At 33.3% G+C, this 54,457-nt stretch overlaps 2 protein-coding genes and 2 long non-coding RNA genes across 4 annotated transcripts; all 4 read right to left on the bottom strand.

The window, feature by feature from the left end:
- Positions 1 to 6,329: 6,329 nt before the first annotated feature.
- LOC128222635 (uncharacterized) lies at positions 6,330 to 14,009 on the bottom strand. Its single transcript, XR_008259187.1, has 5 exons — positions 13,459 to 14,009; positions 7,696 to 8,842; positions 7,094 to 7,249; positions 6,747 to 6,862; positions 6,330 to 6,621 (listed from the first exon to the last, which is right to left on the bottom strand). It is a non-coding gene; the product is annotated as an uncharacterized LOC128222635 (long non-coding RNA).
- A 2,382-nt stretch (positions 14,010 to 16,391) lies between these two features.
- Positions 16,392 to 20,087, bottom strand: LOC128221267 (uncharacterized). The gene is made up of 2 exons (XM_052929812.1): positions 19,459 to 20,087; positions 16,392 to 17,540 (listed from the first exon to the last, which is right to left on the bottom strand). The coding sequence occupies exons 1-2, from the start codon at positions 19,814 to 19,816 to the stop codon at positions 17,236 to 17,238; spliced, it is 663 nt and encodes a 220-aa protein (XP_052785772.1). The 5' UTR covers positions 19,817 to 20,087; the 3' UTR covers positions 16,392 to 17,235.
- A 2,668-nt stretch (positions 20,088 to 22,755) lies between these two features.
- Positions 22,756 to 27,085, bottom strand: LOC128222506 (uncharacterized). The gene is made up of 2 exons (XM_052931545.1): positions 26,429 to 27,085; positions 22,756 to 25,413 (listed from the first exon to the last, which is right to left on the bottom strand). The coding sequence occupies exons 1-2, from the start codon at positions 26,889 to 26,891 to the stop codon at positions 25,109 to 25,111; spliced, it is 768 nt and encodes a 255-aa protein (XP_052787505.1). The 5' UTR covers positions 26,892 to 27,085; the 3' UTR covers positions 22,756 to 25,108.
- A 116-nt stretch (positions 27,086 to 27,201) lies between these two features.
- Positions 27,202 to 29,408, bottom strand: LOC128221137 (uncharacterized). Its single transcript, XR_008258903.1, has 3 exons — positions 28,633 to 29,408; positions 28,231 to 28,273; positions 27,202 to 27,571 (listed from the first exon to the last, which is right to left on the bottom strand). It is a non-coding gene; the product is annotated as an uncharacterized LOC128221137 (long non-coding RNA).
- Between the last annotated feature and the right edge of the window lie 25,049 nt (positions 29,409 to 54,457).

The following is a 54,457-nucleotide window of genomic DNA, read 5'->3' as shown; positions in this document are numbered from 1 at the left end:
ACTTTCAAATCGGCAATGCTCTGGTAGTTAAAGGAAACAGTTATGATCAACAGTATTTCTAACTAGAGTTGAGACAATTGACTTGACTTAGCTGTACTTGGTCTAAATTAGTGTAAGAAGTAAAGGATTTAATACATTTTTCACAATTGTATGGTTATGTTTACATACGGACGGAATGTACCGTTTTAACATATCTAAAAAGCATTTTGCCACTTAGTTATTTTAAAGTTTTTTTTTCACAGTGACAAACATTTATGTGTATGATGGTTTAACAGAGACACTTATTTTACATAATTATGTGATCAAACTTGTTATTGGAGTTAAATATATATATATGAAACGTGCTTTATAAAATGAACTCGATACAAATTAAGAAGCCGATTTTTCAGAACCTTGTTAAAGAAAAAAAAAGGGTTGAGACAATTGTAAATACAGCTGTACTTGTTAAATTACAATATTTCAGCACAAACAATTCACCTTTACAAGTTGAAAACGTTGAAAACGATGCTAACCACGTTTTTAACTTTCAAACAGTTCTGAACAATCGGGCCAATGTTAAATAAAAATAACTACAGTATCTATATTTAGTCATTGAGTGTTAAATAAATAAAACAATCCCAAGTGAAGAACTCCTGTTTCGCTAAATCTTCAAGAACGGTAACTCCAAAATTTGCTTATATGCATATTTTGATGCATCTGTATATCGATTGCATTTGCTGTGTGTGTGGTGTTCTATACTTGATGTGTTTTTGTTCAGTGTCCTATGTTGTGCCTATAAACAGCGTCAGCGTTAATTGTCTGTATACTGGGCTTGTCCCTGAAGAGTTCATTATAAGAGTTCGAGATTATAATTTAAAATATAAATTATATAGGAATATATTAAAAAGGCCAACGAAATAGTTGTAAGAATGTTTTAAGAAACGACATATGATGCAAAAAAACACAGTTACATGTCGTATTCGGTAGTGGAACGTTGAAAGATGAATTCGTCATGATTATAACAAAATACCATTGCCGATTAAGTATCTATAATGACGAGGTCTATCAATGAAACTTGATAACATTTCTCGAACAGTCTCAAGTCCCAAAGACTTAAAATACAGTTAGTTTGTTTCCGTATAAATGTAGCTCTGACGAAGATACTCGGTCATTTCGTAATCTTAGGCTCAACTCATTTGTCAACATTATGACAACGCATTATTCAAATTTATTAATGTTTTATTGTTTTTGAAAGCGAAACCTCTTGCGAACTAAGTTGCATGCTGAATTTTCTTAACAAAACCATTTCTAGCGAACTAAATGTTCTTGAAATTAACTTATAACTAATCAATTTGACTCATGTACAATTTTTACTCTAGAATTAATTTTCATTTAAACATTGGCCAATTATTTATATAAATAAAATGTATGAGAGGAAGTTTTCAGTAGGGGTTAGATATAAAATGATCTGTTATGTGAAACAAAGGGTTCAGTCTGAGATTAAGAATTCAATTAAGTATTAAAGTGATATTGAACACTGCTATTATTTCACAAACGATTAAACGACACGGACCAAACGCATGTTTAGCATTTTCGTCGATGATATTATAATTTTGAATATTTAAAAAATATACATAGCTCAGTTTGATCAACACAGGATTTTGATAACCAGCCCCCACTCCCTTATTTCTGTTTTCACGTTTATAAAGCATGTTAAAATAAAGTATCTTGGGATGTGTGATATTGACCTAGATATGATGAAATAATTAAACACTTAACCTATTTACCATTTAACTTTTAAAATCCTTATGGCTAAAACAGAATTGAGTCGTAATGTTGAACGCATTCCAATTATTGCCTCATAAACAACGAATTGATTTTATTTAATTTCTCGTCGTCCTTAACTATGCGTATGTTATATGTATGCTTGGAGTTATTTAGTGTTGTTGTTGCTCTCGGCAAACATGTTAAAGATAGCAACTGAACACAATCGAATGTAAAATAAACTGAAAAATGAAATAAGCAGAAATAAACCGAACGCAAATAACGAGAGGAAATATGAAAAAAAAATTGCTGGTTGAATCGATGCTCGATGCTCGATTTTGTCCAATAGCAAAATTGAAAGTATCGATTCTTTCATCATTTACGTTAAATGGAAACGACTTTGATTTTTGTATTGAAATGAGCCCTATGCGTTCTTTCCTGAAATTCGTAAATTATTCATCTGACAATAATTTTATGTCAGACCAAGCATGTACAAGTTTATAGAACTGCTAAAGTAAGACAACAAAAATACTGTATTAAATAATCTAAATATATAAAAGAAGCTCTTAATTAAACTTCCTTTACATCAAGTGAGTAGTTTTTATCAGCTCATCCTCATGCTTAATAATTTGCATATTATTTTGTTCACATATGGACAATTATCCATATCTACATATAGACATTGCGTGTATCGAATCTGTATTATGTGACATGTTGAATTTACATATATATAAATGTTTTTATATTCTATGACTATGTACCTTGTTGGTATACGTCGATACAATTGTGTTCCATTCTTCATAAGAACAATTGTTCACATCTATTCATCCTTTTCAGTAAATTAAAACGATTGTATAAAATGTAGTAACTGCTAATTTTCGAGAAAGAGTGCATCTTTAAATATCTTGCAGCAAAAACAAGTAGGACTAGAAAATATGGGTACAAAGAACAAACGAAATCAAAACATCAATTTGTATCTTTTTGAGATACTATCAATGTAATATGTCTGAACATTTGATCTTTTGTATTTGGCATTCAAGAATTTGACATTTAATTTTAGTTAATTTGCGGTAAATGTGTAAGATATTGAACTTATATGACAAGTTCTACACGAGTTCTGAAACGTAGTAATACTGCCCGTTTTTAGACAATATTGGTATACACACACATGAACAATACTATGAAGTTAAAATATGTTCAGATAGAGTAAAAAAGAAATTCTTCAATGAAAATTCTTGAGATGTTTAATTATTTAGAAGAAGTAGTAAGTGAACATGTCATTGACCTAAACGTTGAGAATAAGGTAAACACTTGATATTTATCGAGCAATCAATTAATATATATTAACGTCGATTCCGATCTCAAGCAGTGCAAAGTGTTTCTATCACCTCTATTTAGGAAACACTTGTATGAGATCCTGTTTCTTGTTCCTTACTGATTAACCCTGTCGTATGTTCTAGGATATGGGTTGATCTTAATCAAAAGATGCTTAGTCATGACCAATTTTTGCAAATTGCTTGTCCCAATTTCTCCAAACACCTTAAGTTGTTTATTACAGAATCAAATTCAGCACATGCTTTTTTAATTCAGTTAAAATATGTAATACTTTTTAAAGAGTTTTGGAGCTTTAAAAGGAAATGTGGTACTGCTTATTTGGATATTTAAGATAAACAAAAAACTCTGTTTCACAAAATCTATGTAAGTAATATTGCTAAATGAAATAAGATACTTAAGCGAATTAGGCTTAGGAATTTTTGAGGGCCTGGAACTTAATAAATAGGTGCTAAGTCAATCATACATTGTGTCTGCACTTATTTGTATACAACTATTGCAAAGCGGAAATTGCTTATAAACACAGTATGAAATATACCCAAAGGCTTAATATTAGTAGCAATACAAAAAACAAGCCATTAAGCATTTTAAACATCGAATCAACAGAAGAGTATATCGATAACATAACATTACAGATTTAGGTCAAAAGTGTAGATGGCACCTCAGTGTAAAGAACCTAGCAATAACTTCATGAGTTGCGTGATAAGATGCCCTCCTCAGCCCATATGCACCTAAATAATAAACCCATACAGTGTGGGGCAAGATAGCCCTTCGATCTATAAGTACCCTACTAATAAACCATGCAGCCATGGGACTGCGCAGCCACCAACCTTCTTAGCAAACAATGTGTTTATAGACCTGTTCTCTTCATAAGTACGGGCGCTCAGCTTATGTTTACTCATTTGTATACAGCTTTTGTTTTTACAAGCAGTCCACATGTAAACTTTCGTCTAATTTTCACATTCCAATTATATTATTAGTTAAGATATATTTTGGTTAACTCTGACCTATCAAAAAGAATCATCAGTGATATACATCTGGCTGTTGCAGCATCTTTAAAACGGACTCTCATGCTTTGGCACCAGAAATTGTTTTTCTGGTTATTCATCTGAAAACACTTTATTTATAACTATTTTACAAGTTCATACCGAAATTGCAGGAAAGAATACTTTGTATCTAAAGTTTAAAACCCCACACAACTTCAAGTCCACTTGGAGTCATAGACCTAAGAATCACTTGACCTTGAAGCCTTTTGTTGAATCGCGTTACTTTTGCTATTTAAAGTTGTGGACTTCAAAGGTCAATATTTGAGCATATATCAACATTTGTTGAATGGTTCCAGCCGTCAGTATATTAGTTTTAACACTCCTTATAATTTGCCACACATTATTTTTCATCGAACAAAAACATATTTTTAACAAAAAACATGAGCGAGTCCCGTCAAAGGCATTTTTTAGTATGCGCACTTTTTCGTTTACAGAAACGACGGTGTAGCATTATGTATTAGCTCTGATACATATACGATCTGTCACAAGCCATCATATATTACACAATTTCATCCAACGAGATAGAGAAATGTGTTAGTGAGCAAACATTAAATACAATACAATTAATTAAGTTCATTCTTTACATTTAGGAAAATAACTGTCCAGAAAGATGATATCTCTGTAGTGAAGACGTTAAGGTCAAGTTTGATATCAAACCAATGGAGGGAAATACGGAACATACACCGAACAACGACACATTATTTGAGCGCGCCCCTTAAAGGTTCAGCGTTATTCAACCATGTTTTTTGAGGTGTAAATTATAAAAGCTCACTGCTTGATCGAAAGATTGATGTACATTGTTGCGAAACAAGAAATTTGATCAATGGAACTAAAAAGGCTTAAATGGAAGCGAAGACTTTATTTTTTTACTGGCGATGAACTCTTTGTCGAGCTATTTTCTCAGTCAATTTTATGTCAGCTGAGCTCATCTGAGCACCACTTCGAGCAGAAGGGGGAATGTTTACCTTTAAACCAAATTTGTCTTCTCTGATTGATTTTGTTTCCTGAAACCTTTATCCACAATAATGTCATCCAAATGAGCATTCTACTCAGCATTCATGCTTTCTAAAGTAGCAAGAAAACCACTTTTTCTGTTCAAACTGAATCAGAAATTGAGCCTGTAAATACATTGAACCGAACAATACACCACCTCTTAGTTTAATGCCAACAAGACCGTTTATATTGTTACATGACTTATATTCAGAATAGCATGGGCTTTGCCTTATCATGGAATTAGGCCGTTGAATTTGATTTCTGCTCCATCAATAATAACTAACGTATCCGGAAAATCTGCTGGTATCATTTTCACGATAATGACACGGTGAGGTCGTATCTTAACCGATGAAAATCGAAAATAACATAAATTGTATCCAGTTTTTAAATAATACACTCGCATCTTGTTGAGAAAGTGAGAACGAATTCCCAATGTGCACAAAATCATAGTTTTGTCTTTATTTTATCATTACAAGAAGCAGCTAATCTTCCATTGATATATTCTTCTGGCAGGAATATGTTTCATCAGGTGAAATGGCAACTCTTGAACTCTTGCACTAAGAAATTGTTTAATTGATCTTTTTCTTGTTTTGCCTCAGCAGTGTGGCACCAAAATTTAATTTAGCACTTCCTTTCTCAGCCTTTGTGGAATGTGTCTTTCTCTGCTGTAACTTTTCATTTTCTAGAATCAATTTGGCCAACTATTGTTTCAGGCTCTCATTTTTTGCAGCTAATGCCAGCATTTCCAGCAATACGTTTTCTAAAAGACAGCGCAACTTATAATGTATCACTTTTGTAAAATACAATAAGTTCTAAATGTTAATGTGATATTGAAATTTATGTTAAGGTAAGGTAAATGCTATGTATTACAGTGGCTACTTCTTGAGCCATTTAACACACCAAATGAGCAATGTTCCAGATGCGGGGACATAATTGTCAAAATAACTGAAATACAGTAGAGTAATTTTGGTAAACCCCCAAATACAGGATGCATTTCAGGGCAAGGGAAGGATGTTGCTGTCTCACTTGATGATGCAGTTCTGATTCAAAACATAACCCGAACACAGAGTGATTCTATTTAATGGCACGAAGAGGCATTAAAAATAACTGCTTAAAAGTTGGTGCTATATTGACCAGACAAACGACTGTCAATGAGTCATTCATGGAAAACACTTCCAATCGACCAAATCTGTAAACCAAGCCAACATCATATGGCCATGTAAATGAGAAAAAATGTCAAGAAAATGTACATCAACCCATTTCTGGGTGCCAGCCTATATGGCATCATTTGCAAAGATGGTGAAAGTGGAATTGTGGAAGATAAGTGTCCATATTCAGCTCTAGACATAACAATATTTGAGTCAGTCAGAAATTTGAAGGGCTTATTGATGATTGATGATGGGGAAACAATCAGGCTTTAAAAAATCATCATTACTTTTTGGTGCAAGGTCAGCTTATGATTTCAGGGGCTACTTTCATCGACTTTGTTGCATGTACCAGACAAGACCTGAAAATAGAAAGAGTAGTCACTGATAAAGATGTACTAATGTCAATGCTGAACGGCTTCTGCCTTTTTTATATTTAACATTTCAAGCCATATCTCGCTTTGTAAATCAATACCCCTAGACTTACCATCTGTTTGATCATTGGATGGCACAGTTTATGTCGCTGTTGTTGGCGACCGGTTAGCAATGATCTTGTCATTTTCATCTTCTAGAAGTGGGTAAGCTGGAAACTGCTGTTCTTGCCTGAATATATCCATATATGGTATTAAAGCAAATGTGTGAAAATGTTTATCGCTTGATGTACATAATGTTCAGTAGACTATAAGGATTTCCATCCGGAACTAATTATGCACTGCGTATATTTTCAGACAATACACTGTCAGATTCCTGTGGAATTAAATACATGGACATATTTAAATATTGTTTCTTGACAGATTGTTTATGCAAAAACATTAGTACTATTTTACAAAATACCGTTTGTGTCCTTGGTTGTAGGACGCGCTGTCAAGCCGCAATCTTTTTCTGGAAGGCTCGCACCTATGGCGGCCGTCTTACAGGCGTAGTGTGATTATACGGCAATGCTGGTAGAGGATCAGGGTTTCGCGTTGTAGGTTGGCCATCAACAAAGCGCTGAAATAAAATAAAGATATAAACGAAGATGACAGAAGTGCTGACCAATCTATTTCACAGAAAAGAAATGGGTCACACCTATTTCTTAAACTGTTAATGTTAATAACAGTTACCAACTCCCTCGGTCACTGTCATATCTTAAGTCAAAAAAGGTAACCAGCATCATCAATCAGTAATGTTAAGCATATTGGCTAACTGTCATTGTACAATTTATCAGATTAAAGGAAATGCATACCTATTAGAGTGTCGAAAACAGAAACGAGCAGAAAGGTTTACAAATGTTTATTTCTTTGGTTTACTTCCGTGTTACGGTTACGAGAGACAACCCAATTTCGTACTTCATAAAACGAATGTTGTGCCTTAATATAGTTGAAAAGTTTACAATACATTAAAAAACAGCAACATATTAAAATACTTTTAAACACACATAAACGTGCTTAGCTCACCCGATTTTTTATTTCTTCCAAATCCAGATCCAGGCCACCCATATAATCGAGGCAACTCATACACAGGTTTCTGTCTGGTTTCGAGAATGGATATAACTTGATATTGATCTCAAGTCTTTCGAGGGATCTACTGTCTGTGTACGATAACAATCAACATGTTTCCAGTGGAAAAAAATATTTGACGGATATAAAACCGTAAAAACACTTGTTTGTCGGACAAAACGGCGGATAGTAGACAAGCCGATGCGGGTTTATCAGTGCGGCTATCTGAATGGTCAATTGACCCGTCAATCAAACTCGTGACGTAAGTTCAGTTGGTCTTGTGATCCGGTGGAAACCTGTGTGCGTTTCATATATAGGATCAATGATATGTAACTACAAAATCAACTACACTGTAACACATGCTTTTTGGAGCTCGATTCTAACTTGCCGCATACTGGAATAGTAAAAAATTGCATATTCATGTATGCCCGAGTCATTTAATTACCTATTATTAAAGTTTCTTTCTTTTTTAGAATTTCACACCCAACAAAAAGCAGAAATTTCGTATGCTTTTAATGTTTTTTTATGCGAGTTCGGTAATAAAGAGTAAAATTATAATACACATATACTATAAGTGTTTGCAATACCAGGAAAAAGAAATTGGTGCCAAAATATGACCGAGTCCCTTTAAAAGATAAACTTCAGCAGCCAAATATATATCACTGGTGATTGTTTTCTTTTAGAGAGAGTTAACCAAAATGTGTATAAATTGATCAATGTGTATCCACATCATTTATGTACAGTAATTCATAAGTACGCGTTTGTCTACTATGTTAAACACATTTCTATACAGTCGATGTCTATTTTCTTTTGCCACATACTTTATTCATGTATGCGTTTGCCAATTTCGCATCCTCACGTGAACAACACCTGGTGTATATGAATCCCTCTCCGAAGCTGAAGCGCCTTCCAACTTCAAAAAACAATATACATGATTCTTTTATACCGTATCTTCTTATCATATGTAACGGAATTTCGACATGCGCTTTGCTGTCTAAATGTATTATACGGATGCCTTTGTCGTCGAAGTACAAGGTAGCTTTCCCTTCTATTCCACATAATGTTGTTAAGGGACTATAGAGGACTTCTCCAAACACTTCTTTGGCTGAAAGAAACAAATTGACATTCAGTTAAAGGCATTGCATCTGGAATAAAGCTCGTTTGTCAGAATCTGGACCAAAGAGTAAATATGTGTCTCGACTGTTATTGCAGCATTTTAACAGAAAGGGAATAAATGAGTTAACATATTACTTTAATGTTATTGCAGCATTTTAACAGAAAGGGAGTCAGTGAGTTAACAAATTACTTTAATGTTAAGGCAGCAGTTTAATGAAAGGGGGTAAATGAGTTAACATATTACTTTAATGTTACCGCAGTATTTTAAGAGAAAGGGAGTCAATAAGTTAACAAATTACTTTAAAATAATGTTATTACAGCAGTTTAACAGAAAGGGAGTCAATGAAGTAACATAGTGGTTTAATGTTATTGCAGCATTTTAACAGAACGGGAGTCAATGAGTTAACATAGTGGTTTAATGTTATTGCAGCATTTTAATAGAAAGGGAGTCAATGAGTTAACATATAACTTTAATGTTATTGCTGCAATTTAACAGAAGAGGAGTTAATAAGTTAACATATAACTTTAATGCTACTGCAGCAGTTTAACAGAAAGGGAGTAAATGAGTTAACATATCATTTTAATGCTACTGAAGCAGTTTAACAGAAATGAAGTAAATGAGTAAATATATTACTTTAATGTTACCGCAGCATTTTTTTCAGAAAGGGCGTCAATGTGTTAACATATTACTTTAATGTTACTGCAGAAGTTACACAGAAATGGAGTCAATGAGTTAATGCATTACTTTAATGCTATTGCAACAATTTAACAGAAGGGAGTCAATGGGTTAACATATTACTTTAATGTTATTGCAACAATTTAACAGAAGGGAGTCAATGAGTTACCATATAACTTTCATGTTAATGCAGCAGTTTAATAGAAAGGACGTCAATGAGTTAACATATTACTTTAATGTTATTGCAGCATTTTAACAGAAAGGGAGTCAATGAGTTAACATATTACTTTAATGTTACTGCAGAAGTTACACAGAAAGGAATTCAATGAGTTAACATATTACTATAATGTTATTGAAGAAACTAAACAGAAATGGAGTCAATGATTAAACAAAACGGGAGTCAATGAGTTAACATATAACTTTCATGTTAATGCAGCAGTTTAATAGAAAGGGCGTCAATGACTTAACATATCACTTTAATGCTACTGCAGCAGTTTAACAGAAAGAGAGTCAATGAGTTAACATATTACTTTAATGTTATTGCAGCATTTAGACAGAACGGGAGTCAATGAGTTAACATATAACGTTCATGTCAATGCAGCGGGTTAACAAAAATGGTGTCAATGACTTATCATATTACTTTAATGTTAAAGCAGCATTTTAACAAAAAGGGCGTCAACGAGTTAACAAATTACTTTAATGTTACTGCAATAGTTTAACAGAAAGGGAGTCAGTTAGTTAACATATTACTTTAATGTTACTGCAGCAGTTTAACAGAAAGGGAGTCAATGAGTTAACATATCACTTTAATGCTACTGCAGCATTTTAACAGAAAGTGAGTCAATGAGTTAACAGATTACTTTAATGCTACTGCAGCAGTTTAACAGAAAGAGAGTCAATGAGGTAACATTCCTTAATTATTGCTACTGAAGCAGTTTAACAGAAAGGAAGTAAATGAGTTCACATATTACTTTAATGTTACTGCAGCAGTTTAACAGAAAGGGAGTCAATGAGGTAACATATCACTTTAATGCTACTGCAGCAGTTTAACAGAAAGTGAGTCAATGAGTTAACAGATTACTTTAATGCTACTGCAGCAGTTTAACAGAAAGAGAGTCAATGAGGTAACATTCCTTAATTATTGCTACTGAAGCAGTTTAACAGAAAGGAAGTAAATGAGTTAACATATTACTTTACCGCAGCATTTTTTCAGAAAGGGCGTCAATGAATTACCATATTACTTTAATGTTATTGCAGTAATTTAACAAAAGGAAGTCAATGATTTAAAAAAGGGCGCCAATATGTTAACATTTAACTTTAATGTTATTGCAATAATTTAACACAAAGTGCGTTAATGAGTTAACATATTACTTCAATGGTACTGCAGTAGTTTAACAGAATGGGAATCAATGAATTAACATATTACTTTAATATAACAGCAGCAGTTTAAAAGAACGGGAGTTAATGAATCTACATATTACTTTAATTTTATTGCAGCATTTTAACAGAAAGGGGGTCAATGAGTAAACATATTACTTCGTTAATGAGTTAACATATAACTTTAATGTTATTGCAGCATTTTAACAGAAAGGGCGTCATTGAGTTAACAAATTACTTTAATGTTATTGCAATAGTTTAACAGAAAGGGAGTCAGTTAGTTAACATATTACTTTACTGTTACTGCAGTAGTTTAGATGAGTTAATATATTACTTTAATGCTACTGCAGCAGTTTAACAGAAAGGGAGTAAATGAGTTAATATATTACTTTAATGCTACTGCAGCAGTTTAACAGAAAGGGAGTAAATGAGTTAACATATTACTTTAATGCTACTGCAGTAGTTTAACAGAAAGGGAGTAAATGAGTTAACATATTATTTTAATGCTACTGCAGCAGTTTAACAGAAAGGGAGTAAATGAGTTAACATACCTTATTTTATTGCTACTGAAGCAGTTTAACAGAAATGAAGTAAATGAGTAAATATATTACTTTAATGTTACCGCAGCATTTTTTCAGAAAGGGCGTCAATGTGTTAATATATTACTTTAATGTTACTGCAGAAGTTACACAGAAAGGGAGTCAATGAGTTAACATATTACTTTAATGTTATTGCAGGATTTAACAGAAGGGAGTCAATGAGTTAACATATTACTTTAATGTTATTGGAACAATTTAACAGAAGGGAGTCAATGATTTAACAAAAAGGGAGTCAATTAGTTAATATATTACTTTAATGGTATTGCAACAATTTAACAGAAGGGAGTCAATGAGTTAACATATTACTTTAAAGTTATTGCAACAATTTAACAGAAAGGGAGTCAATGATTTTACAAAAAGGGAGTCAATTAGTTAACATATTACTTTAATGTTATTGCAACAATTTAACAGAAGGGAGTCAATGAGTTAACATATCACTTTAATGTTATTGCAACAATTTAACAGAAGGGAGTCAATGATTTAACAAAAAGGGAGTCAATTAGTTAACATATTACTTTAATGTTATTGCAACAATTTAACAGAAGGGAGTCAATTAGTTAACATATTACTTTAATGTTATTGCAACAATTTAACAGAAGGGAGTCAATGATTTAACAAAAAGGGAGTCAATTAGTTAACATATTACTTTAATGTTATTGCAACAATTTAACAGAAGGGAGTCAATGAGTTAACATATTACTTTAATGTTATTGCAACAATTTAACAGACGGGAGTCAATGAGTTAACATATTACTTTAATGGTATTGCAACAATTTAACAGAAGGGAGTCAATGAGTTAACATATTACTTTAATGTTATTGCAACAATTTAACAGAAGGGAGTCAATGAGTTAACATATTACTTTAATGTTATTGCAGCAATTTAACAGAAGGGTGTCAATGAGTTGACATATTACTTTAATGTTATTGCAACAATTCAACAGGAGGGAGTCAATGAGTTAACATATTACTTTAATGTTATTGCAACAATTTAACAGAAGGGAGTCAATGAGTTAACATATTACTTTAATGTTATTGCAACAATTTAACAGAAGGGAGTCAATGAGTTGTCATATAACTTTAATGTTATTGCAGCAATTTAACAGAAAGGGAGTCAATGATTTTACAAAAAGGGAGTCAATGAGTTAACATATTACTTTAATGTTATTGCTGCATTTTAACAGAAAGGGAGTCAATGAGTTACTTTAATGTTAGTGCAGCAATTTAACATAAAGGGAATCAATGAGTTCATATATTACTTTGAAGTTATTGCAGCACTTGAACAGAAAGAGGGTCAAATAATTTTATTTTGATTTAATGTTTTTTTTGCAGTATTTTAACATAGAAGTGGCAAATACAAGACATGTAACTGTGCTAATTTTATTTTAAGCTTAATTTTTAAGACAGAAACAAGTACTCATTGTGTTAGTTTTGATAGACCATGAGAAAGTAGCTCTGGTAGGGATTAACCAGCATCTCATTGGGTGGGAGGCCTACACCTATACAATTATACCACTAGTACATAAGTTTCAGTATTCAAAAGATTTTACAAAAATGATACTATAATCAGTGGGATTGCATTAAAGCAATATTGAACGCAATGACCTTATTCGCAGCTGTATGATGCGCTCTAGCCTAGACAATATCGATTTTTAGTATTATACGCTATTGAATTTGTAAACAGTAACAGTAACAGTAACTTCGATTTGATATAGTGTGTATTTCTCGCGTGTTGTCTCCCTTGAAATGAATAGTGAAAGCACAAAGATACTCTTTATATGCTTGGTTAATTTTAATTAAACATGTTTTAAAGTACCAAATACATAAGTTTGATTTGTTCGCATGAATAATGATGGTTATATACAGATGAGTTTTAATGTTTGGCCCGACTTTTCATTAGAAATAAAGGGGTTCGTTTCGTATTTAGGTAATAATTCATCATTAATCATGTCACCTTGCGTTGATTTCCGATTATCAAGATCGAGTTTTCGTCCTGTGTCCTGAGTGTTATCACCTTTGGCAGACGCGATCGTGTTGTGATCACCTTCCGTTTCTTTGGGCCATAAATGTTGTCTGCTCTTGTCAAGAACATGGTGTTCCTTTAGAATACGGTCATGCATTTTAACACAGATGGTACAGAAATGTTTTTTACAGGATTCACAGTAGCTCACTGATTCCGAATTCATTCCATTTTCTTTACAACTTGTACACGGGAAATTATAAATCATATCACTATCCATTGTGCCAGTGTAATAAGTCACGTTTTAATCCATTGTCAATTTAGTAGTTTTTTACATTTGAAAATATTAAACGTTTGTTTACCGATTGTAATAGTTCAAACAGGTCCATGGCAGGATTTAATTTTAAAATATTAAATAAAATTTAAAAACATAACACTTAATGTCCAACATAACATTATTTGTTTTGCGAAACAAATTTGCACTTATGTATCATTTAACATGTTAAATCTTGTGTATGCATAAGGTAAAACTGCAATTTTTTAAACAGTCGTCTTCTTTCTGGTTGTAAATTGGCCTTAACAGGTAGCATATATCAACACAAAGCACTTAAAATTGTTTGTAAAGAGTACATCACTGTGCGCGCTGAAGCAGTGATTCTATCGTTGAAAGGGGGTGATATCGGCTGTGAATACTACAAATTTATGGTAGATAATTTGGGCCTTAAATTCAATTCATTTAAATGCCTATTATTATAAAGAGCCAATCTTAAATTAACTAAACGCCTTCGTGTTTCAAAATTTGTTTTGACCCTGGTACATACAGATACGTATTAACGTACTCCATATGCCACCCGGGAAGGTTGTAACGGCAATAGAGAAGCACACTCCATTTGTCGACAGAACCTTATATTATTTGATAAAACTTTCAGGTGCGCTACGTTTTAGTTCAACGACTCATGGTGCTGTTGCATTTTCTGATTTGCTGCCGAAGTATCATCTTTACTTGAGAGTGTATCGTACTGCATCAGTTGGTTGTGTACCGTGGGCAATTTGGCTACGAAAATCTCGTAATCATAAATACTTAATGAGACCGTTATATTGGTTCTTCAAAGTACCAGATGCTTTACTGTTGAAAAATATTCTTGCGATTGCCGGAGTTGAACCGGGTCCGCCTTCTCAGTACAACAATATTTGGCAGTAGTCAACACCACACGGTCGCGGAAGCTACTGACACTGTACAGTTATTGGATAATATTTGAGTGTAACATGCGAATTTATTGGAAGAAGAGTTGTATCACCTGCCTCATGCATATTCATTAAAACGAGATTTTGTCAGTGAATTGTCCCTAGGTATGTATGAAGTGTAACAGAAGAAAGTGGTGTAGTTGCCGACGATGCTTACACATTTATCTCGAGTACATGTAACAGAAACCCACCAGAAATACGTTTTAAGCAGTATAAGCGTATTTGACATGATGTTGTCCTAAAATTATGTCATGAACTGTTGATTGCATCACATGAAATAATGTATCTAGCGATCCCTTTAATGAAGATGTAAATGGAAAGTAAATTGTTGGTTAAGTGTTAATTAATTTTCCACTTGTTATTATCAAGTACTAACTTCCGGGGAATTAGACGCTTGCGTTGGTAAAGCTAATGGTAAAGTTAACCTAGATTCAAATATACCATTGTGTTAGGAATAACTTACTAGTTCCTTTATTAAGCAGTAAAGCAGACATAATTTTAAAACACATTTGTAAAACTTATACTGTCTATACCTGAACTCGACTGCTTTTAATACTTTGAGCTTACCGTCGATAATTCCGATATGTTTTCTGTATGCATTACGTTTATTGACCTTTCCAAGTGTTATCCTTTCTTTATGATTTGCATTTGTGAACTCTCCTGTCTTGTGCATTCGGTTTCAAGAGAATTGTGCAATATACATTATTCATGAGTTGATTGAATATAGTTGACCTTTCTCAAACAAAACTGTTGCCTCTCATGTTGAATTTGTTGCTATTACATGTATTCTCAAATGACATGTAGGGTTTTCCAAGTTAGATCTATATTTCACTTCCTTCAACGGTCGGGAGGGTTTTCTTGCATCAGAATAAGAAAAGACCATGCATTGCACACTTTAACTAATTAATGAATTGATTGATAACGTTCAATTTTTAGAAAATTACTTTAAGTTAAAGATATTTCTTTAAAGGTGCACTCTCACAGATTTACCGATTTTACAACTTTTTTATTTTTTGTCTTGGAGTTAGCATATTATTGCGTAAATATCTGCAAACCAGTGATAAAAGACTGCTGATAAAAATATTAGGTCACATATGTTTATATATATTATTTCGAAAATAAATGTTTTATGGCTTAAACCGTTAGTAACATTAATTTTTTAGCTTAAATATTAAATTCTACGATTTAATTTTTTGTCAGCAGTCTTATATAACTGGTTTAAATGCAATTTCGCAAAAATTGCTTCGTTCCAAGACCAAAAAAAAAAGTTGTTCACGTTCAGTATGTGTGAGTGCAGCTTAAAAATGAAATTTTTATACACTTCATGATATAAGTTAACTTTGAGATAGATTCCAAATTAAGAAAAAAAATAGTTTTGCATCTTTTGTCATTTGTGCATGTTTTTTTAGCGTATATTTTTAAGAAGAATTGTTCACCAACTGTATGTAAAAACAAACATTGGTGTACGAGTGGAGGCTTGAGGAAGACTTTTCTTAACATAGCGAGAAAAATTAAGTTAATTTGTATAAAAATAAATATGTTGACGATATCAGAAATTCCAAACATTTCCGAAAAAATATTCGATATACTTCGATATATGGAGCGATACAATGCAATCGTGATTGTAGAATATACCACACTAACATAATGTTTCAATTACATACAATTAAAAAAAAAAAAAATTGTAACTTTATAGGTTTATTAACATAATGGCATTGAACTGGCGGTTTACAAATAAGTGCTTTTGTTTAAATATATGGACACAGAGATGTATTTACTTCCTTGACAGAATCATATTAAAAGCGGATGTTACAATACAAGTTTCACCCTCAATTGCTTTAAAACCAATCGACCGTCTTAAAGCGTAAACCCTACACAATTTAAGTTATTGTTGTGCATTATCAGCAGTATTAAATGATTTAAAGTACTTCTTTTAGAATAAGATAAACCAACAACAACATTCCTTGTTAGAAAATCATTGAAATACATGAACACTGTTAACACAATTAGAATAACTAAACGTAACTTAACGTAACATATTTTTATGACCCAGAAAAGACGAGTTACCACCAACATTTTCATAGATCTATAATCCATGTTGGCTTTCTTCCACAGTGTTGTCTTAAAAAAACAACAACGGCATTACTTGTTAAAAATTCATTGAAATACATGAACACTGTTAACACAGTCAAAATAACTAAACGTAACATAACGTAACATATGTTTAATGCACCTTTTACATTCAGCATCTGGGAATCACGCTATGTCCATACTTGAGTTGGTCTGCCGGTGGAAACGGAATTGAGCTGTATGAATTTACCGAATGGAAGAGTTAAACTATTAAAATAATATCCTAATGTACTGTATAAAAACAACAACAAGGAAGTGATTTTTCAATTTCGTTATCTTTATTTCCAGTCTCTTTCATTGCTTTCAAGACATATACGCCCTAATGATTTTCAAGTACAATTTGGCTTTCACAAGCGTTAATCTAATACGGTATACACATTTGTATAGAGTCGATGTCTACTTCCGTTTGCCGAAAGCTTCGTCAAGGTATGAGTTCACCAATTTCGCATCCTCAGGTGAACAGCACTTCATAATAATAAATCCCTCTCCAAAACAGAATCGTCTTCCAACTTCAAAATAAAACATAATTGTTTGTTTTCGACCAAATTTTCTAATCATATTTAAAGGAATTTCTACTGAAGCTTTTCCATCTGAACGCATTATACGGATGCCTTTGTCTTCGAAGTGCAAGGAAACTTTACCAACTATTCCGCATAATTTTGTTAAGGGATTCTCGAGGACTTCACACATAACTTCATTTGCTGGAAAAAGAAACAAATCAACATTTTGTTGAAGGCCTTACACCTAAAGTAGTTGCTAAAACCATTTATCAGGTAGTGGAATAATGTGTAGATACATGACTTTAACTTTATTTAAAGAGACTTATTTCAAGAGATAAACATTTCGGGAATCTTTGTAGAATGTTTATACAAAAATAAATATAACACTAGGAATGATCAGTTTCATTGAATGACTGTCGGTTTCAAAAAGCTATATAGTCCTGTCACATCGCGTTGGTGAATAATGGAACATTACTATTTCTAACTGAAAAGTTTTGTCTTACTACGTTTAAATGGCATGGTACTATGTCTCATTGACGTTTTGGTGTGTATAACTAACATGTGATCTTGTGTAACCAGTATGCCATTACGTCTAACTGACATGATATTTATATAGAGTCTGACTGACTTGCTATTATGTTTAACTCACATTTTGTTATGATTAACTACTGTTAAGTGTGATAGACATACTATTATGTCGAAATGACATACTGTTATTTCACTGATATATATTTTTGATATGCATTTAAACTAAATGTATTGTTTCAAACGTACTGAACTTAATAATTGTGAACAATTAAACAAACAATCTATACCGACTCGGCCTGGATACATTAAGCATACATTAATTTCGTATTGAAAAGGTCGGCTGGGTTAACCGTTCGGCTATCCGGACGAAATACACTGGCAATGGAGAAATTAAAAGCGTATATTGTGCGTAGATGACAATTCAAAAGTAGATACAAAAGGGAGATTTCACAAAGGAGGAACGCGTGAAACAATTAAATATCAATGATTTAAAACCAACAACAAATTAATCAGTAATGCTTGATGTTGGTCTAATAAATGTTTCATCTGTGAGGAAGTTTGTTCTAATGAGTGCATCGTCGTTACGGACAAGTGTTTTGTTTTATACGATTAATCATGATTATGTTGGGGCATTTTAGACATATTTGACATGTCTTCTTAAGCGATATGATCGGTTTCAAGAATAGAGCATTCTCCGTAATGAAATATTTTTTGGGCATAATAATGTATCAGTTAGTATACCAATTACATTCCATAAACACAGTTCAATAGTATTACGTAATTATGTATCGATTGCCTATGTCAAAATGTTATTAAGACATGATAGCACGTCAAATAGATAAATATACATTTCAGTTATACATAATAACTCATTTAGATAGACATTATAGCACTTCAGTTTGACATGATAGTATGCCAGTTAAACATTGTTATACTAAAAATAGACAAAGCAACATGTCATTTAAAAATTACTTCATATCCGGCATAAAACTAGCAAACTTATTTCCCATAATGCAGTTCTGGCTTTGAAAAGGTTACAATCGTAGTCATTGATATGTGACGATAATTGGGTTGTTTGTCGTCCTTGAAATTCAAATTGACAACACGAAGATACAACCGTATTGTTTTATTCATGATCAAAATTACTTTTTAGTATATTCCACAAATATATCAATGATTTAAACAAATGAACAAGTGAATATTATTATGAGCAAGACGGTAAACGCCAATTAAACTGGCCCATTATGTAATTAAACATATTCATTTCACCTGGAATAAGTTTATGACGATCAAGGTTTATTTACTGTATTGTGCTCTCCGTTTTAGGACCCTGAACAGCTCATAGTAATATTAACTGGTTGATATGTTAAGATATATATGGTAATTACCAATAAAACTTTCCCATTACGTAATTAAACATATTTATTTCACCTGAAGTAGATTAAGGACGATCAAGGTCGACTTCCTGTCGTGTGCTCTCAGTTTTAGGACCTTGAACAGCTCATTATAATACTAACTGGTTCATATGTTAACATAAATATGGTAAATGCCAATAAAACTGGCCAAATACGCAATTAAACATATTTTTCACCTGGAGGAGGTTTAGGACGATCAAGGTCGACTTCCTGTCGTGTGCTCTCCGTTTTAGTACCCATAACAGACGAGTTACCACAAACATTTTCATAGGTCAATACTCCATGTTGGCTTTCCTCCATAGTGTTGTATCGGACAGACGCAATGTTCACGTAAGACACGTCATTGTCTTTGCAATGCACATGATGTTCGGTCTTGTCATGAATATTGTGTTCTTTTAGAATACGGTCATGCATATCTTTGCATGTACTACAAAAGTGTTTTTCACATTGTTCGCAGTAACCCACTGAGTCCGAGTTCATTCCATTCTCTTGGCAACTTGTACACGGAAAATCATAAATCATATCACTATCCATCTTTTAATTATTATGATAAACAAGTCACTTTTAAATGATTTGTCAACATGGCATATGCTTGCATTCTAAAGCATTCAATGTTTGTTAACAGATTCAAACACACAGCTAAGATGTATTCCCCAAAACTGATAAACGACCAGATTTGAAAGTATCGGATAAAAATCTCTTATATAAAACAGTCTTCTTAACAAACGGAATTGAAAGATCATAGTTTAAGAGTTATCAAGCAGTTGCACGAGGAAGAATACAATACATCGCCTGTTCAAGATCTTGCCATTTCATCATTTATCTTTTAAAGGACAGAATATGAATCAACAGGATGCTTATACACTTCCTGTTTTGATTGATGAAACTTCAACCTGACACTATTTCGCAAATAGCGCGTTGTTATAAAATAAACTATGTTACTCATTTGCTGAACCTGTTGTCGGAGTAAATATCGATGTTCATGCGCCTGCATACAGTTGCATTGCATGTCATTAAATACTAGTAATGTAAACAATCCACCGAATTTTCTTAGAATTAACAAAATATGATATAATTTTTTCTATAAAACAATCTTCAAAAACAATGCAATTGATTGTGAAACTTATTTTTTGTCTATCCTTTGTTAAAACGCCGTTTATATTTAGTCTAACTTTGTTTGAAACCGCCCTGTACAACTTTTATGTAAATCTTACTAAAACCATATCCCGAAGTCGAGCAATACAAGGTCAGTTTCTTGCGACCTTTCCTTCCGCCGACCTGATGAGTGATTATACTGTGATGAACATCCGCAATGAAATAAACAAATAATATATCTGATATTCCACTGGTACTCCAAAAGCTATTGGAGGCTTTTACCGTTTACCGGAATATCTCAGACATTACGCAATTGATTTGAAAACCAAGACGTCGGGGATTCAAGGCACTCAGGCGAAACCTTTCTTGCTATAATCTGGGAAAGTATTTGTTGATTAAAACGTGTGGCGAGTGACGAGAGTACCACGGACTCGCGACGGAAACCGCACCTGTACAAATACTTGATCCTAAAATGTTCTAATAATAACAAATATAGTCTGTGACATTGTTGACCAAGTCCAGTTACCTCAGTAAACAAAGTTTATGTAGAAAGGGGTTGTCTCAAAATAGCATAAAGCAGTATTAAGCAATGTCGTTCAACTTTGATGTAAATTGTTTTCGGCAATGGCGATTGTTCATATGAGCCCCTCACTTTCGTATGATTGAAAGTAGATTTTTGACACACAAGGTTGATAACTAGAAGTATATGCATGTCTGTAAGGTCGTTAAAAGAAGCCTTTAAACCCTTACCATTTTCAAGATGTGCACTCGCCCAGTTGGACAACAAAATTTGGGGTTCACTTGCCAGGACCAGCAATTTGGTTGCCAAAATTCATTTGACAGCCATGAATAACACAGATTGTGCGTATCTTAAGGTTTTGCCAAGAACGAATACCTCGGTTAAAGTTAATAGTTCAGATGATACTTTGTGAAGTTCACTTTTATAAAGATTCCAATATTGTACATGCTTATTTAAGCTGCACCTTTACAGGATCTGGAGGGTTAAGAAAGTGTCCACATGAAGTTCAATAAATTGGTGTTGAATGTGATGCAGTCTACCAATACTTTGGCTTTAAATGGAGAATTGGGCAGGTTCCTTTTTTTGAAAGACACGTTATAATGGATAAGTATTTCTCATAGCTTCATTTAGTGAAATCTTATTTTCATTCAGAACTCATATTTTATGCTGGCAACATTCAAATTTTAAGATATTTTTCTTTACTTTGATAAATAAATACCAAAATGTCATCAATTGAATAGATGTTTAAGAAATATGCGTAATTGAATTTGTAATGACCTTAGATTTAAAATACTTTATCACAATACTATGAAACTTCAAAAAAACAATATTAAATTTTCCTGCAAGAAATCCTAAAATAAAATTCTTAATACGGCGGGTGTGCTAGTGCATGTTAAGAAAACCATCGAGAAATAGGTTTCAAGACTCACAAGCGTATTTTGTCAAATTGTTGTTCTTAAAATAAGCCATGAACTTATAACTAATCATATAATATACTGTTTCCATTAACTGGGATGTAAAGTGAACATAAATTATTGTGTTATTGATAAAGAGTTAACAATTTTTCCAACAATGATTATGAAGTACTTACATCCGGTAATGGTAAAGCTAATGATAAAGTTAATCTCAATTGATCTGAACGATTGTTTCAGTAATACGTAAATATTTCCTTTTTTAATCACTATAGCAAATTGAATTTTCAGTGACAACCAAATACATGAATTCAAAAGAAGTTATACATGTTTTATACATGCAATTTACTTAACATGCAAAGAGTTTTAATGACAATGTTATCATTACATTTAATACTTTGACCTTATATGATATTTTCCATGATTTCTTCTTGATGTATTATCTTTATCGACCAACACATGCGTGAGTTTTCATTATGATTTGCATTGTTGAACTCTCCAGTCTTGGGCATTCGGTTTCAAGAGAATTGTTCAATATATATTATTTACGAATAAAGTGGACTTTTCTCAAACAGAACTGTGCTTCAAATGCCGAATATTCTGTAATTACATGCAGGAATTTCTAAGTTGAATCTATATTTTACTTGCATCAACAGGCGCGTAGGTTTTCAAGCATCTTAATGAGAACAAAAACATGTATTCCGCACTTTTACTTATGAATAAAGTAATGGTTAATTTTCAATTTATAGAAAACTACTTAAAATTAAAAGAAGAATTCTTCAAATATTGAATGATACAGATTTAAAAGTATCACTTAACTTTGTGTCAGATTCCAAGTTAAAAAAGAAACAACTAACACATCTTTATTCATTTGAAATTATCTTTATTTATATGGTAAATTGAAAAGGATTTTTTTAACAACAAATTGGTATAATATTGGAATAAATGATTTCGTAGTATGTCACGGAACAGTAGAAGCACAGTTTCTATATTCCAGCTGCTAAGGTTAATTTGAATAAACTATACGAAAATGTAAAAGAAGATACAATATTTATGCAAAAAGCTACAGAAACAAGCTCAGTAGCAAAAAGGTTTAAACATAAACCCGGTTTAATGCAACTGGGTAAACGCCAAAGTCATATAACCAATAATGTCAAACAAGAAACATTGAAGAACAGCATATAACTACACAAGCATCACAGTGCATACATACTATATATAAAAAACTAGGTATGTTATCAAGGATTGCTAGGTACCGCCTTGGAGCGGTCAGTAAAATGTACTGGTTTAAACCAGTTTTAGTGCACAAACCGCACTCTTATCTCAACGATCCTAAATAAAGATAAAACGCCAAAGGTAAATCTTATCAAAGTATGCATTAACTTGAGGAAACTTAACAATGAATCAAATAATAATAAACTTATAGGTAAACCCAAAGAACTTCTATGATAAGAGATCCCAACTCTATCTGCAGACGGAGGAATACAATTCAGAGCACCTAATGCAAAAACTTTTCAAAGATACGATGCAGTCATTGTTTGATACTATAAACATCACACACAGTCTACCTTACAAAACAAAAGGTTTAAAACTTTGTGATCATACAGTTTCATATTAAAAAGCATCATTGTACTTAAACTGGGAACAAATAAAGAAAACATTTTTAAAAATAAAAGCGACATGTATTTGCTTATCTTTCCTTTCAAATGATTTGAAAATGTAAAATATTTGAAGAAAATGAAGTCACATGCCAAAACACTTCGAGTCATCCAAAAACGTTTTAGCCATAAAGGGTTTGAAAGATAACATAAATTAGCAAACAAATAACATGCAACTGCATTTATTTAAATGTGTAGTCAGAAACAACTATATTTACTTCCTCGGTTGAATCATAGTCAAACCGATGTAAAAATAATAGTTTCACCCTCAATTGTTTTGCAAGTATAGACCGACTTATAACGTAAGCTTTTGAAGAATTATCCTACGCAATTAAATTAACAATGGCGCATAAAACGCAACATTAAAGATGCACTCTAACTCCCAAATCAGATTTAACACAATTAATAATATAGTTAGGTTTTAATATTCCAAAAAGGATGAATCCATGTCGAAAACAATGGTTCTTATGAATGATAGCGAGTTTATTTTGAAAGAAATAAGCATAAAACACGGTATTTCTACCTTATGTGAAGATATTGTAAACCAAAGAAAATCTTTTAGCATTCACCAATCATTTAATATATTTTCGCTTTCTGCTATTAAATACACGGTATTTTCCATAAATGCATTTTTAAGTAAGTAGTTTAAAGTTTATCGTAAAAATTGATGTTTGTTATACATGCGTATGTATTGATTTTGAATAAGAGTGTTACTTTTAATGATTTAACCTTCTTTTTTATATTTAATGACAATGTTATAAATGTAAAAAAAATCACCAATCGCTTGTTTAAAAATCATTAAACAGCTACGACATGTTTTTACATTTTGTACAGTCAGAACAGCTTAACCTATAAAAAGATGTAACATATTTCATTAAGTCATTCTTTTTTACATCACGCTATCCCCATCCTTGGTTGGTGCTTCCGGTGACGTCATATAACAGTGTTTGTTTACAATATGGAAGGCTAAAACTATTACAATAAGTTTCTAAGGCACTCTATAGAGAAGAAAGAGGATGTTACTGTTTTTATTATATACCCATCATAACGCAATACATATCGCAAAATACGGTAGTCTGTATTCCACTGTCGTGCAACACGGCCGTATACCACTCTGTTGATTTCATTAACGTATCATTGCACGATGTCAAAATGATTTAAACATAAAAGTATGCGTCATTGAAATAGCATTTATTATGCAAGCATGTGTCTTTAAAGTAATTTTACCAGTAATGTATATATGTACTGCGTTTTAATCCGGAATGTCGTATTCGAATGTACTTTATAGAAAAAAAATAATAATAACACGGAATGTAATTGTATTAATTTACCACATTGAAGCCTAAAACTACTTATATAAATCTCTAAGGCACTTCAATGTAAATCGAACCATTATGAGTTAATTTGCTTTAGTCATTTTATTTTTTATTTTCAATTTCTATTTTAACGATCATGAACAATACAATTGAAAATACATGGACAAGCCCAGTAGTCGAAAATTTGAAAATAAACTCTATGTCTATGTTGTCTATGTTACACAATGCAACTGCATGTATGCCTGCATATATGCCCGAACGCGTTTCAAATACATTGTTACCTTTACATGCGTTCATCTACTATGTTATACACTTGTTTACAAAATCTACTTTCGTTTGCTGATAGCTTCGTTCACGTATGAATTTGTCAAATTCGCATCCTCAGGTGAAGAGCACTTTATAATGATAAAGCCCTCTCCGAAACAGAAGCATTTACCAACATCAAAATAAAACATGAATGTTTTTTTTCGACCAAAGTTTTTTATCATATGTATAGGAATTTCGAGATATGCTTTTCTGTCTGATTTAAATATACGGATGCCCATGTCGTCCAAATACACTGTAGTTTTACCAACTATTCCACATAACGTTGTAAACGGACTTTCGAAGACTTCACAGATAACTTCCTTTGCTGAAAACAACAACAAACAACATTAAGTTAAAGGCTTTTCACCTGAAATAATTACTAAGCCCGTGTATCAGGTAGAGGATCAAAGCGTAAACAGAGTAGTATTGGACTAATTTGAAATATAATTATGTTTAACTGATAAGATATTTAGTCTGTGATGTGTCATCCTGCCTGACTTAAATGTTATTATGCCTACAGCTATAATGGTCTATCGGTATATCTAATTGGTGTATAACAGCCATCTTCCTATGTCTAACAGACATTTAATTACATCTCAAGCATGCCAATATGTCTAATTGGCAGTTTAAATACTTCGAACTTACATGGAATCCTATCTAGCTGGCATGTCATTAATTATTTTATGAATCTTCTATTAAAGCAGTTTCCATTGTTAAGCGTCTTTTAAATGAACTGAAATAATGTTTTGACATTATAATATGTCAGTTACGCATAAAACGTGCCAGTTAGACACAATAGCATATCAATAAGACATAATTGCATACCATTCACACATAGTGAAAGTAAAAAATCATTTTAGTCAGGAATTTCAACATGTCGGTAACCCATGACGACATGTTAGTTAGACATGACATAATTCCAAAAAGATATTAAGACATTTTTTTCATAAAAACACACAATATGACAAATTGAAGCACGCCAGTCTGACATACTAATATGACAATTAAATATTATAAAACAAAAGTAAGACATAATGACATGGCAGAAAACGATAAAAAGTATGACAACAGAATACTGTTGTTTCGTTTACAATCATATTTATTGATTTCTTGACGAAAATTCAAAGTGGAACAGATTTACTTTGCGCGATTTGTCGTCCTTGAAATGCAAGGTGTCCGCACAAAGATACATCCGTAGCATTGTATTAATGTTCAAATGAAATAGTTTTTATGAATATCTACAGATGTGACAATGATCATAACGTATTCACAAGTGAAAAAGTATTTTGGGCAAACCGTAAAAGTAACAATAGATCGCAATAATTGCATAATTATATCACCTTGAGTAATATCATTGCGGTCTCGATCGATGTCTTGCCCTGTGATCTTTGTTTTTATGCCATGAGCAGATGTGTAACCACGGCCATTTCCTTGGGTCAATAATTCCTGTTGGCTGTTGACTGCAATATTATCTCGCGCAGACGCGATGTTGATGTTAGTACTGTCATTCTCTTTCTTAGATAGTTTATGTTGGCTTTCGTTTGGAATATTGTCTTGGACAAACCGAACGGTGTCGTTACCATCGTCATTTTCTTTGACAATGGTGTCGTATTTTTCTTTGCTCCACAAATGTTGGAGGCTCTCGTCAAGAACCTTGTGTTCCTTAAGAATACGGTCATGCATTTTAATACAGACATTACAAAACAGTTTTTCACATTGTTGGCAGTAACTCACTGAGTCCGAGTTCATTCCATTCTCTTGGCAACTTGTACACGGAAAATCATAAATCATATCACTATCCATCGTTTAATTATAATGACCTAGTCACGTTTTAATGATTTGCTAATATGGCATATGCTTTCATTCAAAATTGTTTAATGTTTGTTACAAGCCTTATACAAAAAGCTAAAGATATAGTTTGCAAAGCCGATAAGCGGCCGATTTTAAAGTATCGGATAGAAATCTCTTATATTAAACAGTGTTCTTAACAAACTGAATTAAAAGAGCTTTATTCACCATTTAACATGCTAAGTGTTATCAAGCAGTTACATGAGGAAGAAAAAGATCGCCTATTCCGGAGTTGGTCAATTCATCATTTATATAAAAGGACAAGATATGACTAACAAACATATCATAAACTTCCTGTTCGTAACAAAACACTGATTGATGCAACTCCAACCTGACCTGATTAATGATCACACGTCTGCAAACATTGTATTCTTTACAAGTAATATAAACTATGCAAGAACAAATTTGCTTTTTAATTACTCTTAATTTGTATATGAATGAAATATGTTGTAAAATGCAGAATTGTTTTAAGAAGAAATAAGTATATGAGAAAATAATCTTCATAATAGTCTTTTATAGTTTTTATTCAAGTCTATCTTAGAAAAAATCATATCCTGAGGTCGACAAATACAAGGTCAGATTCTTGTGATCTTTCCCGCCACCAACCCTATGAGTAATTCAGCTGCGTTGAACATCTGCAAAGAAAAAAAACACCAGCTATTCCGCTGGTACTCCAAAGGCTTTTTCACAATTATTCTTTCCGATTTTTCGTATACCGTAATATCTCAGACATAACGCTCTTGATTTCGAAACCAGGGCATCGTTTATTCAAGGCACTCATGTGAAACTTGTATTGCTATAATCATGGTAAGTATGTGTTGAGTAAAACGTGGGACCTTGAGCGACCTTTTCGTCAGCCAATCTGATGACTTATTCTGTTTCTTTATCCCGGTTAAATTATATGTAACAAAAGGCAGCTGAACTTAATCTACTTAGTTAGAAGTCACCTGTAGATCGAATCCTCGTGAAACGTTTTGAAATTTAGACATTTTAGAAATATGAACTTAAAAAGCTTGTTCCGCTTTCTACAACCATAATACTTGATGTTGATGGAGGTATCTTCCTTATTCATTCTGTGTCAAATGTGTTCTATATGATTGAACTGTATTTATATTAACATCTGCATTCAACAAGTCAAGATTTATTTAGTAGTTACACGCCACCGGCCCAAAAATATATAACATATAACGTCAACGAAACAAATGAGTTGTATCACGGTTATTAATCGATACTTGCGTATTGTTGAATAAAACGTGATTACCTCCCTTAAAGTTTAAATATTAATATTCAATACCAGATTAAGGGATTCTCGAGGACTTCACAGCAAACGTCTTTGGCTGAAAAACACAAAACAAATCAACATTTGATGGCGTCCCACCTAAAGTAATAACTAAAACCATTAATCAGATAGTGGAACAAAGAGTAGATACATGACTTCATTTTTATTGCAATTTTCAAGGAATAAACAGGAAGCTTCGGGAAGCTTTTAAGAATGTTAAAATGGAAACACATATAGACAAGAAACAAATAACACATCATTGTGCACACTAAGGCATTCGCTCAATCGTTGCAAATATGTGGTGAATACTAGGGGTCTTCTTGAATTTAGCACTGTCTAAAGCCTTTAACGCCAATTTCAATTAACTTTTGTTTGACTTTAAGTATCGATCTACATACAAAGAGCGTATATACGTACAACATATTCCACCGACAGTACAATCCATTTGTCGGCGTAAATGATATACGTTTGCGCGCCATGACTGCATTGTTGCTACACATTACAACTTGCATGGCACTGTTGCATAAACTTAACTTCAGTCGCAGTATTATCTACAATTGACACTCTCTCGTTCTGCAATATATTCATCGAATGGCTCTTACCTCCAAGCTAGCACTTACACATCAGACCGGTATCAAACAGATATAGCTTTATCGGCACATTATCGGATTTTAAAGGGACGCGATGTTTTAGCATCATATGTTTTGTCGGTCTGATATCGGCTAACTTCCTCTCGCCGCTTTCAAGCCGATTCATCTGATCACCACTTTCTTGCGCGATTGTTTTTTGTTTTTTTTTTAAATAAATGAATAGAGACAACTAAATGTTCATGTCACAGCAAAGACAATCGCTTCAGCAACATTGTGACTTCATTTGTAGAAGATCGTTAAAGATTCAACTGTAAGATTACTTTTTTCAACATAAAAACAAAGTTAAAGTCTAAGGTCAATTAGCGCAAGATTCTGAGGCACCCAATATTACAAATTTACATAATTATTATTTTATAATGACAATATTCTATTCACTGTTATAACAATATGATGCATAATCATTTTAATGCAATACACATGTGTTACATATACAACAACATAATCCAGTTTTCTTATGCGGACATTTAATCAGGAACACAATTTGAGCGTACTAAAAAGGCTTTCTTTATAAACAAAGAAAGCAACCACAATTTTATTAACCAAATTCAGAACATCCACTCTCACTCACACAACCAAATTCCCGTGTTAAGGGACACTTAAGTGACCACTTGAGTGGGACAAGGGGAGTGACATTCAAGTGACTTGTTCGTATTCACAAGCCTCGCTTACACGCCACTTCATCAATTGACTAATACTGTACAAATACATGTATGTTTTCATGATCATATCGGATTATCTGTTTGAATATGGTGGTGTTTATATTATACAATGTAAACATATGTTTGATTGAGATTCAAGTACCTTATTATTAGATATGGCGACCCGTTTTCCATTGTATCGTGTGATTGAAATATGCATTCGTATATAAAATTGCTTTTGTAGTCTGCATAACGATATTAATAATAATAATAATGACAATCATAATCCAACTAATGCCGCTTACATCACGCCGCTAGGCCGCTAGGCTGGTATATTCACGAACATTAAGCTGCCTATTAGTTCAGCCATCAATGAATTGCAAACACCAAGTCACCAAGTCACCTGGGCGTTCAAGATTAGACCCAAGAAAAAGAAATATTTGACTGGCTCATGTACTTCAATGGATTATCCCGGTGTCTTAAATATTGACTGGGGACGAGGATGTCCATTATTTGTTCCAATCTGATATATTCCATCTTTCCTACTTGTTTTCTTCTTGTTTTGTACATTTATCACTCTCACTTATTCATATCGTATTAACATCCAATCGTCGAGGGCTGTTCAAGTGGCCTAGCCGAGCACTCACAAATGTCCAACTCACGCAAAACTCTTGAGTCTCACTCACACATGTAAATACGGATATACCTTTCACTCGAAAATATCTGAACAGTTATGTGATTACAAATGATTAACTCATTAAGTGTGAGTGTGAGTGGATGTTCTGAATGGTTGCCTAAAGTGTTCAAAAGTCACAAAGGACCAGCAAAAAATAAATTTGATGCAAACAAAATGCGGCCAACTTATGCATATTAATAGTTTAAGAATTATATCATGAAAACCTACATAAATATAATACACACTATTAGATACGTCTAAGAGATTGAAAAGAATATTTAATGTAGGACAAAAGGCAAATATATAAAGAATATTTGCAGAATTCAGCGTAAGATCGGTATTTATTTCATGAGTGATCACAGATAGAATATTTATACGAGTGGTGTAGCCACGAGTGAAAATATTATTTTTATGTTACCACGAGTTTTTATTTCAAGCATATATCGTTTTTTTTTCAATATTTTCCCCGCTAGATACAGTTATGTGTCACGACAGTCACTTTCCATGGCCTCTTTCCGAAGGGAAGTGCCAGCGGCATATTCGCTGTGTCGAGTTAACTCTTATTTGCGCGAGCAGTGCGTCCACTAGAAATAGTTCCCTTCTTTCTGGAAAGAGTTGTTGCAACTGAACTGAATGTTAGATAAAATACTTATACCAACGAAACCTATGACTTTTAACATTTATTCAAGCACGAAACAAGTGTTTAAGCAAAAGCATTGCGGAAAGAAAAACAATAACGCGTAGAAATACCATAGAATGAAACTGGAACATTTGACATATTGTTATACATTTACGAACAATTTCAACAGATGTTAACTAACAAAAAAAAACTTATAGTGTGCATGCGGAAAATCAACGGAAATTTGTGTTCAGTGTTTTTTTGTGATGTTTATTTATTCACTGTCGATCTCAGTCTCCGGATTCTACAGTACGATATTTTTTCGCTGGATAATTCATTGCGCTGTGCAGCCACAAGGTGTTTTGCTGTTGAAATAACGAATTAAGTGGAACTTTAAAAAGTCGAATGCCACGCTTCCGATTAACGTTTGGTTTACGAAAATTCCCGGAGGAAATGTCGAGCAGACTTTGAATGTTTCCTTCGACGATAAGATATTGAATTCGCTATGAACTTATGAAAAAAATAAGTCAAATTCAAAATGCTTCTGCATACATATATGTGGTTTAAGTTTGTAGGCAAAAATTATCTACAACTCTATAACTGCCACAAGTGGACAAGTAAATATTAAACCGATACGTACCAAGCGGGTTCTGTGAAACAGTGTATTACATGAAATAATTCATACATACAATGGCATGTTCTTTTTATAATAGTTAAAATCAATCGCAAAAAAAAAAATTGTTTTGTTAAAATTACGACTTGCCCATTGTGTCAATTGCTGCACTGCAGATGGCAACAAACATGTATAATCTACTTGTAACAAACATGTACTTTTTCATGTCAAGGGAAGCAAATTTTACTCAAAGATGGAAACAGAAGTCCCGAGTTGTCTGCAGTGAAATAATCAAATGTTTTTTGTTCAATTAAACCAGAGAGAAATTATTAAGTTAATATTCACGAATAAGATTCATTTGTTCACCGAAATGCATTAAATAAAGTGCAAACACTTGCTTGTTCCTTTTTCTGTCTTAAATAGAGCAGATTGAACAATGTTAAAAGAGATGGTTAGGGTTAGAGTTTTAAGAGTGATATACATGTTAAATACTTAGAGGTTAATATACGGAGTAGCCGGGCCGTTGAGTGATAATTTGCCCGAGTGATTCATGATAACATTTTAAGCACGAGGGCCAATTAAAACTCAACGCCCCGGCTACGCCGTGTATTAACCTCTTTAATACATATATTTGTATTTCTTATTCTGTAAGTTTGAAGGCTTCTTTTGAATCTTTACCTGCAATTCAGTTATGCAGTCTTATTTCCTTCCGGCTTGACTCCGGTTAATTTACTCACTCTCAAATTGAATTTACTTTTTGAGAGTCAGCCAAAAGGCAAACACTATTTTTTTGTAATTTCATGTTTCCATCAATATCAATTGTTCATCTTGAAACGATCCAAAACGTCTATCCATTTTTGTTAGTTTAATCGTATTTTATTGTAAATAATAAACACACGTGGTATACATATATTCGACAAACAATATTATTGTACAATTGGGTTGGGCCACAAGTTATAACAACATTAGAAATTGGCCCTCCCCGAAATGTGTCAGACTATTGTTAGAATTGAAAAGTTATGACAATGTCTATATGCATGTGAATACATAAGTAACTTATAATGGTTCTATATTTAAAGTTCGAATAAGTACGAGATCCATTTTTGTTAGTACGAATCACTGACATATGTCGTTTTATGTCTTGAATGTCAAAATTTAATTAAATAAACATGAACACGTAGAAAGTAGAACGAATGTTTGTACTTAAACAAACAAATACCTCCTATAATTAATTCCAACATATTGTTTTCAAGTAGATTCTTAGTTCAATTTTACCGCTTCATTAGTTTTGTTTTTAGAATGGCAGCAGACAACACTGTATAAAAACGCCGCCGTAAAGTCCACACTTGTTATCAAACACAAGCATATTTTCCTAAACTGCATTCGCGTTTGTCTCCCATTAGGATTTTACTAATGAGTATGTTCAGGCAGGTTAATATATTGTGATAATTTAGTTGAGACATTATTTTACAGTCGCCAAACTGGATTTAAAAACGAATATTGAATTCATGTGCATACGTTCTACGGACCGCAAAATGATAATCGATAATCGGCCCGGGCCGCTAAACTGAATATTGCTGTGTCATGCAAATAATCGCGGAATCCCTGCAAAAATGTGCTACTATATATAGTAACATATGTATTAAATCAACATAATCATGTTTATTGTTTCATACGAGTTCTTTGAACGGCTCTAGAGATATGACCGTGGTCGAGTGCCGACGATTATGCCTTATTGAGATACTAAATATGGGTCGTCGACAATGTTATTCTTTGGGCTGAAGTTGACACACAGTCACCAGGCCAGCAGCAAATATTTGGGAGTGGAGGTATAAACAAATCCCAAAGCCTAGAGTAGAACGTGATATTTAAATACGGTTATACCTATTTACGTAGAGGTTATTATGCTGCGATTTGCATATATGTGCATTTGTTTAAAGAAATGGTCATAAACTGATATTCATTTCCTTGGGTGAATCCGATTAAATACAATATATATCTTACCTTAAATTGTTTAAAAACAATAGATTGACTCACAACGTAAATATTTGAAGAAAAATACTACAAAATGAGTAAACATTATAAACAGCTTGAAAATTTTAATGATCAATAGGGCATTTTATTTTTATATTGAGATAAAAATGGTAATGGTAAAGAAAACCACCCATAAAACAGCTAAGACATGCACATAACGTTCACAGCAAGAACAATTGGACTTATTAAGATGTGCATAATTTTTTTATTAATATATGTGTTATATTAAGCATCTCGGAGTCGCGCTATACCAATGCTTGAGTGGGGATTTACTGTTTTTATTTGACAGTTTTGAAGTCTTAAACTATACTTATGATTTTTTAGATGGCATAGTCCCAAAATAATACCAAGGAATAAACGAAAATGCAAACTCTGTAAAACATTCGAAGATTAATTGCATTTTCTTCTAGAATGTCCTTTCAACCATGAATTAAGACTTTCGTACATCAAGCGATTTTATTGGCGCAATCCAAACATTCTGAAATTCATCAACTTGAAAAACTTAGTACGAGCGAAAATGAAAATATTCTTATAAAACTTTTTTTTTCTAGAAATGCTTTGAAATTCGTCATTATAAATATTAGACGCTTGTTTTACTTTTCCGCATTATAAGCGACTGCATTATGTCTTTATTTTGATTATACATTATGATTGACTTCGAGAGTTGTTAAACCGGATATGTTTATATAATGTATATGTTTGTATGATATGTTACTCATAGGCTGAACGTTTAAAAGTAATACAAATCTTCTCATTCTCCTGCTAGAAAAAATAATGAGGAAGAGATCAATATCTTTTGCAATATCTAATTCCATTTGTTTGACGCTGCCAAAACAAATAGTATTGTTTACACTTTTTTTTCTTCTTTTTTTCTGGACTCTTTCGTTTATTCAAAACAATAGGTACAACAGCATATACAAACATGCAAAGTTACATTCATACGCGTTCTTTTGTGTCGTTTTAAACACTACAAATATCGATGATTATAAACTAAGGAAAAAATAAAAGAAAAAAAAAACAAACCAACATGCAAGTATATCACATATTTTCATTTGTTTGCTTAAAATTTAAGTATTATTCAAGTATATATTTTCAATGAAAATGTAGAAAAAGTAGAAAACGTTCTACAACTGTCCAATTATTTCTTTCCATAACTGATAAGTTTGTGTTATAATAAATATCCAGAGCCAGTCTAAGGCTATTATTAAATCTATGTACTGTTGGAACTATTTTTTTTCTTTTACAAAGGAATGTGATTTTTTTTTTGAATTTTAGGAACAATAAATCAAAACTAAAATTAGTTTTTCCAGACCCTACCAAAACAAACATACTATTAATGACGACATTTGGATCAATGGAATACACTTTTTGTAAAATATGCTGTAGCAAAAGCTGTATTTTATTACAATCCCCCCAAAAATGGTGCAGAGTTTCTTCACTGCTTTCACAAAAAATGTTTACACTTTGTTACAAAGTCGCTGTCTTCTTCCACTTGCCGAATGCTTCATCCAAGTATGTGCACGCCAATTTCGCATCCTCACGCGAACTACACTTTATATCTATAAACCCCTCTCCAAAATTAAAGCGTCTTCCAACTTCTATAAAGAACACACATGTTTGTTTTCGACCAAATTGTCTAATCATATGTAAAGGAATGTCGACATACGAGTTTCTTTCTGAACGCGTTATACGGATGTGTGTGGCGTCGAAGTCCAAAGAAGCGTTACCAACTATTCCACATAGCGTTGTAAAAGGACTTTCGAGGACTTCACAGATTACTTCCTTAGCTGAAAACAAAAATGAAATAACATTAGATTGAAGGCGTTGCACCCGAGGTAATAGACTAAGCCCGTGTATCTGAAATGGATCAAGGAGTGAATAAATGCTGTTTTAGTTATTACAGTATTCAAAAGGTAAACACATCTGGTATCTTTATAAAATGTTCATTTACAAAAAAACAATGGATAATTAAACTGTAGAAATAATCAGTTTGATCGCGTTTAAGTTATCATGAACTCAATGGCCATGCTGTATGCTCTATCATTCGCTTAAGCTCTTCCGTGTAGTATTGAACTATTATAGAACGTTATTTTTTCTGGCTTATAGGATATAAGGTATTACTAATACTATAATGTTTTGCTTAAAGGGAACGCTCAAGGTTTGTTAATGCACTATTTACGAAAATAAAAAATAAATAAAATAAAGTGTGGCAAATCTTAAGGAGTGTCAAAACTGGGATACCGATAGTTGGAACCCAGCAACAAAATACAGTTGAACCTCGTTGGCTCGAACTCCCAGGGTCCGGCGAAAATACCTCGAGCCTCGAAAATTTTGAGCCAAGCGTGAATGCGTACCTTCAGTATATAGAAATCGGTCCTTTACATCCACTTCGAGCCAACGAGGAATTCGAGCCAAGCGATATCGAGCCAACGGGATTCCACTGTATATGTCTAAAACATGCTAATATGCCAAATGGACAATTTCCTGTGTCTAACTAACATGTGATCGTGATAATTTGGCATGTGACTACGTCTTACTGACATGATATGTACATATAGTCTGGTAAACTTGTTATCATGTTTAACTAGCATGCTGTTATGCCTAAATGACATGATATTTACATAGAGTGTGGCAAAAGTGTTGTCATGTTTAACTAGAATGTAATTACTAGTAGGTCATATTTACATATACAGTGTGGCAAACAGGTGAGCATGTTTACCTAGCATGTTGTTACACTTAACTTGGCAATGACATGATATTTACATAGAGGCTAGATATTAAATGACAGTTTATTGTAGCGTTTTCAAAATGCACGCCAAATTGTATGCAAACATTATGTAATTTCGGAAATGACGTCGTTAAAATTTGTTACCCAGCCGAGTGCGAGTTCACGTTTGATTTTGAATTGAGAACGGGTTAAAATTTCAAAACAGTAAAAAATGTGATTATGTTATTTTTCTTAATAAAAAGATCATTTTATTTCACTGATAAGTCGTTATAAAACACCAAAAAAGCATATAATAAAACTATATAAATCTACTTAGCTTGACTGACCCTTTCCAGTATTACAAATGAGACTGTTGTAGACTTATTTTGTGAGATTATTTGTGAGTTATTATTATTATTATTATTTTTTTTTTTTGGGGGGGGGGTTATATGGTGATTTTCATCTGATGAGTGTGCGTGCATTTATCTTATTTTATGAAATTGATATTGATGGGGCTCAATATAGGCACCACGTAAAGGTTTTAGATGCTAACATTTTATTTTAAGTTTAATGCATAAGTATGTTTATTTCATTACACTTAATAATCCAACCACAATAAGCGAGAAATTCTTGGCCACGTAGCTATCAATAATAAACCCAATTTATAATGGCGAATATGTTTTTTAAGTTACACAAAATATAATGACTTTGTTTTTGTTTTGATCAATAACGTCATATTTAAGCATTAAAATCAAAACAAACTGTTTAAATCCATCAAGTGTAGACCTATATTACGACCATTTAATACCGTGTAATCGTATTCTAGAATTAACGATCCTTCATAATGAAGTTAGACGCAAATTATTTTGACATGCTTACATACCAGTTACACGTATAAACATGGCAGTTAGACAAAATAACTTTTCAATTAAACATAATTATATAAAATTTGCACATTATGATAGTAAGACATAATAACTTGTCAGTTAGAAGTAATACCATTTTGGTAACCAATACCAACTTGTTGATTAGACATAGTAGCATTTTTTAGCATTATTCTTTTTGACATTACGTTCAGATATAATGACACACAATATTAAAAGTTGTAGTACTTCAATTGACATAACAAAATTACCATGATATCACGCGATTTAGACATTCACTTTGACATAATAACATTTTCGACATACATGATATAAATGGTATATCACAAAATAAGACAGTTAGGGCGTTCCAAAATTAACAATCATTGTCATTAATTTTCTATAGAAAAATAAAAGTTAAACATAATGTGTACTTTGCGTGTCCCAACGCCCTTGAAATTCAATGTGACTGCGACACAACCGTTACTTTGTACAAATGATCAAATTGTTATTGTTATATATATTAACAAGTGTATATTATGGTATATAAAAGCAGGTCCATTTTGCCAGTATCTTTAGGACGATAAGGTTCGGTTTCCTGTCTCGTGGGCTTTGAATTGAGTCCCTGAGCAGATGTATAACCACCGCCACTTTCTTCGGTCCATAGCTCCTGTTGGCTTTTGTCTAAAATAGTGTAAGTGCTACCATCGTCATTTTCCTTGCTCCACAAATGGCGTTGGCTCTTGTAAGGAATATTGTGTTCTTTTAGAATACGGTTATGGATTTTTTCGCAGACAGCACAAAAACATTTTTTCACATTGTTCGCAGTAACTGACTCCGAGTTCAGTCCATTTTCTTTACAACTTGTACATGGGTAATTGTAAATCATATCACTATCCATCGTTATATCGGACGCGTTTTAATAAATTTTCAATATGAAATTATTTTTCATTTAAATTTTAGTGTTTGATAACAGCTATTAATACACAGCTGGATTTATATTCCGTATAGCAGATGAACGACCCGATTATTAAGAGTTACAAATTGAATTCAGAGGACAGTTTACTAATTACCATGTCAATTGTTAGCAAGAAGCTGGATGAGGAAGAACGAATACATATCCTGTCCATGAGTTGGCCAATTCATCATTTAACTTTTCAAGGAAACACTATGACTCAATACAATGTAAATTAAATTCCTGTTTGCAAAGGAACACTTTTATTGGTTGTTAACGCTCTGCATTGGCTTTAACCCACATATATGATGAATAACAACGGAAAAGAGTGGTCGATAATCATTCCAATTGGCAATATAAAATTGTAATACTTGATAATTACACCATTATTATTAAAGTTACTATTTTTCATTACTATGACAAATGCAATGCAAATTAATTGAATTTCGATGCTAACATTTTGTCTCACGTTATTTTTAATCCATATGAACTGCTTTCTTTGAAGTCAAGCAATCTTCAAAGCTAAATTTTATCCAAATTATCTTTTTGCAAACCTTTCCAAACCCCACCCGATGACTATTTCTGTTGTATTGAAAAAAAAATGTATTGTAAAATCTATCGAATGTTCAGCTGACATTCCAATATCGTTTCGAATATATTTTTAAGCTTGTATCCGAGTCTGTACACTTGAATATCCCGATAGTTACTCTCTTGACTTTAAATCAGTTTGTTAGTTATTCAAGGCACACAGGCGACACTTTATTGCCATTACCTTGGTAATTTTGTGTTGACTGGATGCCAACTAAGCTCCTTTTTAAAATATCTACAAAACATGGAAATCAATTGAACCTTTATTGTTGTCATAACGTACAATTCTATACATAGCAATATTGGAAATACAGACAATTTACAATATGCTTACATGTATATTAACATGATCAACAGATCTTCGTACGAAAATGAAAGTCAATTACTTTAATCAGACTGTCTTTCCAATAATTTTATTTCTCTTTACTTTTCAGAGAAAACTGGCCTCTGTTTTGTTTCGCTGAAAGGCGTGTGTTGTTATTTCTGTACTTAAGGACACATCAATTTAAACAATAAACTCAACACAGGAGACATGAACATACACTTATTAATATAATTGTTTCTGTTTTTACTTATGCTGCGATTTATGTATAGCATTGTCTTAGGAAGCAGAGTAATAAGCTATAATATCAGCTGCAACCAACTGCTGTGGCATTATACACTCTGGCTTATGTGTTCGTATATATGCTGTGGTGATATGTATTTGGTGATTAACAATTCTTGATAAACATACCTAGTTTTTTATATATAGTATGTATGCACTGTGCTTTTATGGAGTTTTGTGCTGTTCTTCTATGTTTCTTGTTTGTGATTTTATGTTCTAGGTCTTTGGCGTTTACCCAGTGCCATTAAACCGGGTTTATGTTTAAACATTTTGCTACTGAGCTTGTTTCTGCAGCTTTTTGCATAACTATTGGTGTCAATAAACGATCAGATGGACGAGAGTTAAAATTAAGGACAAAGTGTTGAACGAACTTTCATACATAAAAGTTGATACAATTTTAAGAGTGTTTTCGTCTACACTTTTACTAAATATAAGAAAAAAGATAGCGTAACTGTTTTATAACCGTTTTCATACCGGGCGGAAAAAAACAAAAACGCTATTGACGTAGTTTGTGCAATATTACATGAAAGTTGTTATTAATAAAATTACAATATTTATGCAAAAAGCTACAGAAACATGCTCAGTAGCAAAAAGTTTAAACATAAACGCGGTATAGTGGCAATGGGCAAACGCCAAAGACATAGAACACAAAAAAGAAACATAGAACAGCACAAAACTATACAAACAGCACAGTGCATAAATACTATATATATATATATATATATATATATAACAAAAAATAACAAAACAACATCCCTCTTGATTGAAATTATTCACTCCCGCTAAATCGTTCTTTCATCTTAATAAATCGGGCTGTGGAGACCGTAGCTGGTTTTAGCACCAAACCTTTTAACAATAATACGGTTATTATAAACAAGGTGAACTAATTTTATGCAAGCTTTGTTGAAAGTGCTTATATGTATACGAAATAAAACCCAGTACTTAACACACGGGGTTATTAGATTCAAAAACCCAGACCAGAATTTACAAGAGTATCAAAGTGGTAAACACTTTACTTTTCCATATTAGTTAATTGAATGAATAAGCGTATCAATTATAATCAACAACTAGACAGTTTCGATGGTTTCCTTGAAGAACTTAAGTAAGTTCGGTACGGATATACTGATAATTATGTGATATACATCACGCGAGTTCGGGCCTACTGATGTACATTTAATTGCTTCATTGTAATTTGGGTTTTTCAATTAAATGTCATTTCAGGAAGCAACACTAAAATGCAATGGTATTATTTCTAAAACATCGTAAGATACGTTTTTATAAGTACGACTCTGATATGCCCATGTTTAATGCTAAGTTCGAAATCACAAACATTGCTTTATTACAACAGTACATATTTTAATTGTCACGCATCATTTACGATACTATATTTGTGTTCTCTTTTCCTCAATGCATGTACAAGTAAAACCTTGACGTCGGTGTTTACATTGACCATATATCGAATTATTAGCTGCTTTTGCCGTCGATGCGTTAATTGTTTCCGAGACTAAGGTAGGATTGCACAATTTTCAATATATTTTACATTTATATTGTCGCAAACGGCATCTCAATGTTAACGTAGATACAACTAATGTTATTGTTTTCAGGAAGGATGGGTGCTTGGGGATAAATGGTGAATGGTTTAATAATAACGAGAAAGTGAAAATCCTGAGTTCTTTCATAAATAACCTGTTCCATAGGAGTTGTATATACTAGTGGCGTTTTGTTTATTCAAGCTACTAAAACTCTAGCAGTGAAATGGTTGATTGCGCAAGTTCATAATATCATACTTCAAATAAACATAAAGTTTAATTTTTGTGATTATTAGTAACTATGGTTCTGAGGTTTGGGGTGGTATGAATCTGGAGGTTTTAGAAAGTGTCCACATGAAGTTAAATAAATTGGTGTTGAATGTGAAGCAATCTACCGATAATTTGGCTTTATATAGACAATGTAGCAGGTTCCCTTTGTTTATTGAAAGACATGTTAGAATGGATAAGTATTTCTCGAAATTTAATGAAGTATTTTTTTTATTTTCATTCAGTATCCACAGATTTTTATGCTGGCAACATTCAAATATTAAGATATTCGTCTTGCTTTTATTAATAAATACCAAACAGTAAAATTCGTAATGCAATTGAAAAATGTATTATTTTTCTAAGAACTATACAATAATTGACATATTAAAGATGCACTCTTAGTCTCCCAAAAAAAATTCCACAAAATTACAACTGTTTTAATATACCAAAAAGGATGAATATATGTCTAAGTGTCGACAAAAGTGGTTCTTATAACAAAAACCGAGTTCAATTTGAAAGAAAGGTGCAAAAAACACCGTTTTTCTACCTCATGAGACGAAAATTGATCATTGTGAAGCTTTAGAATTCACCAATCATTTATTATTTTTGCGTTTTCAGCTAGTAAATACATGGTTACAATAGTAATATTTTCCATAAATGCATTATTAAATAAGTAATTAAAGTTTTATCACCCCAAATTTGTAACACATGTGTATGCATTGATTTAAAATAAGATTGCCCCTTTAAGTTAATATCGAAGTAAAACAACTTTCACCCATCTGTTTCTGATTTTATGTGTTTAAGGAAAACTATTTTTACCAAAAAATACCGTTTGTGTTTACAAATCAGTGCTGTGATTTATTTGTATATTGTTTTCTTGACGATTATGATTATAATATAGGCTTTGCGGTGGTTCAAAGAGATTTTTTAGTGAATTAAAAATTTAAATGTATTTCACTGTTTCAAAATTGTTTAAATTTTTAAAAATAATTTCAGATCTCGATAGTTTGTAGTCACCTGACGCGAAGTTAATATTCGTGCACATATTCGTCCGAAAAACATGAATGTTGGCAGATCTTCATAAAATTTAGTACAAACAATCGTCAAAGGATGTGCCTAAATGTCGTGTTTTATCTGTTGTAATGATCCCCTTATATGTTTAGCTACAATGCCTCTAATGGACATACATGCGTTTGTAACTAATGTTTATGAAAGCCGATATATATGTAAATACAATGTTTTTGTAACGAGCTTAGTCAGAGGAAACTCTGCAGTTGTTGGTTTTGGATGTGCTCATTTGATTGTGTGTCGTCGTCTACGTGGGATTATTAAATCAGTTTACGTATTAGTTGATATGGCGTTGATGTCGGCTTAGATTTGGCCTTTGTGTGTTTAAGTGTTACATTGATAGAAATCTACGTCGAGTACTATAAATAGAGAGATAAAATTAGGGGATATGGCATTGATTTTGGCTTTGATTTTGGCTGTTTTATTGTAATACATGTTTAAATACATGCGAGTTTGACAGATATAGTGTCTTTGTTTACTTGGCATAATGATATGTGTCAATTTATGAGCTAATATGGCGTTAATGTTGGCTTCTATTTGGCTTATATGGCTGATATGTTTCCCCTTTTCACAGACTTGCGAAATAATGTTAGGTAGGTAATTCTTCAACTTGGATTGAACCTGAATGATACCATAGTCTTCATAGTGTCCGATGTAAATAAATACTCCTATTTTTAAAGTGATTGACGAATTGATTTTCGCATTGATGCATTGTGTTGGCTTCGTTGGAATATAAACCAATACACCAAATGAAGTCCTGTTTTGCCGACCATTCAAAAGCGGGAACAATAATATAAAATTGGTGCATGAGCATTTGTGTAACAGTCAAAACTATTGTTCCGAGGTTGAGGGAATGAAACCGACACTGAGGAACAACAGTTTTGACTGTTACACAAATACCCATGCAACGACTATTTTATTACCCACCCGATTATGTATTTTTTTCAAACACGAAAAAGGCAAATACTTTTGTAAAGCGAATAAATTGAATTTTCACAACAAATATCAACGCTTTTTATTGATTTGTTTACGTCTGGGAATGATCATACAGACCATTGATCGCTTAAAAAGTCTTTGGTATTCTCCGTGAACCGATAACAATTAAAGACCCAATACCTGAAATCCGAGAGTTTAAACGATATTCAGTTTATTTTTAGAATCTCGGTAAAAGCATTGACGTACCTAATATATGGAAGGGTATTTAAGTAAAAAATCAATTCATGTACATGCATTATTCTTGTATGTAAATTACATTAATATTATGGTAAATTTATATTCTATCATGAATGCTAACATGTGTATTCATACTAGTGACATGTGTATTCATACTAGTGACAACTGCATAGTCTCAAATGGTAAATCGACATTCTATTATTATTACCAAGATGTTTATGCATGCTATTGCGTGTAAATAATAACCGTCTTATTCGTGCATGTAATTGAGCGAGTTCATTGTGTTGCTTCATTACTTCTGCAGGCAGCGTAATCAAACTTTCCTTCAACATGTAGATTCTAATGTTAAAATTGCACTTCTACCTTATATCAATTAGAAATACACAAATTCAATGTTCTGATTTTTGCAATATAAGCACTCATAACGCACAAAGCATTGTGCATTGTGTTATTCGAGATATGGAAGGTAACCAGTAATAAAAAAACAAAATTCTAGCTCAAATTGCTATAAACGGGACGTCACTCTGTCAAGCATCTTCATAACTTCGGGATTTTCCGTGACGAGACGGTGCATGGATAAACATTACCCGATTCCTACAGCCCCAGATAATACGATGAACAACGACGATAACAAAACAACACATATTATATACACGTCGTATGAGGTAAATATCAATAAACATACATTGTACATTGAAAAATTACATTAAACAAGCCGCAACATTCCTACGTCTTAATCAGGAATATATATTTGTCCAAATAGAAGTTTATATTTGTCGACCGCAAGCATGCAATTCGGATACGTCAATCCGGATACATTGGACTTGCAACTTGTGAGAAAGTTTTAATGTTTTACTTGCAACTTGTGCGAAAGTTTTAATGTTTTACAAATTGGGTTGTACACGTTAAATGACTCATCGCAAACTGGAACAATGACTATTTATCTCACAGTTTCTATATAAATTTAAAAATCTGAAGAAGCAAAATCGTTCTACAGTGTTCAAGGGAAATCGACATTGTCTGGTCAGTGCAAATCTTATAATCAATTTTAGTTTTGCACTAACCGATCGGTATAAAGTTCTGTTTAGACGTAAATTGTACTTTTATGGAGATATACATAGTGTAGGACAATGATTTGAACCCACGTCTAACTTGCAAGACTGGCCCCCCTTACTTAATCTGAGCCTACTCTGCCCCTAAACCAGCTCTTTTTACGATTTTTGATATTTTATGTGGCTGGTGTAGGGTCAGAGGAATTTCTATAGTGAAAATGTGGGACTTTGCTCCCCCTCGCAGGAGAGGAACTTAAATCAATATATCTCTGTAACCATGCATTGGATTAATATTTCAATGTTACAAATATATTATCAATATATTTATTAACCTATCTGAACTTTAACTTTTGTTTTTAAACCATTAGGTCTTAGTTAGAGGCAATCCAATTCAGACTTATCTGACAAATCAAATGCCTCATGTATAAATGTACTTATGCCATACATATTTGCTGTAACCTTTACCACAACATATCTGAGGTGTACAAAACATTTTTTTCTGTTCAGATAGGTTCAATAATATTTAGATAACAGATGCATAGTGTTAAAATGTTTATTAAATGATGTTTTACAAAGATATAGTGGTTTAAAGTTCCTCTCCTGTGAGGGGGAGGAGAGTCCCACATTTTCACTATAGAAATTCCTCTGACCCTACACCAGCAACATGAAATATCAAAAATCGTAAAAAGGGCTGGTTTAGGGGCAGAGAAGTCTTTGAAATTATGTAAATTCATGCCGTTACTGACTGAGCCACTGTTTACTCTGAGGTCCCCAGCTAGCTCAGTTAGCGGTAGAGAGCAGGATTTCTAGTGTCACGGGTTCAATCATCACCAGGTATATATGCATTACTGGAAAAATAATTAAATATCTAACCAAGAAATCACAAATGGAGGGGGCAAAATTTAGCTCAACTATTATATTAATGTTTTAGTCCGTCAAAATCTAAATAACGTGTTTTAATAGTGTTAAATAGTCCATGCATATTATGAGTGCCATGAGAGGTACTGTTTCATAAGAAACACTAACAGTTAATTGGTTGACGACAAACCTAAATAACCACTAGGATTTAGGGCCAGGGTAGGGTTAATAAGATCAATTTCTACTTGATCCGGCAAGGTTAATAACATAGAAATAGACATTCTAAACCAGTAAAGACAAAGGGGAACATTTGGTTGAGACTTTGAGCCCTTTCTACATTTTTGTAATTATTACAAACAAAAACGATTTAACCGGTAAAAATGATTTTATGTGATATTTTTTTTTAGTTCTTAACTGCTTAATACCTAGTACAGTGCTTTAAAGTAGCTTTCCCTTAAAGTTGAGGTGTCTTTGCATGTCCTTGTGTGTCTTAGCGGTCCTGAGGTGGCTATTTCACAAAGATTATTTGCAATGGTTCTTTTGTAACCCTTTAATAAGTTGAGCGATGTAGGACCACTATGTCTCTTGTCTAAATTAAAGATGGGAAGAGCCTAACTTGAGCTAAAATGAGTTGGAATAATGAAAATCAGTAAAACATTAAGCATTTTACTGTTTTAATCTTTTGAAGTTTGATCATACGATTGACTTGAGCATGAACAAATTTTCATATTTACAGGCCTTATCTGTTGTGTACTTTACAGATCATACAAGTGCTTAATGCAGTCTGTTGTGCCGGAAATCAAATCTGCTATTCGAGACAGAATTCTTCAAGTGGCTAATAATGTTGAAAATTATAGGCTGGACAATGTAGAATATGAAATCAACTTGATATTGACATTCCTATCAGAACTATCATACCATGAAGATTTGACTGACTGTGTGAATTTGTGTAGGAATGCATCACTGCAGCTGTCAACAAGCACCCAGCAAGATCATGGTTTCCAAGTTAAATGCCCCCAGACACCACACATGCAAGTTTCTCTGGCAGAGGAAGACCTAAATACAATATTACAGAAGAGACATTAGTATTCTTTATAGAGAACGCTTTTACTATTAAGCAAATAGCATCTATGCTTATGGTTAGTGAAAAGACAGTTGTTAACCGTATGAAAGAGTTTGGACTTTCAATAAGACAATCATACAGTGAGATTAGTGATGAGGACCTTACAAAAATTGTGAACCAGAAAGTTACAGAATTTCCATCAGTCGGGTATAGAAGTATAAGAGGTCATCTAATGTCAGAAGGCATAAAGGTCACAGAAGCACGGGTGAGAAGGATCATGAGAACTGTTGATCCGCTAGGAGTTTGATGAGAAATGTTCTCTGTAGGACATATAGAATTCGGAGACGATCCTATTCTGTGAGAGCCCCAAGAGCCTTGTGTCATGTTGATTCAAATCACAAGCTTATAAGGTAAAGATCAAGTTTGAATGATAATTTTGCCCAGTTTTTACTGTCAAAGTCATATGGGACCACTCTGTGTGATGCACCCTTTAAAGATGATCATAACTATTGACTTGAAATTAAAAAAAAGTTTTATATTGTCTGTGTCCCATTACTCTGATTTGCTTTTTGACAGAAGTATACCTCTGTTTCAACTTGAAACTTCTGTTACAAGTATGGTAAAGTAGTGTCTTCAATTTTATAATGTTGAAGCTATTTTCTTGGAGCACCCATCTATTTCTTTAAGTGCTATAAATGTCAGCATCATAAGAATCATGTCCCATAAGTCTGAGTTGCATTTTGTTCAATTTGGATCAAATCTTACATTCTTATGCTTAGAATTTTAATGTACACACTTATTTCATTTCCCCCACCCTTTTCAAAGAATACGTGGGTATATTGTTATCTGTTTGTCTTCATTCCGGCTAGCTATCTCCTCTTGTATGGTTCTGCGGACCTCTGGGGCCAAAGTGGCGGGGGATGGGGGATTTAGTGATAGTTTACTATCACAGCACATTCTAGTTCAGTCTTTGCCATTTGTCATAATTGTTGAAAATATGGGTCATCTAGGATCCAACTATAAATCCTGGTAGCGCATTGATTATAAGTCACTTGCTTTACAATCTATTTTGAGTCAGTTTCCTAATGCAGTACTCAATGAATGTACACCTAATTCGCCTGCCATTATCCATATCAATACAACATTAACCCTTTTAACAAACAAGCTACATTTTAACTAGTTAGTCCCCCACCGACTCTAGAAATTCACCCTATCCGTCAGTCCGTCCTTCCATCCAGCAAAATTTGTCCGGGCCATATGTCCAATGCTGTAACCCTTATGTAGATCAAATTTGTTAAGTACATACACCTAAAATAGAGGGTGTGTCGTGTACCAAAGATAGATATGTGACCTTGACCTCTGACTTTGATATTAGAAAAAAACTTGTCCGGAGCATATCTCCTACACTTTATCATCTAGGAATACCAAACCTGGTGTATAGACACATCTTACGATTAGGGAGTCACATACAACTTTTAGGTCTCTGTGACCTTGTCCTCAGACCTTGATTTCAGACAAAAAGCTTGTCCAGAGCATATCATCTAAAATTACAAAACCTGGTGCATAGATACATCTTCGGATTGGAGAGTGTCACATGCCACTTTTAGGTCTCTGTGACCCGGACATCTGACATCGATCTTAGAAAAAGCTTGTCCAGGGCATGTCTCCTGCACTTTTATCATCTAGGATTACCAAACTGGTGTATAGATACATCTTTGAATTGTGACATGATACATACAACTTTCATCTCTGTGTGACCTGGACCTTGACCTCTGACCTTGATGTAACTCAAAACTACACTTTATCATCAAGTATTGCCCAAACATTTTTTATCTTTCATTTTCCTTTTTTTCCTCGTATGCTTTAACATCCATGCCCTGTGCTTCGCAAGTTACCCTCAATCATCTCCTCGGACTCGCCTCTTCTTGAATAGCTTACATTTCATTTGTTTGTCAATGAAATTTGCTTGAACTTGCAGGTGGAGATTCATTTTTCATGGTGGGATCGACGGTTATTCTAGACTCCCAATGTACATAAAGGTGGCTTCAAAGATAATACTGCAGACACGGCATTTGCAGCCTTTATGTCGTGTGGACAGGTTTGGCATACCTGAGAGAGTGAGGACAGACAAAGGTCTAGAAAATCTTAGAATTGCCGAATTCATGCTGGCGCGCCGGGGCTTGAACCGAGGGAGTCACATAACTGGACGAAGCGTTCATAATCAAAGGTCAGTCATAACATGAGGCATTTTTACTCTATCAAGGTGATTGATAGAATCATGATCTATACCTATGTGTAGCTGTGCATAAGTGGCAATTGCACTAGCTCTATTCAAGGTCAAGATTATGTCTGTAATCAATTATTGTGCAAGTTGTACCTCCTTCAAAACCCTACCAAATTTCTTAAAAGTTAAGGTTCAGGGTACCTCAGCAGTGAGAAATTTATATGTCCACACACACAAATGTTTATTTCAAAGCATTAAGGAGTCACAATAGCCAGCTCGCTTTTTTCATTTTTGAGTCAAAATACATGTAGTCGTATTCATAAAAAAATGCAAAATTACCAAATTGAACATTTTTACGTGACATTATGCCTAGAACATGTTAGTGTTATGATCACGGAAGGGTTAGTTATCCTTAGATAAATGAATTAAACTTCAAAGGCATTATTATCGTGTTTGGAAAATGTGTTTTGTTTTGTTTTCAAGGCCCGTGATAAGGTGCGTATTGAACAAGCTAAATCAGTTTTTCCTAACCAAACCCTATGCATGTATTGTGATCATTTATTCGAATCGTCAAAATACCATTCTAGTGACTGGTCAGTTGAGAAACTGTACCAAAACAAATTGAGAAACGGTTAAGATACACGGGCTTATCTTGAGTTCTATTTGTTAACTTTTCAAGGCTTCGAGGTCAAATTATTTCTGCTGTTGAAGATTAATTTATTTATTAAAGGGTAACTTGCCGTTTCTCGATCATAACATTCACATGTTCTATGCATAATGTCATGTAAAAGTGCCCAGTTTGATAGTTTGGCTTTTTTATGAATCCAACAATTTAGACTCAAAAATGAATAAGTAATCTGGCTTTTGTGTGATTGATGGAACGTGTTACAAGCTACAAATGTATGCAAATGGATGCAAAATACCCTTTCTTCTTGATATAGCTTTAGTTTTTACATATTGTCTCCTTGACATTCTTGTGTGTGACATAGACATTTATCATGGCTGAGGTACTCTTCACCTGTAAGGAATGATCAATATCAATGTCTTATTGTACATAATGGGAGTTTGGGCTTGACCTGTTAAACGTCAAGGTCACGTCTGTTAGCTATTGATGATGGGATATTAAAACAAGAGGCCAATGAGGGCCTGTGCTCTACTGTCTTTGTTCGTTTTGTCCTTTTCATAGATATCTAATAACTGTACAAGTTTGGTGAAGATCTGATTTTGCATAAACAAGCTGTTTTAAAGCAATTTCAACAATTTTAAGGGAGATAATCCAGTCATTCATAAGCCAATCTGGATGGTTTTCGAAAGCAACTGAACTCATTTGCAAATCTAACTTCTGTATAAGTTTGGTGAAGATCAGATTTGAAATGAAGGCTTAATTTAATGGCGTAAACAAGCTGTTTTATAGCAATTTCGACAAGTTCAAGGGAGATAATCCAGTTGTTCATAAGCGAATCTGGATGGTTTTCGAAAGGAACTGATTTCATATGCATATTTATCTACTGTATAAGTTTGGTGAAGATCAGAAAAGAAATGTAGAATTTAGTGCATAAACAAGCTGTTTTGTAGTATTTTTGACTAATTCAAGGGCCATAATTCAGTCATGCATGGGCAGATCTGCTGGTTTTCAAAAGAAACCGAGCTCTTATGGATATCTAACTGTTGTATCAGTTTGATTGAAATTAGATCATAATAAAAGACTTCAGAGCATAAAAAACAATTGTTTACGGACGCACAACAGACACCACGTGACGACATAAGCTCTCTGGAAAGGCCAGTAGAGCTAAAAACTGTACAGATGTTAACCATGTGGAGACAGCTTGTCATATACAAAACCTGTGCCCTAGCTAAGATGTCAATATTACACTTAAGAGGTCAAAGGTCGAGTGTGGGTAAAATGCCGCCGGCTGTTACACTTTGTCATTCATTATAGGATTTTTAAATACATGTAACTTGGTACAGATGTTCACCCTGTGGAGACTGCTGCATTCAAGACCAATGCTGTGTGGATTTGTGTCACTTCTCTGACAACTTTTGTATGTGTTTAGATATGACTGTGTACAAATTATGTCAATTTTACTTCCCTGACAACAGGCTCAACATATTGCCAACAGGCATTTAGTTGAACTACTTCTTAACTATCTTTTATAGGATAGAACGCTTTTGGAGAGAATTGTGGGATGGATGTACAAAAACTTACTACGAACTCTTTCGTTATATGGAGCAGGAGGGAATATTAAATGTTGACAATGAAGTTCACCTGCTTGCCCTTCACATTGTGTACCTGAACAGGATACAGACCTCTGTTGACCGTTTTGTTCATGCTGTCTCCAGGCGTCCCCTTCGAACTGAACGCAACATGACACCTATGCAGTTATGGATAATGGGACAAATAGAAGACAGTGATGATCATCCTTCACAAGAAGTTAGTATATACCCTTAAATACATAATTTTGGGAAGTATCTTAATATTAGGTGTTAAAATTTGAATTGCCCCTGCAATAGTAGGTCAGTAAAGTTCCAACATAGACATCAAATTTTTCCATGGCGATTTGAGACAGCCATTGCGCCTGATGTCAATCACTTAACACCTCACCATGAGTGATATGCATTAATTGGTATATTCTAAAATGTTCCTCGACTCAACCTTACCTCAAGATACAGTAAGTTACCGATAAAAGTGTGCCTATTATTATGCGAGACCTAGAAGTTTTGTGTTGGGTATTGTTTATGTTTACATGACAGAATTGCGGTTAAGGACTGTATCTTGAGGTAAAGTAAAGTCATGGAAGGCTCGAGAAATGTTTCATAATACAGCCTTTAGTTGCATTGAGGAGTAAATGAGTAAAACTGGATCAAACAGTGGTTAGATGACTAATTGTCTAGTGGTCCTTTAATATAATCTTTTAATTATTGCCCTTGGGCCAATAGTTTTTCATAAGCCTTTGATAAGAAAAAACAATAAAAAATCTTCTGGAATGGTAAAGTGTTTTAGTGCATTTTATGTCCAACCAACATAAATGTAGTTGCAGACAGTGTCTGCATGAGACAAGTGCTGCCTCACTGGAACATTCCTGCAGAAGGCACATGGCAAGATATAAGCCGACACTCGTTCTACCAGCCACAGTACTAATCTTTCATTGCAGAGCTTTAGCTGCTGATTTTAATTTTTGTGCCCCCAGATCGATATCTGTGGGCATATTGCTTTTGCCCTGTCTGTGTGTTGGTTGTTTTGTTTGTGTCCAACTTTAACATTGGCCATAACATTTGAAATAATACAGGTAGAGACTTAATATGTGTCATGCATATGTTTTTCATTTTGAGTGCAAACATGTCAATTTCAAGGTCATTGTTCAAATATATAAAGGTAAAATTACCAATTTTAGCATTGGCCTTTACTTTTGAACTAGTACAGATAGAGACTTCATAATAAGCATGCATATGGATCTCATTAAGCTGCACATTTTGATTGGTTACATATAAAGGTCAATGTCATTATTCAAGGTCAAATATATTTGTCAAAGTAACTGTTGGAACATCTTTTGAACTAGTACAGATATTGATATTTATGTTTAGCTGAAGGAGCTGCAAATTCTGAATTGTCATATGAGAAGTTCAAGGTCATTCATTAAGGTCAACTGTCAAACATATTGATTTGGCAATATCTTTTGAACTAGTACAGATAAAGACTTCAAACTTGATATTTATGTTTACCAGCTGTACAATTTGAATGGTCATATGAGAAGGTCAAGGTCATTATAAAGGTCAAAGGTCAAATATATATTGGTTAATGTGGAACTGGGGGCATATGTGTAGTGTTTCACAATAAGTTTGTCGCGGCTGGGGTTTGAACCAACATCCTCCCGATCCATGAAAATACATAGAGCTTAGATATTTGGATTGTAGCCTCATATGGTGTTCTTTAAGGTTTTCTTGTACAAAGATCCATTAAATTATGTCCTTGGGGTTGGCACCTGATTCAGAGGAGACTAGAAATATCGAACTGCTGTCCTGTTGCAGATAGGTTTGAAATCCCTTATTGGACTGTCAACTCTGTCTTGTACCTTATATGCTTTGTGCTTCTCCTTTAATTTTGTCTTTCTCTAAATAACCACATGTCAGTTTAGCACATGGCACATTTGGTTGTAAGTTTGAAGTTTTTTTTCTTAAAATATTACATTTGAAGACATTTATTATGAAGCAATTAAATGTTTCAAAGCTACAGCAAGGAATCTTTTTATCGTCTATAGTTTTCAAACCCCTTACAACACCACTCTTTGTCAATCTCCTTTTGTTGAGTATAGTAATTTAATAGTATGTAGTCATTATGTAATATCATTTCAGGACTTGATGTTTTATGGAGTCGATTTTAATTGCCCAGAGCCAGTATGTGAAGAAAGTGATATTGAGGTACCTACTCTGCTTCAGCTAGAACTAGAAGCATTCAAGGAAATAAGAGAAATGGCCGAACAGCATGTTGACACACCATATGAAGTTCAGACTTTCATGGACATTTGTACACATATCACAGACTTACAGGGTGATTCATAAAACAACTACAAAAGAGCCAGTCTCCAGAAGAACCTGCTTTACTGACATTGTACAACAATTGCTTAAGCTATTAATTTTCAGCCTATTAGGATCTAGTATACATGCACTAATCAGAGGTTTGACAATTACAGGTTTACAGTCTATAAATGTTTTAAAGACATTGAATTATCATTTTGGTGAAGCTTAGGAAGCTCCTATGCTACCTCCTTGTGCACTGAAGTTGTCTGATCTAGTGTTGTCCCGATGATCGATTATAATCGATAGTTGATCGCAAATGCCCACATCAGAGACAATCGATAGTGAAAGTAAAACTATCGATTATTTTTAATTTCACCAAAGGGTCCTCTCAGTGGATAATTCTTTCAGGAAGCCATATGCAAGGCAATGTAATTGTATGTACCAAAATAGTATCTAGAGTTGCATTCATGTTTATTAAACATTGGATGTCATTACAAAATATTGATTGTCAGTGGATGTACCTGTACGACTGTTTAAAAACATTATTTTACCTGAGCCATATGATCTGGGTCTACACTATTTGCCAATTGTATCCGATCTTTGATAAACAGATTGATCTATTGTTATTTTCTTACATTCAATGAATTTTAAACTCAATAAAGTGTAGAACATTAGTGGAAGGAGTGTCAACACATTAATCAACAATACACTTAAGTTATTCACAATGTTTTATATTTCTAGTTTTTGATTGTTCAAAACGTGCCAAGTAATTTTGAAATGTCTCTGCTTGACAGTAACTTGTCCAGTAACAAAATTTGCACAGCAAAAAGTTTTTATGGTTTTGGATAAGTAAAACTAAAGGTGTCACTATATAACTTTATGTGAATATTGTTATGCTGTCCCAAACCCGTAAGATCCAACAATGATATACAGCAAAATTTCTTCAAATGTTTCATAATTTTCCAGTTCTTTTGTCTTTGTAAACAAAATCGATGGAGCACAGGTGTTTACTTTTGGTAGGTGTCTCGAAATGTGGTCAAATTGAATTGTTCCAAAACTCAAATTGACAGGTAGTCTAGTGCATCCGAGGAGTGACTGCAACACGTGGCCCATGTTGAGAGTCACGTCGGGCTGGTTTCCATCATTCACATCTAACCATGGCGTTATTATTTTACTCTCTGAAAATAAATTAGGGATATACTTTAATTGATGACCGACGTGAATGACTAATGCAATAATTATTAGTGTTGCAATATGATACAAGTAGCAATATATATCAAATTTTATACAATATGCTTCAAGAGACTAGTATTTTTAAAGTTGTAATTTGAATTTAAGGGAGAATCATGTCAACGTTTTTAGGTGATTTTAAATGTTGTTTAATATTATTAATGTATCTACTTGTTTGTAAGGCGGTCCGCTTATAACACGGCCATCTCACTTCTTCCGTCTTATTCTTGTATGTCTGGCCAATATGTTGTTTTTATCTCCAGGAAAAGTCTCAGTTGGATAATTTCAGTACTTTTTGATTTCAGTACTTTTTGAC

Source organism: Mya arenaria, chromosome 16 (assembly GCF_026914265.1).
Source record: "Mya arenaria isolate MELC-2E11 chromosome 16, ASM2691426v1".
Lineage (NCBI taxonomy): Eukaryota > Metazoa > Mollusca > Bivalvia > Myida > Myidae > Mya > Mya arenaria.
This window is presented reverse-complemented; position numbering and strand designations above follow the sequence as displayed.

Bases quoted from the DNA above. Each gene is read 5' to 3' on its own strand.
- LOC128221267 (XM_052929812.1), bottom strand. From the start codon at position 19,816: ATGGATAGTGATATGATTTATGATTTTCCGTGTACAAGTTGCCAAGAG. The intron at 17,541-19,458 runs GTGAAAAATATG...TTCTTTTTCCAG, and splicing joins TCGTCCTAAACCTCCTCCAG to CAAATGAAGTTATGTGTGAA.
- LOC128222506 (XM_052931545.1), bottom strand. From the start codon at position 26,891: ATGGATAGTGATATGATTTATGATTTTCCGTGTACAAGTTGCCAAGAG. The intron at 25,414-26,428 runs GTGATATAATTA...TGTTGTTTTCAG, and splicing joins CCGCAATGATATTACTCAAG to CAAAGGAAGTTATCTGTGAA.